Source organism: Propithecus coquereli, unplaced genomic scaffold (genome assembly GCF_000956105.1).
Source record: "Propithecus coquereli isolate 6110/MARCELLA unplaced genomic scaffold, Pcoq_1.0 Scaffold8, whole genome shotgun sequence".
NCBI lineage: Eukaryota > Metazoa > Chordata > Mammalia > Primates > Indriidae > Propithecus > Propithecus coquereli.
Genome location: NW_012154173.1, coordinates 15,825,547 through 15,897,635, shown reverse-complemented (window position 1 = coordinate 15,897,635; position 72,089 = coordinate 15,825,547). Strand labels below are relative to the sequence as shown.

General features: G+C 36.9%; 2 protein-coding genes across 4 annotated transcripts in view; both read right to left on the bottom strand.

Moving 5' to 3' along the window:
* The window catches only part of MYBL1 (v-myb avian myeloblastosis viral oncogene homolog-like 1), a 40,776-nt gene extending 29,211 nt beyond the window's left edge, over positions 1–11,565 (bottom strand). For all 3 annotated transcript variants that reach the window (XM_012663128.1, XM_012663129.1, XM_012663130.1), the window contains exons 1-3: positions 11,143–11,565; positions 1,333–1,438; positions 960–1,031 (exon numbers count right to left, since the gene is read on the bottom strand). In XM_012663128.1, the coding sequence (XP_012518582.1) occupies positions 960–1,031; positions 1,333–1,438; positions 11,143–11,162 (198 nt within the window). In that variant the 5' untranslated portion in view covers positions 11,163–11,565. The remainder of the gene's footprint in view (positions 1–959; positions 1,032–1,332; positions 1,439–11,142) is intronic.
* Positions 11,566–31,463: 19,898 nt separating this feature from the next.
* On the bottom strand, positions 31,464–51,638 carry VCPIP1 (valosin containing protein (p97)/p47 complex interacting protein 1). Its single transcript, XM_012663211.1, has 3 exons — positions 48,660–51,638; positions 38,678–38,764; positions 31,464–32,375 (listed from the first exon to the last, which is right to left on the bottom strand). The coding sequence occupies exons 1-3, from the start codon at positions 51,370–51,372 to the stop codon at positions 31,504–31,506; spliced, it is 3,672 nt and encodes a 1,223-aa protein (XP_012518665.1). The 5' UTR covers positions 51,373–51,638; the 3' UTR covers positions 31,464–31,503.
* Positions 51,639–72,089: the final 20,451 nt, after the last annotated feature.

The following is a 72,089-nucleotide window of genomic DNA, read 5'->3' as shown; positions in this document are numbered from 1 at the left end:
GATCAAGGCTGCAGTGAACTCTGTTTGTGCTAATGTGTTCCAGCCTGGGTGACAGAACAAGATCCTGTCTCTATAAAAAAAAAAAAAAAAAAAAACTTTTCTAATTGAGTTTCCATTTGTTGAACACCTGCTTAATATCAGAAACTGTGCCAAAAATTTTATATTTCTAACTTTCACACCATACTACAGAAACAAGTACTATTTATTATCTAGATATTATAGGTAAAGAAGATAAAGATCAAAGAGGTTAAGTAATTTTTCTAAGCTAGTGGAGATGACATTTGAACACAATTCAGACTAACTCCAAAATTTATGTTCTTTCTATTATTTGCTCTCAATTTTTAGGTTAAGAGGCATTTGTGACAATATAGAAAAAACACAGGTAACATTGTTTCTGAAACCCAAAGTAGTCAATATTGAAATTCAAATATGAATATTTTGCCTAACTATCCACAGTGTATTAAGCAACAAATAAGAATATATGTGAAAATTATAAAATTACATACTCATGAACAGCATGTGAATCAATGGTAGTATGGTGAACAGTGAGTATAATTTTTTTTAAAAAATCTATTTCATTTTAAAATGTAAGCATTAGATGACAAACTTTTTTAATAGAGTTTTCTTCTGATTTTATTGGTTAGCTATTGAAATATTTCGATACATTTAATTTCTCTCAAAATGTTTTAACATATATCAGCAAATATTTATAAGGCCCTACCCAGTATCATTTTTGTTTTAGGTTAATAATCCTTTCAGGCCCCTGGATAAATACATTACTAGAAAATTAGACTTTCTAAGCCATTAGCAACCAACTACAGGTGGACCAGAAAAACAGGGAAGATTTTAAGGAAGGAAAACTAAATCTAAAATATGTAGACACGTTTTTTAAAAATAGCAAATTTAACCCAATGGCCTAAGTCAGCCATGTTAGAAACATAATTTAATGTTTCACTTACTTGAAGATGACTAGCAATTAAAGTCCAATCATCAGTTCCATGTTGTTCAACCAACTTCTTTAACTTATCATCCTATTAAAACAGGTACGAAAATTAGAAAGTTTTCCCTCATCCTTTTCCTCTACCCCTAATATAAATAACTCTCCAATTCTGTCACATAATATCTGGTAACCATTTTTAGAAGGACTAAAACCACTATACTACAAGGTCTTCAATTTACTCTACTGTTTCTGTCAGCCTCAACATAAACCCATTATTCATGTCTCTGGTGCAAACTAGTTCTCACATTTTGTTTTTAAATATTTTTCACAACTATAATAGTATTAACCAATAAATACAAGTATTAAGTTAGTAAACTCTGTCAGCTAATTACCTCGTCTCTTGTCCATTTTACTCTGTTCCAGAGTTTCTTCAGTCCTTTTTGTTGTGGTACTTCGTAATCATGATCAGCATACTGAAGGTCATCATCCTCATCCTCACTACAAAAAAAATTTGTGTAATCAAGAATTTCATTTAAATTGTAAATTCAATCATTGAACCTGTGTGTTTAGATATGACTGAAGAAGTCACTCAGACTAAAAGACATATACACAATGAGATTATCCAAAGTATAAAAAGTAAGAGTCATACAATGGGGAGGAGCTATAGTTCTTACTGACATCAGAGAAATGAGGCTGGATATGCCACCAGGGACCAAATTATAGCCTTGTATGTCATGTTAAGGAGTTTGATCTTTATTCTTAATTTGATCTTTATTCTAAAAAAGGGCTTTAAGTAAAGGAGCAAAAGACAAATATTCTGTGTTTTAGAAAAATCAACAGGAAGAGGGTGGTGAAATGGAAAAAGGAAAACGATTTAGTAATCTTCACAATTAACCCAAGCAAGAATTATTAGAGCTTGACAATGATAATGGTAAAATACAAACCACAGCAGTTAAAAGACACAATTGAAGAAGCAATCCATTAACAATACTAACCAAAAAAAAAAAGTTAAAATATCTACAAATAATTTTAAAATACAAGATAAAGGTACAGTAAATGACAAGACACTATTGTGAGACACAGAAGTCTTTTTTTTTTTTTTTTATTTCAGGAAATTATGGGGGTACAAACATTTTGGTTACATGTTATGACTTTGCCACATCCCAATCATGATTTGAGATGTGCCCTTTATTTTTTTTAAGACAGGGTCCTTGCTCTATCGCCCAGGCTGGAGTGCAGTGGTACGATTACAGGTCACTGTTACCTCAAACTCCTGGGCTCAAGCAATCCTCCCACCTCAGTTTTCTGAGTAGCTAGGACTACAAGTGTGTGCCACCATATCCAGCTTATTTTTTATTTTTTGTAGAGACAGGGTCTTGTTATTTTGCTTAGCTCAGTCTCAAACTTCTAGGCAATTCTCCTGTCTTGGCGTTCCAAAGTGCTGGGATTGCAAGCGTGAGCCACCTCACCCAGTAGAAGTCTTGAACAAATGGAAGAACATTTAGACCACATTCATAGATAAGGAAACAATATTGCAGAGATGTCCACTCTTCCTAAATTCATAAATTTAGATTAAATGAATAAAAATACCAATCAATTTTGGGATGGAATTAGACAAGCCGATCCTATAGTTCATACAAAAAAACCCACAAAAAGCAATAATAGGCCAGGTGCGGTGGCTCATGCCTGAAATCCCAGCACTTCGGGAGGCCGTGATGGGAGGATCACCTTGAGGCCAAGGGTTCATAACCAGCCTGGGCAACATAAAAAATAGCTGGCCATGGAGGCGTGTGCCTGTAGCCCCAGTCACTCGAGAGACTGAGGCAGGAGGATCCCTTCGGCCTGGGAGTTTGGAGGCTATAGTGAGCTATGATTGCACCACTGCACTCCAGCAGTCCAGTCTGGGTGACAGAGTGAGACCCTGTCTCAAAAAAAAAAAAAAAGCAACAATAGCCAGAAAAGTTCTAAAAAATAATAATGGGAAAATTACCACTACCCAATAGCAAAATATACTGGAGAAAAACAATAAACACAACACAATGGTATTGGCACATGAACAGACACACAAATAAATGGAACAGAACATTCAGGAAAAAAACCCATGTGGAATTTGGTAAATTAGAATACTAACATTTCATCAGTGAGGTATCTGGACTCTTTAATGAACAATGGGTAGCCATTTAAAAAAATTAAGCTGGAGTCCTATTCTACAATAAAATAAATTTTGATGAAGCACATCTTTACATTTTTAAAAAGGAAACCGTAATAGAACCATAAGAAAATAGGCAAGAATTCTACTATTTATGTCTTTGGGTAGAAAAGAGATAATGTGACAAAAATCCAGAAGCCATAAAAGAACAGACCAACCAAGGTAACAATAGTGGGAAAGGAAAGAAGTACATGAAACTGAGAGATATTTAAAACGCAGAACAAAAAGATTTTACAACTGATGGATGAGGGACACGGAAGGAGGAAGAATCTAGGATGACTCCAAAATTTCTGGCTTTGGGCGTAATTAAAGCTGTTCACTAAAAAAAGGAAAAGAAGAAGGAGAGACAGAACATTGGGAAGGAGAAGGGATAAGGAGAGTAAACACAGTTTTGGACTAGCTGTTTTCAAGGTACTTGAGAAATATGCAGGTGGATATGTCTAGCACAGCACTGCCCAGTAGAAAGATAATGTAAGCCACATATGTAATTTTCTAGTAGCCATATTTTTTTAAAAAGACAAATGAAATTTATTTTAATGGTAAATATTATTTAACCCGATATATCAAAAATATAACCATTTCAACAAGGAATCAACATAAAAAATTATGAGTGAAATGTTTTACATCCTTTTTTTCTTACCAAAATCATCAAAATCTGGTGTGTATTTTACAGTTACAGTACATCACAATCAGACCAGCCACATTTCAAGAGCTCAATAGCCACATGTAGCTAGTGCTATCCTATCGGGCAAAGCAGATCTAGAAGGCAACTGGGCACATGGATCTTCTGCTCAGATACAAGGTCTAGGGTAGAGACTTTTTTTTGGCAATTGCCAGCATACAAAGAATAGTTGAGGCCATGAAATGACCCAAGGAAAGTTAATAAAGTGAGAATGGGGCCAAAGGCAGAACCTGAGTGTTAATGGAATGAAAAAAGAGAAAGCAAGTTTAAAGAATGAAGCCCCAGAAAAGAGGGCAGGCCTTTATGATAAACGAATTAGAACATTTTGAGTAGCCAGAGGACTGAATAAAGTCAAAGTCATGGCACCTGAAAATAACACGCGTTAACATTTATTTAAACCTTTCTAAGTACCAGATGTTGTGGTAGTCCATGAAATTTCTCTCTTAAAAACCTGTAACAACTGGAAGAGGAGAATATTATCATTATTCCCGCTTCGTAAAATAGGAAACTGTGACTTAGAAAATTAACTTTTTGCCCACGATCACACCAAATACGGCATGGCTGACCTCTGAAGTCTACTATTTAACCACTATACTACAACATACTGGAAAAACAGGGGGAACGTACCAGGAAGATGGAAGATACCAAAGATAAACCTCAAGTGCATTCTGAAATCAGAACAAGGTTCTAATTCTAACTTAACTACTCACTCTGTAACCTTGAACATACTAACCTCTCAGGGCTTCAGTTAACTTGTTTGTAAAAATGAGGATAATACCATCTACCTTAGAGTGCTACTTTAAGGATAAAATTAAATGAGAAAACATATATATAATACCTCATACAGCACTTGGCACAGAAAGGTGGCTCAATGTTAGTATTATGTGCATAGGCTGTTCACCTAACAGTAATCAAAATTATTTTTGCCTTACTAGATTCAACTCTTTTCCAAAAATTTATTCTAATTTCAAAAAGCAAATAAATGTTTAAAGATTTATTTAACCTATCACATAGTTATGCACATGCGAGTAGTTCCTAATATCTATGTATGTTATACAATTTCAATCTTACAAAATTTAAAAACGAAGGCCTATATTTAATATATATACTGTCTACAAATCCTTTGCAAGAACCTCTAATTTCCCATGACTTTTCAATTCCATATGACCAAATTCTTCACATCTAACCAAGCAAAACACCAAGATCTCCTATTCCCCTATGATCTGTTTCTTTAGTTCAATGCACTTCAATATTCCAATGTTCTGTCTCCCTGAAGCCAATGTTAATTTGTAACAATAATCTACCAGTCTTATTTCCATATATCCTTATTTTGTTAAATATGACAAAAACAAAAACACAGGTTTAATTAAAGAAAATATCTGTTATCTGCAGCCATCTTTACTTATCAGAAATATCCCCTGATTAGCCAAGATTATATTATTAAATTGGAGATGCTTCAGGCTCTGATGACTTCCTAAATTTCTAAGAAAGCTACTAAATCAGATAAGGTACTACACCATAGCTTTCTGTCCTATTTGTATGTACTCAAGAGCATCTACCCTTCCTTCTAATTAATGTTTATTGTACCTGCCAACCTTTCCAGTCAGACAGTAAGTTCAGGAGTACAGACCATGTCTATCATGTTCACCTCTCAGGACCAAGCGTAGTACCTGCCACTCAAATATCTGTAAAATTAATGAACAACCTTCCTTACCCTTCTACCTCTCCAAGTGCACTATATTCCAAAATTACCTTGTTCCTTTCCAACCCAAGCAAAACTTCCACCTTCCTCAATACAGGTGATCTTAAAGTGGATCTGACAAAGAAAACTTTGTAATAAATGAAAATAAGCTCTAGGAGGAGGTGAAAGGCATTCATTCCCATTTGTTAAAAAGGACTTTCGAAATCCAAATGCACCTCCAAGTGGTGGAATTTTAAGAAGCAGAACCTGCTGAAACAAACCTTTTAAAATATTCAGTACAGAAGAGGTTCTTTGTGGGTATCTACTATATTGTTTAACCTTTCCTAGAAATGCCACCAGCAACATTACCGCTTCCTGTCACCCCAAATAGCACTCGGGCATGCTTTTCACAAGTTTGTTTTTCCTCCTTCCACTCAGATCCCAACAGCTTCAATAACAGTTTATTTGAGACTGCTTTATTTCTAAGTCAAAACAATTTTTACCTTGGGAATTTGCCCATATAAATCTTGAGTATTCGTAAAAATATCTACGTTACATCTAATCTGTACAAAACCCACCTTAAGGTTATCAAAATATTTTAAGTTAAGGATATTTTAAGTCCAAAAACATTACTTTGGCAAAAAGATTACTTTCCAAGGAGTAATTTTCCCAAAAACTTGCTCATTTTAACTGTAAAATTCTGCCCCCTAACTTTTTAACCACATACTTTATTTGTGAGAAATTTCTATTTCTACATGAGGTTTCATTCTCTGTTTTGCATTCACCATGGTCATCAGTTTCAGACACCGAGTTATATAGACCATTCAATGTTCAGGAAGCTGGGTTTTTTGAGGGGGTGAGTGTAAGGGTGCATTGAAGTAGAATTCTTAGAATCATCTCTCTATCACTGGGACTTTCCTAGAGTCTACCTACTTCTTAGTTTTGGCATCAAGTTATTTCTATTAATACATATATTTAAGTGATTGTTGAAAGGATGATGTAACGGTCAAATATGTATGACAGAAAAAAGATCCTAGAAATGTATCAATATCACTAGCTACAACAGGAAGATGCCTGAGAATGTCTATAATTTGCCAAGAATAAAGGGAAGGAATAAAACCCCACAAGTAACCACACCAATATTCCACTTTCACCATATAAGAGTGAAAAAAATCCCATCATTCAATAATGGTTAGACACCATCAAAATGGATCTGCTCTATTTTTCTACTTTTTATATCATTGTTTAGAATTTTTGTATTATAGCAATCAACGTGGGAATATGTAATAATTTAATAAAATCAGCTTCCTACTATGTAGTTAAATAAACCGTTTTTAGCCTAGTGTGATTAATTTAGAAGATAGCAAAAGAAAGTGAAATTATTTCTCCAGGCACAAAGCAAAAACAGAAGAGGAATTTGGTCTTCGACTCTCCAGTTCAGGACTTGCTTTCCAGAATGATTCTGCCAGTTTTCTTATTTTAAGTCAAAGAAAATATCCTATAAATGTCTAATATATAATCAAACTACTATATTCAAATGGAAACAGTTTTGTAGATTATGAATGAACAAAGTGATTAGAGTGATTATGACAGCAAAAGGAAAGACCAAAAAATTAGTTCTGTAATTCATTAGGCCAGGAAAATGATTAAAAGTAACTTTATATTGGGCTGTAAGCTAACAGGATGCAACAGTCATGACTTTGCCTGTAAAATAATACATAAACTATTCACACTTGATAATATTAAGGTAGAACACTCAGGAGAAGTTAAATTTTAAAGGACAAAAATTATAACACCTAAAATGAGGTAGTCTAAGGAAGAATTTGAAAATGTTTTTAAAAATTTTATTTGAAAAGGAACTACTGGTTTGAAATTAGGGAAATATCAGTGGTTCTATAAAATTTGCTCTAGTAAAACTCTTTCAACTTGATATTTTTAATCATCAACTACCTTAAGCCTGAAATATTTATCATAATCAAAAAATACATCTTTATTATACTATCTTGAGGACAGGGAACTGTGCATTGAATTTTTTTAAGTCCAATAGTATTCAAGATATGAAATTTTACCAGGTTGATTTAATAAGGTGAAATCAGGCCACCCAGTGGTTAGTATGATGTACTGCACACCTGAATATTTTATTTCCCAAGCTGGATTGTGCAAACTATCATTATTATAGTAAGACACATTTGACTTTACATAATCTTTGACCATTATTAATAGCAATACTGAAATAAAGACTGAAGGGAGTTCTACCTAGCTCTCCATAAACAAAAACAATGTTAGAACATTTCTATTTGATTCCATTAGTGTGTATATATTTTTAAATGAGAAAAGATGGTTACAAATGGCCTTCAAAATAGGATATATATTAAAAGTAGAAGCTACCTCCCAAACCATAAAATCCAAACCCCTTAAATTAACCAAATGAAAAACTGGGGCAGAATTTACCTGTTTTCCCAAAATAATATTCCCAGTTAATGACAAAGTTAATTAAAAAATCATTGTCATCTTTCACTATAATTTCACCCCCACCCATTTTTCTGGAAATAACATAGTAAAATTGCCTCCTACATGCACCACTGAAAAAACATCTAATTCGAGAGCTGGCTTTTATCCTTTCAGTTAAGTATAATCAGTCATAGGTCACCTCAAGCGTAAATACCTTAATCTGTTACTAGGAAATAGGCTTTCTAGCTTCTAAGTGACATTTTTTAAAGTTTATTCTAAAGGGCAGAACTGACTTAAAAACTAAAATTAATTATTTATACATAATATGCTTAAAAACCAAGTATATGCTAATAGCAGATATACCAATTTCAGTATTGTCTGTAAATTATGTCATTAAAACCCCCAGTGAGATGAAAAGTTATTTAAAGTCACAATACTAAATTAGCTTTTTCCTTTATGTAAATCTAGATGAGTGATACTACAGCTATCTTAAACAAAGGTCAAAAGAGCCAGCATCCTTCAGTTGTTTCACACTTGAAGTAACACTTAGTCTTCTACTCTTAGGTGTTTTTTTCAGATTGCACAGAAAAAGTATATTACAGGATTTATGCCTGTACTCTTATGCAAAACTTTTATATAGCAAAGTATAGTTATCACACAAATACTTAAACGGTTATATACTGGAGATCTCAAAGTACAATTTGAAGTGACTGAATTATTTCCTTTCTCTTTCAACTATAAATTGGGTGTATATATATACATATATTTGTGCAAATTTATGGGTACATGGGTTCATATATATTAAGATACTTAGCCAAAAGGCAAGAGAGTAGATTTTGCCCAATGACTAGATTATTTTCTCTTTAAAACGTTTCACACTCTATAATTTTCTAAAATACATGAATTATATTTACATATAGAAGAAATATAATTTAAAGCATGAAACACATTCAAGTATGAAGACCTTAAGAAACACACCATTCACAAATGATAATTTCTGCTGGTCTGAAGGTAGTGAGTAATCTCACTTGATTGCTTGATTGTTCACAGTCAGTTACAGATTGAACTGCTTGTTCTACTCTTTCCCCTTCTCACTACTGCACTTGACTAGTCTAAAAAAAAAAAAATGATAATTTCTCACCACATCCTCTATCTGTATGCTCCCAGAGGGAGTGCAGCTTCACCTCATCATATTTAATTACTCCAGACTTACGACTCTTTAAAGTATTCTGTAACGTTGCAATTAACTTACACAGCTGACAAGGAGTAAAAGTCAACAGTACAATTAATGTTTAGATTTCAAGCCCACAGTATTGTCAGTAAAAGAAAATAACATATAGGCAAACTAATCATTAAATTATTTCTCCTTTCTTAGTCCACTATTCTGAAACATACACAATTATGAAATGGACAGAAAACCAAATTGGGAAGAGAGGATTCTGACATTCAAACATTCATGTCTAGCCATAACTTTAACTAAATGCTGATGACAGGCCAAGAAACTGAATTAGCCAAGAAACTGTTTCAAATAAGATTTAATAACAGTAAGTAGACAATGCCACACCTTAAATATAAACAAACTTCTGTTACTGAGTTGACATATTCACTTGTCACCTTACTTTAATAAAGTTATTTTTAAATTTTATATTTAAAAATTTGAAAGGCCTAAACGAGTATGTTGGGAATCATAATTACAAGAGCTTTTAATATCTATCTTTTCTGAAGATTGAGAATTTCACTGGGTCCTGGCAGGTCTAGCTGGGTGATTCTCACCTGGGTGATTTCGTCCCCCAAAAGACATTTGGTAATGTGTATAAACATTTTTACCATCATTACTGGGGGAAGTGGGCTATTACTGTCATCTACTGGGTAGAGGCCAGAGATGCTGCTAAACATCTCCCTACCACAAAGAATCTGATCCAAAATGTTCAATAGTGCCAACCAACGTTGAAAACTCTGCTCTAGAGGAGTGTGTGTGTACATTTGTTTCACATCAAGAGTTTGTCCTACACTGTAGTTGCTACAAAATAATAAGCTAGCTAACAGGGATGTATATTTTTTTGATTACAGCAGATACTTAATAGACAAATACAAAGATAGACAAATCTATTATTAAAAATAATAGACAAATAAGTAGACAAAGAATATTATGTATAGTCATTGCCAATTTTTCATATAAATCTGCAGTGAATGAACCAGTACTAAATTTCAACTTAGAAAATACATCTTCAGCTAAGTTTTTGAGGCTGTTTATCTAGATAAATAAAAATATTTGGAAATTTTGCCAAACATCTTTTCAGGTTTATTTAATAATACTGAAAATTAAAAGACAACCGAGATTTTTGTCATCTAAGTAATTACTCCACACAATTTAGGAGTAGCTACTGGAGTAGCACATAAATAAAAGTAAGACGTATAAATCCACCCTAGCATATTTTCCAACAAAAAAAATGTGTCCTACCGCTGTGCAACACTTAACTACAGTCAGAGCCAAACGTGGACACTCAAAATTAAGTGAATCAAACCCATTGTTTTATTTTAAGATCAAGCTACTGGTAGTAACAGTGTGACATCTTCCCAGTAGAAGATATTAAAAATATACACACAGAACTGAGAATATAGGTATGATAATTACGGAAAACATCAAAACGGTCCTCTCTCCTCAGCTATTCCTCAGTTTGTATAACCTTTCAAGGTAACCAAGCTGGCAGAGGGGTGCCCGCCCAGGTTCACCACGGAATTCCTATTTTGACTGGTCCAGTAATTCAGAAAAGAGAGTCCCCCGAACACCATTTGCAAGTCACCCAGGCAGGGCACAATCCCCTCTATCCGCGTAGTGTATCCCCTAAAAGCGCACGACTTACCTGGCAAGAAACCTCTCGCCAAGAAGTGGCCGTGAGAGGTCAGGAGTCTGGACGTGCACTGTGGGGAGAATCAGCTCAAAGGAGCAACCTGGGCATTTGTTACTCACTTTCCGCGTCCTAAACACACTAGTCCCCAACTCTCCACACGTCGCGGCGGCGCTTGGGCCAACGAGGCCGACGCGGCTGTGGGGCAGCGGGCAGGAAAACCTCTGCCCCGGCTGGGGAGGGCCTGATGAGGGGAGGGGTAGCGAGAAAGGAAAGAGAACAGGAGCCGAGGCGGTGCCGACAGGCTTGGGCGAAAGGGATGTCACCCACCTGCGCGACCTCTTCGCCATCCTTCAAGTACCGCATAGGCGCGGGCTGGGCGGGGACGCAGGTCAGCCTCCTCCAGCCTCAGGCGAATGCTCCTTCTCCCCGACCCTCCAGCCGCTTCCCTAGCTCCCTCCCCGAGGCGCCCGAGTGCGGAACGCAAGTCCCAGGCGGGGCAGGACGGAGGCACAGAGGGGCGGACCGCGACCCGCCCCGGGCCGGCAGCGCCGCTCCTAGCCCCGGCCCGGCCCGGCCAGGGATGCCCTCAACATGTCAGGAGGCGCGCTCCCGCCCTCCCCCGGCCTCGCCCGCCTTCTCTCAGCCTCCCAGCCGCGGTCTTAGCGCGGCTCCGCGGCAGGCGCCGACCCCCGCCCTCTCCCCAAAGCGAGCAGCTCTGCAGGGCTCGCAGCCTCCTGCAGGGTTTTGTCCACACCGCCGAATCTCGCGCCCAGCCTCCCTCAAGAGCCGCCGTTTGAATCTGCGCACGCGGCCCTGAACCCCATTGGCTGTGGTGGCCGCACGCGGAGGGGCGAGGGTGGGGCGGGGAGGGCGCGCGCGACTGAGGGCGGGGCTGGGGAGCTGGAAGCCGGGACTGAAACTCGCGGGAGTCGGGGAAGAAGCGGGGAGCCAGGGGGTGGGGCCGCAGGCGGGGCTCGCGGGTCCAGCTGTGACAGGACCCTGAACGCGCCAAGAGCCGCACCGCGAGGGGGCGGGGCGCCCAGGGTCGCGCGGTGCCGGCCGGGAAAGCTAGTTCCTGCACTCGCTGAGGAGCGGGTCCGGAAGCCGCGGCGGGGCCGATCCCGCCGCCCCAAACCTCCCGGGGTGAGCGGACCATGTCCTTGGGAGGTGGGCGGCGGGCTGCCCTGCGGCCCGGCCTGGAGATGGCTCTACAGCCTTGTCTCGGCCGCAGGTCCTCATTCCTTAGATCTATACCGCCTCAGTAGTTAGGAGGCGCGGTCTTCGGACTTGGGACAACTCTAACCATAAAATTTGCGCAGCCGTTATTTTTTAAGCAAAAATGTGAGCTATTTTTACCCAGACATCATAGCTACGAGAGTGGCGAAGACTCTGGCAGGAAACCAAGTATCACCTATTTTCCTCAAGAATGAGCAGAAGTGTGACAAGCGAAAAAAGCTTTTAGCCGGAGACGTGCCTGCAACGGGAAAGGGAAATAATCTACGACTGCAGCTGGTCCTAAAAGTGCTCAATTTCGTACCCCGCTCTGCGGGAAATAAATGACGTGCGCGGTGAAGGAGCTCTGGTCTTGGAGGATAATGCAGGAAGACTGGAGTGGACTGGGAATTTCGCCCAGATGAATGAGCAAGGTAGTTAACAGACGGTGGCCTTCCTCTTGAGAGACGGAGGGGAGGGGGAAACTGCACCGGAGGAGTTTCTAGCAGTTGCAACTACTTGAGGTTCCAAGTCTAGTAACCACGAACTGCTCATTTCAAGTAGCATTAAAGTAGATTAACTACAGTAACAATCAGACATGGTTAAGGATCCAAATTTGTAAGGCAACATGCTCTACTGAATAGAGCACTGAACCACATGTTAATATTGTAACAAACTGACATTTGCTATTTTGAAATTGTACACATCATCTTTTGCAAATCAGAGATGCAGGTGCAAAGTGAATTAAAGAGCGGAATTAAGAGGAGCTTGCATGCACTGTCAGAACTTAAACACACCTGCCTTTTTATAGTTCCCTTTTCTCAAGATATAGATTCTGGGAGGGTAAAGCAGCTTTTCTATCAAATCATTCTTTACTGGGCTGCTGGTTCACTTTCAAAAGAAAAGAAAAACTCATTCAGACATTAGTTTCCAGATTTTATTAGATTCCACATAACATTGGAATCAGTGTTGTGTTATTTATTTCTGGATCATACATTACTGCACTTACCTCATACAGGAAGCAGAGCTTCTGCTATAGTTAGGCTATAGTCAGCTTTACACAGAATACCTTTTTGGAAGTTGAAGGCAGGTGTTTTATATTTTGACAGCAAAATAAATTTTCCTCATTTTACATATAGAGAACAACAATTCCTCAGAAGGATAACATTGTGAATTCATTTAAATCAGTTATAAAACTCAAGACAGGCCAGGCATGATGGCTCATGCCTGTAATCCTAGCACTTTGGCTGCGAGTTTGAGGCCAGCCTGGGCAACATAGCAAGACCCCGTCTCTACAAAAAATTTAAAAATTAGCTGGGCTTGGTGGTGCAAGCCTATAGGCCCAACTTCTCAGGAGGCTGAGGCAGCAGGATTGCTTGAGCCCAGGAGTTTGAGGTTGCAGTGAGCTATGATGACGCCACTGCACTCTAGCCTATCTCAGAGCTAGACCCTCTCTCAAAAAAAAAAAAAAAACCTCAAAAAATATATATGTTTAAAAAACCCAAGACAAAGTGTGGAATTAAAGTGGTTTGCAGTCATTTGAACACACATACTCAATTGCATCATAAACTAAGATAGGTGGGGATTTTTTAAGCAAAACATATTTAGAGGTTTTGTTCAGGATATATAAAAGAACTCTCAAAACTCAATAATGAGAAAAAAGAAGCAATACTTCACCAAGCAAGATATATACATGACAAGCACATGAAAAGATGCTCCACCTGGTTAATCATTAGAGAAATGCACAGTGAGATGCTACTACACATATGTTAGAAGGAGGGGGAGAAAAGACTGATTATACAAGTGTTGGTGAAGATGAAAATGCTGAGCAAATACAACTTTCATACATTGCTAGTAGAGGAAATGTAAATAGTTCAGCCATTTTGGAAAATGTTTATAGTGGCTTTATTTGTAATTACTAAAAATTGAAAACGCATAAAGGGACAATTTTCCTCATATTTACTCCTCAACTACCCATAAAATAGTTTTGAATAGTCTGTTAATGCTTCTCAAGTTTTTCAATTTCAAGAAATTACCCTCAAGGTATAGGGGACTGAATATCAAGAGGAAACAGGTGTTGGGGGCAGGTATTGGAAATTTCTTTGAAAATTTTTTTATATTTAAAGACTCATGTAAAGTTTTCTTTCTACTTCATGATAAATATATTCACATTTTTATTATGAAAATAATAGAAAATGCCTTACTAATTCACTTTCTTACTCTAAATCTTTAAGTAAATTGCTTCCCCGGGAATATACACCGTTCATATAGCTGCACCTACTTCTTCCCATCCTCCCACAATGAAAGGCCAAATACTCCCAAGGTTACTTATGCCCATTTTAAAAGCCCTGGTAAATATATTAATAGTACCTAAGGGACTATACTTTAAATAGAGCTGTATACACAACCATTTCCGTAAGGGGATTTTTGTCTTTTATTTACTGCTAGGACCTCAGTCCCTAGATGCTCGATAAATAACAGTATCTGTAAAATAAATGAAAAAAAGATGAATAATAAGCATGCACTTGAATAAATATGCTGACAAGGATGCCAAAAAAAGTACAAATTAAAATAAATTTGCAAGGCAAGTGTGGTGGTACGTGCCTTTAGACTCAGCTACTCAGGAGGCTGAGGAAGGGGATGGCTTGAGCCCAGGAATTTGAGGCCAGCCTGGACAACACAGTGCAAGCTCCCCCAACCCCCATCTCTGAAAAAAAAAAAGAAGAAGATTTGAAATACCATTTACAATTTTATGCCTACTGAGGTAGCAAGATTTTTCTAAATCCTGCTAATAAGTTTTGAATAATTCCTTGATAGTGGCATTGAAAACTGGTATAATCCCTTTGGAAAGCAATACTGAACAAAAGCCACAAATATGTGCATAGCCTTTGACAGACATTTTATCTTAACAAAATAATTCAATAGAAACCAAAAAAGTGCTCAAATGCTTATAGTAGTGTATTAGAACCTCAATTTGGAAGCATTCAAGTTTTGAGACTAGTTTAAATGGTTCATCAGCACAAAAGAATAATTACATAGCCAGTAAAAATAATATAAAATTGAGGAGATGCCATTAAATGGCTATATACTGCTAGGTCCTTCTAGGCTTAGCATGCATTTGTCTTAGGTAATATTCACAACTTCTATAATCATAACAACCCTGTGAGGCAGGTACTATTGTTTTCATCCACTTTATAAACTGGAAAAATTGGGCACCAAAAGGTTAACTTGCCCAAGGGCATACGGTGGCTGAGCCAAGATTGGAATAAGAACCCAAATTCTCAATCACTCTACTACTTTAATATCTATGGGCACTCGGCTCTAAATGTAGCATACATGTATTAATAGTATAGAGGTATTGATAATAGCGTGTAGTACAAAGAGAGTAGAAGAACGGTATAATTAGTATGATGTCATTTATATAAACGAAAACTCAGGGTATATGTGGGTTTGTGTCTATCATTCTATAATAGAAAATAGTCCAGAATACACAAACTCCTTAACAGTGTTTTACTATGGAGAAAGGAATGAGGTGGGGACAGAGCAGGCTTTAACTTTTTACCATATGTATTTTTGTGTTACTGACTTTTTTTAAAACATGAATTCATATGTTTATTTTTTACTTTAAAAAGTGAGTTGGTGCTAAATTCCAAAAGTAGCTGAAAATCCTAGAAGGAAATAGCTCAGATATGGCATATAGAGCTTATCCTTGGCTAGAAAGATTCCAAAGAGGAAAAGAAGAAAGAAGAAAAAAAAAAGCTTGCCCCAACATTGATAATGTGGGGGAAAAAATGTGCTGTGACAGAAATTACGAAACTATATATTATATATTCAATCTGAAAACAAACCTAGGCTTAGAACTATATCTTGAATACAGAAATGTTTGCTCTAATTTCTCTCCCCTCACCACCAATATTTTTGCTAATCTCCACTCTACATTTAGGGTGCTATTTTCAATGTGATGGAAATTATAAATAGAAATCACACTGTCTAACATAAGCGACCATAGAATTCTTAGTTTGGCTTTTAAAGTTAAAAATAAGAGCAGTTAAACTGCACAGAAAAAAAAAAAACTGTAAGAAGAAGAAATGTTTTAAAATGTCCCTATTTCAACCCAATACTCCTTGCTCTACCCTTTTGTGGTAGCTAAAATAATGATTCCCCAAAGATGTCCATGTCCTAATCCCCAGAACCTGTGACTATGTCACCTTACATGGTGACATTGCAGATGTGATGAAATTAAGGATCTCAGCATGGTGAGACTAACCTGAGCCCAGTGTAAGAGGATTGAACTGGGCCCACTAACAGGTCCTTAGAGAGTACTTAAGAGCAGAAGACAGAAACAGGAGAGTCGGGGATTTGAAGGTGCCACACCACTGGCTTCGAAAATAGAGAAAGGGGCTGTGGAACAAGGAATGCAGGCCATCTTGAGGAGCCAGAGAAAGCAAGGAAACAGATTCTCCTCTAGAACTTTCAGAAAGGAATACAGCCCTGCTGACCCCTTGATTTTAGCCCGGTGAGATCCTTTCTGCACTTCTGGCCTCTAGAACTTTAGGATAATGTTTATATTGTTTTAAGCCACTAAATTTCTGGTAATTTGTTACATCAGCAATAGGAAACTAATATACCTTTTCTGAAATTTTCAATATTTTTGACCTGTAGTAATAAAAGTAATACTTTGTCTTTAAAAAGTAATCTTTCATAGTATTCAAATTTTAGCCCTTATTTACAACAAATGAGCCTACTAAGTGAGAGTTCAAAATGAAGGATAAGAACTCCACGTTAGGAGAGAGGGTATGTTAGGAGAGAGGGTACTCGGGGCATCAAAAAGAGAATTTACCAGCATACCACAGATCCTTAAAGCAGAGTTATCACTCACTGGTGGGAAACATGACATCCACCAAGATACGAATATATGTACTTCTCCTCTTGAATTCTAAGCTTTCTACCTCTATTCTGAATGTTATCATATTCCACTTAATCAGGGACAATAATCTTTCTTGTCTTTTTCCAGCCTCCCCTTCTCTACTGGCCTGATATGTCCAGGCATTACTAATGGAAATGGTGAATTTTGGAAATTTTAAGGGAATCTGTGTTTATTGAAGGTCGTTACTGGCATTTAGTGTGCTGGGACTAGCAACACACAACTCTTGCAATGTTCTAGACAGTCCTCAACAAGAAAGAAGTATCCTGCATTCCATTCAACTTTTAACCAGTCATGTAAGTGAAAAAGCTGATTGTTATTATTTGAACCTAGAACCAAACTCCTTTTTACACATAAACACAGGTGCACAAGTTTTTTCTTTTTGCACTGTTTTAAAATACATTATTTCCAGAAATGCACCTACCACATAAACCAAGAAAAGATTGTGTTTTATTTTGTTCAGACTGAACCAAGAGTTGTTTCTCCATTTTAGAAAATCATGTCACTGAAAGCAACCCAGCTCAAGGTTTTAAGGCACTAATACAGCCCACCAACGTCTGTGTTTGTGGCTGTTGTGTTTGTGGTGAATTCTACCTATAATCAACTGGATTAGTTGTACCTGAAAGAGGTTTTGTTATAAATTTTTTCTGTTTCTCCCTATATTATAGATAGAACAGCAAAGTATTTTTTAGAATTTGTATGTAAGTTATCCATAAATTTCATTTTAGAATGATATAGAGAGTACAAAATATAATTATAAAAAGGGGATATTGGCTTCAGTAAGGTTGAAATCATGGCTCTAAATGTATTTATCTGTTCATCCATCCATTCCTCCCTCCCTTCCTCCTTTTATATATGCTGCCTTCCTTTCTTCCCTTTTAATCAAACTTGTTCAAAGAGTGTCTTGGCTTCACTACATAATCAGTCTTCAGTCTTCTTGCAATCTGACTTTTACCACCACCATGCCACTGAAATGGTGGCCACAAAAGTCACCAAATCCTGTTCAATCCAGAGGACACTTGTGGAAAGAAATCAATCCTCATTTTACCTGAAAATTCTATAGCATTTAACTTCATTTCTCCCTCCCCCTGCCTTCCTCCTTTTTTTTTGAGGCAAGATCTCACCTGTCACCCAGGCTGGAGTGCAGTGGCATGATCATAGCTCACCATAACCTGAAATTCCTGGGCTCAAGGGATCCTCTTTTCTCAGTTCCTAAGTAGCTAGGACTACAGGCACATGCCACCACACCAGGCTAATTTTTTATTTTATTTTTTTGTAAAGACAAGGTTTTATTATGTTGCCCAGGCTGGCCTCAAACTCCTAACCTCAAGCGATCCTCCTGCCTTGGCCTCCCAAAGTGCTGGGATTACAGGCATGAGCCACCATGCCTGGCCCACTCATTCCTCCCTTTTATTTGAAACTTTCATCCCTTGATTTCTGTAATGTCACCTCCATTATTTCCAACCCTTGAACTTCTTTGTAATCCTTGGTCTTTTGCTTGTTACTTAAATGTTGGCATTCCTGAATATTCCATTTTTAGCCCTCTTCTCACTCTACACTCTCTTCCTAGGCGATCTCATCTCCTCCTATGACTTCGGTCATAGCCTATGATTCACAAATCTTTACTTTCAATCCCAACCTCACTCCCAAAATTCAACACGTCCCAAATTAGAACTTACTTCCTACCCACAAATCTATAATTACTCCTGTATCCCACTCCAAATTATTAATAGTAGCACCACCAGCCAGCCAGGCTTTCAGATAAGGACCTGAGAGTTTGGATTCACCTTTTTGTTCTCTCTCCATGATCCTCTCCCCTTCATCCCCACTGCCTATTGCATTGGTTTAAGCTCTTATCTCTCACCTAGTTACAGCAAGTCTTTAACTGATCTCCCAGCTTCTAGTCACGTCCAATACAATATATCCTCCACATGGTCACCTGGGGGATTTTTTTAAAACATAAATTTGGGCTCGGTGCAGTGGCTCACGTCTGTAGTCCCAGCTACTTGGGAGACTGAGGCAGGAGGATCACTTGAGCCCAGGAGTTCGAGGCTGCAGTGAGCTATCATTGTGCCATTTCACTCCAGCCTGAGTGACAGTGCAAGATCCTGTCTTTAAAAAAACTCAAATAACAACAACAACAAAAAAAACATACATCTGTTTATTTTTTCCCTGCTTTAAAAAGCAGCAGAGAAAGTAGAGTAGTTGTTGCCTAGGATTGGGAACCTTGAGAAGAAATGGGGAGTGATTGCTAATGGGTATAGATTTCTTTAGGGGGGTGATGAAAATGGTATAAATTGTGATGGATGCACAACTCTGTGAACATACTAAAACCCATTGAATTGTACATTTTAAATGGGTGGATCATATGGTATTACTAGAGTATGAGAGAGTGAGTAAGAAGAGATGAGAGATAGCTAATTCAGATTCTGATTGGGAGGAGAGAAGACATGTAGATTTGTATAGTAGAGGAAGAGATTATTCATTCTAATATTGAGAATTAATTTACCTAGTTATAGCTAATCTAAAACATATTTTATAGGTATTATTAAAATAATTTTATGACCATGTGCTTTATTTGTATGTTGATTTTTTTTTTTTTTTTTGAGAGAAAGTCTCACTCTGTCACCTGGGCTAGAGGGTAGGGGCATCATCATAGCTCACTACAACCTCAAACTCTTGGGCTCAAGCGATCCTCTTGCATCAGCCTTCTGTAGCCGGGACTATAGGCCCACGCCATGAAGCCCAGCTAATTTTTCTATTTTTAATAGAGAGAGGGTCTCACTCTTGCTCAGGCTGGTCTTGAACTGAGCTCAAGCAATTGTCCCACCTCAGCCTCCCAGAGTGCTAGGATTATAGGCGTGAGCCACTGTGCCCACCATGTACATGATTTTTACGTGCATTTTCGTATATTAAAAAAAATTTCAAGTTGGTCTGGCTCTCAATTTACAGACCAAGGTTCAAATCTGATTTTGCTGTTACTTTCATAAGTTAACTTTCTTTTAGCTAGTTCTACCTATAAAAGTTAACTTAGTTGAAAAATAAGAGTAATTTAGAAGCTAGAATGCTTGACTTTTCCTTGTAACAGTTTGGGACTAATTTGAGAGCAAACAGAAAGGATAAAAGTTGAAGTAACTCAAATATTTATATGAAAGTTTATAACTATGTAATACAACAAAATAAACACTTGATTAAGAATCAGGAAAGCTGGAACTTTCTGTGTGAGATAGGGCAATTTACATATTATACTTGAATTTTATGTACACATCATGCTTTTCATGCCTCTGTGTGTTTGCACAGACTTATCCTTTTCAAGAAGGTTCTTCTTTGCCTATGAAACTTCTATTTACCTATCAAAACCCAGCTCAGATGTTACCCTCTCTGGAAAACTACCCATCTCATGCTACCTAAAGAGTTAATCATTACCTTCTGCTTCTGTCCCTGAAATATATTTCTGCTGATACATGTAACATTTTAGTATAATATGTTTATGTCTCTCTTTCTCTCACTTGCTGGACTGTAAGGTTTTGGGTTGTGTTTGGTTTTTTTCCCTTTGTTTTTGAGACAGGGTCTCACTCTGTTGCCTGGCTAGAGCATAGTAGCACAATCATAGCTCACTGTAACCTCAAACTCCTGGGCTCAAGCAATCCTCTAGTCTCAGCCTCCCAAGCAGCTGGGACTACAGGTAGGCACCACCACACCAGGCTAATTTTTTTATTTTTTTGTAGAGATGAGGTCTCACTCTGTTGTCCTTGCTGGCCTCAATTGATCCTCCCACCTATGAGTTCTTATTTATCTCTGTAGTACAATGTTTAACATAAGTAGATGCTCAATAACTATTTGTTACATCAAATTCAATGATAAAATTAACACTAATAAGCATTTATTCTCCTCTAAGAAAAGAGATTCCCAATCCTTATTATAGCACCAGATGCCATGTGTCCTGTGTATAAATTTTATATTATACCACCACCTGATTATTATAGTAATTTACACAAATATATATTAATACATATGAGCCAACTTTATACTAATTTGTTTACTATGATATTAATCAGTAATTCACTAAAGAGGAACAACAGAACATCTCTAGCTTTTCAGTGTTCCAGCCCAATATTGTAACTCTTGAAAGTAGGTTATTCTAGGCTGGGTGCAGTGGCTCACGCCTATAATCCTAGTACTCTGGGAGGCAGAGGCAGGAGGATTGCTTGAGACCAGGAGTTTGAGACGAGCCTGAGCAGGAGCAAGACCCCATCCCTACAGAAAATGGAAAAATTAGCTGGGCATGGTGGCATTTGCCTGTAGTCCCAGCTACTTGGGAGGCTGAGGCAGGAGGATCACTTGAGCCCAGGAGTTTGAGGTTGCAGTGAGCAATGATGACACCACTATACTCCAGCCCAGGTGACAGAATGAGACTCTGTCTCAAAAAAAAAATTGTTATTCTGAAACTATAAATCAGAATGTTCCTCAGATTTTCATTTTCATAGATTTTTACCCTTTTACCAAATAAGCAAAAAGGAGCCATTTACAAAGTAGGAAGGGGTTGACATTAAGTATAAATGCTCTCAATGCCTCTGGAGCTCCATATCCAGTAAAACTACAGGCATGAAAGAAGGGCACTTGCTGGTGCTAACTTTCTACCACAAGACATACACTTTATCCAGTCAAAGTCAGGCTTAGGAATTTAGGAACTTTTGAAAAACAAAAATTTACTTGGTGGAAATTTGAATCTAATAAGGAGAGTGACAGGGATTCCAGAACATCTGTGAGTGCCCCTTCATTCATGACACACTAGGCTGTAGCTATCAGGTCTGGGATTTGATTTTACCCCACTTACAAGTTAAATTTGTCTGTTATTGGTTCATGGATGCCTGCAGAAGACAGTAGAATTTAGGTTGGAGACAAAGGATTGTTATTACTTACATGAGCATTGGCATATTGGTGTCTTGCTTTTAGGTCCCATGAGGCAATGTGATGGGCCCAGATGGATGTCATACACACAGTGGGTTTGTGCTACAGTTGAGAAACACTAAACTTGGGCAATCCACCGCTTTTATAATAAGCAGAAAGCAAACCTTTTTTTGTCTGAGGGTGAGAAGTTGTTACCTTATCTCCCAAGGTTACTAGCTGCAAACAACCCTGAGGAATGGCCTACATAAAAGAATAGTCAGGGTCTTGCCATCTTGGCACACCCAGCAAGATGTATGTAGGAGTGCAAGAAGCCCAAGGAAGACTGTTTCTCCAATAGTAGCCACACCAGCATCTCTAAAGATTAGCCCTATAGTCAATTCCTTGAATGTCTTCTTTTTTTTTTAATTTGTCTTTTGTTTTCACACATTAAAAGAATGAATGAAAGATAGAGTGGTTTTTATTTATATTTTTAGCATTGCTTTCTTGGCAAGACAATAACACTCTCTCCTTTGAAGTTAAAATGTCTTTGGTTTACAAAATACCGGAGTCACCTAAAAGGAGACCAAAATGAAACAAAACAACAAAAACAAAAAAACCCGCAATTGCCCTGTGCAATTTCATTACAAATGTAACACCTGGGCTTTTTGGTCCAATTTGGTGAGTTGAACATATGTGATTATCTCTTCTCCATCCCAAACTCATGTTGTTATTAATATTACAGTAAAGCATAAAAGGGAACAAACCCAACAGCTAAGGAGAAGAGTAAGAAGAACATCTGAGGACCTCAGTTATTAATGTGTTTCTGGAAGGCAGGAAACAGTAACATATTGATATATAAAACATATGGATGGCAACCACACCTCAGAAACTATACACAGGAGAAGACTGCAACAGAAGGGAGTGCTGCATTTCCCAGCGGGATCTGAAGGCTCCAAATTAGGAAGTGAATATATGACAAGCAAGAGTGAATACTGGGACATAAAACAAAATAGTTAAAGTGTCTATGGGACAGTTGTGCTAATTAATCTCCTCCATAATCTATTCCTACTTTCTTCCTGTGGAGTAACTGTTGGTGAATTTGTAACCAGGCAAAAACAAGAGGACCATTCTCTAAATAAATTAAGTTACAGTATCTGCCTTGGGAAAGCTCCAACTTCTAGTTGGTGTCCCAGAAAAAAGCCCTTTTCATTTTAACATTTCGGATCACCTCAGCTGTTTATTAGTTTAATCAAACTATAGATTTTTTAAAAAGTAATTATAGCTAGAAGAATGTATTTTGAATACCATAAAACCTTGACAATGTAAAAGTAATAAACAGTATAGCTGATAAAAGTTAGGAAGTAGAATGAGAAAGTTAAGTGTAGAAATGCTAATTTCTCCATTTTATATGAAGTCAAGAGCAGATGTCTGAAATGGATGGCTTAATAAACAGAGATGTAAGTTTATTATTTGAAGTTATAAAGATAACCTAAAAAGGTCACGGGAACTCATCTTTCATATTGGGGAATAACATACTGTCTAAATTGATAAATCAAGACATTAGACTTATGAGCATCTTATTTAACTTATGGAGGAATGGTTGATTTAGCTGGGTGCCATTCTATAGTTCAAAACTATAGAATGTACATGAATTGCTTTGAAAATAACTTTTAATGGGAAAAAATTAAAGCCCATTTCAATAAGAACTTGTGTAGACTATTTCATTTTCAGATATTGATTTAATTTTTCTAGTCACCTCACTGTACCAAAAATAAATTTAATAACATTGTAACATTAGCTAAAGGAAGAGCGAAATCTTTTGCCATAAGAAAGATCAAATAATAAATCTTAAATTGAAAAGTAATACAATTTAAGGTAGACATTTGGTTACTAGCCACTTAGGAAGTACTACTGCTTAATGGAAACAGAGAAGGTGACAGATACTGGTAGAGGGTATGAGAAGCTAGAGAGAGAAAGAAATTAATGGTAATGTTGAAAGAAATCAGAATAACTGAGGGCTTCTAACCCATAATTTGAGTCTCGCTTTACTCTTTTGCTTACATTTTTGTTATATATTTATGCATCTAATTTATATTGGTCATATTTGGTAGCAGAGACAGCTTTTAGTTTCAAAGGAGAAGCTCATGTATTTGAAGTTGATTTTATACACTCAGTGCAGAATCTCATTCTCTGCTACAGTTTTTTCTCTTTCCCTAGCAACCCTATTTTCACAGGCTTTCTCAAAGTTTCTCATCCTTCTCTATTCTCCTGGGTCACCATCCACTTACAGGAAGGATCTCGGGCCTAAAGTATGGCAAACATAAGCATCCCACTTAATTTTGCTTGATGGACTGGCCTAATAAGTAAAATATTTTTAGTGATGCTGAATCTTGCCAATTTGATTTTTAAGTATCTTATTAATTCTTTAGATCTCAGCTAATGCATTACCTCTCAGGAAGCATTCCCTAGCCATTAGCAGGTCAGGTTAGTTCTTTCTGCAGCGTAATCCCACACCACCCAGTAATCCTCCTATATGTGCACTTAACTGCTTGTTTACATATCTCTCCACTAAAAATATAAGTGTAATGAAGAGGAAGTATGTCTTTCTCACCGGTTTATTATTCCTTATGTTTAGTAAAGTACCTGGCACATGATAGATTACACAAAGAAATAAGTTTTCTATTGCATGCAGCCCAGGAAGTATACTTTGAGAACATCACCTTGGAGGAAACTTCACTCCAAAGCAGCAAATTCATTTAGTAAAAAATAATTATTCTAGGTCCTTGAAATGAGGTAGTTTGTCTTTTGTCTAATCAAAGATTCTCTAATTTACCCCAAATAATCATCTAAGAAATTTGGAAACCCTTCCTTAAAGCACCTCTAAATTTAGTAGAGGCAGAAAAACAAACCCACAGAAGGAAGAACTTGGGGTATAGGACTGGGGTTCAGGAAGGGAACTCGTAGAAAGTGAAATTAAAGCCAGATACTACAGATTGAAATCAGTTCAAACCTGGCTGGTGTACCTGAAAACAAGCATTTAACAATATGTGTTTATAGAGACTTACGTGACCATCAAATTTTATTCCTTTGCTAAATTACAAATGTATAATAGCATTGAGGTTAAGAGCACAGGCTATGGAGGCATAAATATCTGGGTTTAAATGCCAGCCCTGCCACCTACTAACTCCGGACCTGGGGTAAACCACCTAATCTATACATGTTTGTTTCCTGAAAGATTAAGACAATGATGGTACCCAACCACAAACGGTAGTTTTGAGGGTTAATTTAATTATTACATGTGAAGTGTTTAGTCTATTGCTTGGATGTAGGGAAAAGTGTCACTAAAAGACAGTGATTATGAATGTGTCTTTTGCTTGTTTCCATCATTGGGATGCCAGCTCTAAGAGCCATGGAATTTGCCTCATTCAGAACTGTTTCCCAGGTTCCTAGAACAGTAGAAGCTTGGCATTTGATCAGGACTCGTTCTCAATGAATGATTCAAGTATGACTATATAATATACTGATTTCAAAAAATAAAAAAATTAAATATGCTGATTCCATAAATCAAATATAAAAACAAGTCACTTTAAAAGTAGACATCATACTGTACATATTTCTTTATATACACAGAACAAACAGTAATAATCTCTGCAGATTCTCACAGTTTATCCATTTTTCAGATAAAGACTTATGTGGTATGACAAATGGACCAAAGATAGGTAAAGAGTGCAAATTTGAACAGCCTGTAAGTTTTTCACCTCAGTCTACCATATACAGTTTAGAAAATCAATTAAAGACTTCAGTTTTTCTATATACATTTTTAATGATCAGAAACAATCAACTATCCAGTTAGAATTGCAATTACTGGGGTCTGAAAGAGCCAGTCAATAAAAATAAAATCCATAATGAGCTCTCATAAGTAGGATGAGAGTTTATTTTATTCAGTAGAGTTTTGAGAGTCCTATCTTGATGATATGTGACCAACTATAGCCAAAACCTAAAGCAAAGGTAATTATGTGTCATTTACTTGGGGCTCATACCAATGTCACTTGTGCCATCACCATTATGTCCTCAGTAAGTGAGACCATGATGACATGGTCAGTAGAACAAGAGAGTAACAATTGTGAAACCACAAAGTTACAGTAGAAATGGAGGCCTTGATAGGCTCCACGACTTGCCTTGGGTCAGAGAGTACACTGTCAGTTCTCCAGCTTCTCAGTGTTGCATGTGCTCATAAAGCCCTTGCAGAAATATTTGAATATACAACCATCCAATTTTTAGTCCACTAGTTATACGCCACAAGTAAAACAAGTTTTAGATATAACAAAATATTTAAATAATATGTGCTCTGCATGTGACGATTTATTCCACTTAAATGACAACTGAACTCTACCACATTATTTTGACATATAACAATAATAATAGCAAATATTTGAGTGTTTACTATTTGTCAGGCACTGTTCTAAACATCAGTTATATGTTAACTCATGTAATACTCACAACAACCCTAAGAGTAGATGTCATTATCATCCTCTCAGAGAGGAAACTGAAGCACAGAGAGGGTACACAGTAGCAGCACACCAAAACTCAAGACCTAGGAAGTCTGGTGTCTGAGGCTATATTCTAACTACTGAGTTAAATGATCTGCTCTAATAAAATGTATATTAAGCATATGTGCTAAACCTTCAAAGTAAATGTAAGTGTTGATTGCTAAGCTATACAAATGTAATTTAGTACTATTTTCTGTATTTCACTTCAATTCCTCATCACTAACCAGTATTTTTAAAAAACCATCATAAAATCAAGTTCTCTCTTTATTAGAACTTGCCTTGTTTTCAAATATTCAGTAAGCATTATGACCCAATTTTGTAATATGTACAAAGAAATTTTGCTCTTTTCTAATGGGGTACATTCCATCTAGCATTGAGGAGAGAAATTAAGGGGAGAAATTACTGTTCCTGTATGATAACCCACTTAAGGAAGTTTAAAAAAACAACTTCATTACACTAAGAATTCTTTTATAAAACTGAACTATATGTTCAGGCATTATAATATTAAGGTATAATTCCAGGAAACTAAAGAATATAAAATTACTTTAAAAAGCTAATGTGGAGTTGAGGGGAAAATCAGTATGTATTAACTTATAGTTTTATTATTGATATAAAAGAAAACTTCAGATACTGTACAGTAAGGTGTGTTGTAGGACACTGTACACTGTTATAATACACTATTACCAATTATTCGTTATTCAAATGTAATGTATACAGCAATCACAAAATCAGAAAATAATGGGCAACAGCCAGTGCCTTAAGGATGATATAACATCTATACTATTTTATTGAGCAGTTAAAGCATTTGCTACTTAATTTTTCTAAATATTTACACTATTACCACTTATTTTTACAAATTCTAAATAGCATTTCCCTCTGAAAGTAGATTCTCCAGATCTTGGCACTAATTCTTAATCAAATAAACCTGAAAATATTGATAACCTTTTCAGTCTCTTATTGCTCTACCACAGGCATAAAGGCTCAGGAAGGGATTTCTGCATTCTAAAGAAAAGTATGCATTACCTTAAAATTTTAAAAACTAAGTAATTGATACTCACAAGCAGGTAACATCAACTAAAACTTTTTTCTTTACTAATTTTTCTTTTCTTTTACAAGAGAATAACCATTGTATTAATATTATACTACAAAAGCATGTAGACTCCATAATTTAAAAATTTAAATGTCAGATATACAAGTAATGGCATTTTCTCCAATAATTCACAATTTTTACAATTTCTGCTATTTTGGAACAAACATTAAAATCCCGATTTAAGTATCATTAAATGTAAACTGAAACGCTTAGCATCTTGAAGAATTATCAAGAATGAAAGAACTTCTAATAAATTTTATAGCTTAGTGGTGATATAGCTCCCCTTTGTTATTTTATTTCTTAAATATACATTCTACTATGGCATATTTTCATGTGAATAGTTCTGGTTTGTAAGATTAATTTCTTATGTTAATTGTGAAGAGCCTTGAGGTTGTACAATTTTGTTAAACTGTATGATAATCTTGAAAGGCAGGATATGTCTACCCAACTTATTTAGAATATGTACCTCACTACTACTATTATAAAAGGTCATTTTAAATCCATGTTAAGATGAGTGGAATTTAATCCAATTTGTAAAGGCTTTGCTTTTATGAAAATCTTACAATGGAAACCTTGCTTTGAAAACCATGAAACTCAAAATCTGTGCTGCAGTATTTTAAATACAGAACAATTAAAATTACTGTTGAAAATGAAAAAACCATATTGATATTCTGAAATAAACATTTGATGATATTACCACTATACTGATCAGCTGAAATGTAATTAATGACAGGTGTTAAAAATTTATTTCATACCTAATGGTTAGTTCTTAGTGAGGTCTAGATATTTACAGAAATATTCACTAGCAGATAATATTAGTAGGTAACTACATAAAACAATACTGTTATAAATTTTGTATTTAGTAGCTAACGTGATATGTCAGTACACTTCTTAGAAACTTGTCATTAGTAGTATGAGTTGCTAGCAAGTGATCTTCCCTGAGGTAAGAGACCATATGCAAAAGTCACTGCTCATCTCCAATGAAGTAAGATACTTAAACATAATGGCAATAAGGACCTGTGGCTAGGAATCACAGATGCTTAACTGCAAGCAATAGGCTTGATTGTAAAAATCCAACTAAAAATCATCAGAAGACATAAAGCAAATTTCCACCAATAGCAGTTGCTAAATTTCTCAGGCCTCTACCCTAACATTTTCCAATAAAATACCTGAAACATAGTGAAAGTGGGGAAATGGGCCTTAGGCTTGCTCTTGAACTAGTTCCCGAGTATTCTCTTGGAGTTAACTAGATTCTATCTCATAATATTTGGCAGGGTCTTGTTTTCTTCAATTTCAACTAATTTCTCATTACCAGTATTCTACTCATACACCATCTTCAATACTACCTGGCCTTTGGGTCATCAACTCAAACTTGGTATGATTAACTATAGAACAAATTACTGAAGAAAAAAATTTATGACTTTATTTCAAAGTTCAGTGAAACACTGCAAATAGAATTTAATTATAGGAATGAATTATAGTTATAATGTTACATCTAGGGCTAAAAAAATATTTTAATTGATTTGAGATCTCTAGCTTGGACTCCAAGTGCAATATTACAAATGGTAGTACTAAAAAAATAATCATTTTGTAGTCATATATTTGGTAATGATAACCATATGGAAAGACAAAGGATGATTCTTAAAAACTTAAACCTTGTTCTAAAACTTCTTTGTGAGGATAACTGGCCCACTTCTCAAAAACCATTAATTACCGCAACCAAATTTTCAGCTGATTTAAATAATTTCAAGAAATCTGATCACTTCTCAGAATTGAGTCTTTTATGTTTCATTAAGGGAGAACCCAAACTGTTATGGTACTATTCATACTTAACTTGGCTTTTAAAGAGCATTGCGGTGACTAAAGAAACTAACAGTGTTGTCAGAGATTAAGCCCATCTTCATTCACATGTGCATTCTGATTTATACAAAATGTAAGCATTTAATAGGGAGATAAAATTTGTTTCTGATATTTTTACTTTAATGCTATGAGATTTTGTCAGTTATTAACCAAAGATACTAAGCCACAGGTGAAGAAAATATTTGTCAAAGAAAAGGTGATTATATCATTTACTTGGAAGCAGTGCATTTTTTGCTTATTAAACAGTTTTCCTATACTTAAATTAAAAGACAAAGTTTCAGTGGCTGAAAAAGCCAAAAGTAATTACAGTGGTTAGTAAAGTGATATTTGTAGTTTTTAGTTCAATACACAGAAGCCACTTCTACTAAGTGGCAAATATTATTTGGTAGCTGCAGCTCTTACTTTACGCAAAACTAGTACACAACATAAAATATCTAAATTTTCCTATTTTGATATAGAGAAAGATGCTTGAAAGTAAATTTAGTAAGAACGGAGATAAAGAAAGAAGAAAGAAAAACGTGATAATGTGATAAAAACTAACTCAAATATATATATCTTGCTCACATACATTTGTAAAATGTCTAGATTCTCCATTCCTTCCTTATTCAAAATGGAGTTCATTTAATAAGTAGATTCAGTTAGAGATACTTTCACAGAAAGAAGACCAAAATATCCCTGATCTGGAAAAACAAGTTTAAAGTACTGTCTATATCCCTTATGAATCAACAGGTAGAGATTTTTAAACACCTGATAATATACTTTCTGATGTACATTTTCTTAGAATTGCAAACACAGTTCTGCATCTGTTACATGTGCAAACAGAGACAGCCAGGCTTTGCTCTAGGTAAGAGATTGTATTAACATACATTTTGTCTTTCATCCATTCAAATTTAACTTAATTTCAATGAACAGAGGAAGAAGATGGGTTGAAATATACATTTCAGAATACAGATTTGCAGAATAGGATAAAATAGTGCAATACCAATCTCAGGATAAACACTCTTTGTCTTGAAGGAATAAGCATGAAAGCTGCTTCTCAAGGAAACTGGCACTAAAGATTTGATGAATACACTATTTAAGCAAATGCCCAGTTGATGAGGGTATGATGCAGTTAAAATTTGCATCCAAACTCAAGTGAAGCCAACAAATAAAGAAAACCTTATGGACTCTTAAGGAAAAAAGGAAGCATTTTTGGTTCAAAGGGGCTCAAAGACACTTAGCACATACAGGCTTAAATACCATTGATCAAAATTGTAGAACAATGTAACTCATTCATAAAGATAAATTCTTATTTATATATTCTCTGTGAATCTGACAAACTCTGAAAATTAGAGATTAACTACTGCTACCATTATTTCTTTTTCTACCACACATTGGAATCAACTTTTCTGCAAGATTAAAAAAAAAAAAAATTAGGTGGTACTTGACCAGGCCAGGATTCAAAAACTAATGGTAACATATTATCAACAACAGAGCACACAATTGGCTGTGTTGGCTCAGACAGCAACACAACTGAATCACATTGACTTTATTATTCTAGAATAGATACTTTTCCCCAACCTTGCTCAAATCAGCAAAATATTATATTGTTACATTCTAGTCTCAAGATATTTTTGCCAAGAATACATATCTCTATGAATGTGTTTACATTCACTGAAATGTTTCAGCACCCCACTAACCATTTATGAAATTTAAGATATAATTTTGATCAGATCATCTTCAAATTTACATAAATCTTTTGACACTCTAAAAAATAAGTGGGATGGTTACCTTGATGACATCAACATTAGCAAAATCTCATTTCCCCTCATTTCTAGCCTCTTCAGAAATCAAACATATTTAGCAAGAGAATTTTCATGTTTGAAACATTAAGACTTTCATGGAATTAAAATTACAAAGAACTTCCAATGAACCACATATATGGAAGAAACTCATCTCAGCAGATCTAATAACTAATTTATAGAAATTCAGAGCCAGCCTGGGCAGCAGTATATTAAAAGCTATTGCCAATCACACACTTGCTATCATGCACTGAATAACAAGATATAATCTTTGAATTATATACGTACAGGATTTTTAATGACTAATCAAGTTACGTGGCCCAGCCAACAAATATTACATATTCACAATAAACATTATGCCTTTATTAGCCTCTAATTAAATCAAGAGTGATCCATTGGCTCGGTTGTGTTAGTCATCTCAGCATCTTGACTATCCATCTCTTCAGGCTCCTCCACAGAATTTCCCTTTTGTGCTTTTGACCTTGTGGCAAATGCTGCTCCCAGTGCATCTGCCACACAGCCATCAGTTGTTTCTGTATTCAAATTTTCAGTGCCACCAGTTAAAGAAAAAGATTCAGGCAAGCCAGTCTGAAGATTCCCAGACTTTGCAGAAGAACTCACAACTTCTACTTTCCTTTGAGAAAGATCAGATGGAGACTGCTCTGTATTTTGATCCCGCAAGTGCTTGTCCATTGAAGCCTGAATAGAAGAAACCATTTCCTGCAATTTTTTTCGCTGAGCCTCAACCAAATCAGGATCAAGCTGCCTGCTGTCTCTCATTGTTACTACTCCAGGGGCTATTCGAATAAGCTCACTGTTACTGGAAGCAGCTGTGAATACAGGAGGCTCTGTTTTAGTGGAACTATTACTAAAGTCTGTCCCTGTATTATGCTTTCTTACAACTGGAGTTTCCCTAGCTCTTGGATCAAGGTGTGGGTTACCAGATGCAGTTCCTAGAGAATGACCTTTTCCCTGAAAGGCAGTTACATTATGAAGCTGCTCAGATTTCTTTTTCACTACTCCACCACTACCTAGTTTTAATAGCCCATGTGAAGGACTTGATTCCCTACTTCTTGTGGTAGCCTCTGCTCGAACCTGACTTACGGCCTCTTTAACTAAATCTTCAACATCAGGACCAATAGGGAAATGTCCTGCAGCATCCACACACAACTCCAGTCTATCTTCAGAAGCATTATAGACAAAGGTTTTGCCCGGCAGATGTGGAAAAGTACAATGCTTGCCATCAGCCATACCTAAAGAAGGGGAAAAGATATTTAACATATTAAAATCTTAAGGTATTAGCAAAAGTGTAGTAAAGACGATTATATTTGAAATAGTTAATTTTCATAACAATTTACAGATAACCATTTTCAAAACAAAATTTATTAGAGAAGAATTTATTCTATTACAAAAAAGAACCACCACCATAGATCTTAAAGTAGTTCTCCCAGGAGATGTTTTTAATAAAAAATCATTATCCTATTAGCAAAGTTAGGCATAAAGCTTGAAACAAATAACCTAGCTATAAGAAAAACACAATGTAAACCAGTAAGAAAATACACTTTTATTTACTAGAATTCATATTCTAAATTTTGCCAAAATAACTGTAACTATAAAGGCAAAGAGAGGTATATCTATTAAATAACTTGTTGCACAGGGTGTTGAACTAAAGATCAAAAGTAATTTTATCAAAATATAGAATGCCACAATAAAAGGTATTTTCACAGTGTGCCATATGTATATGTCTTTCACAAATATAAAAAATATAAGCTTTTGAAATAAGATATTCCATACTTAAAGTAGTAGTTGTGGGGCACATTTAGGAAAACTAAGATTAATACACTGTGACTTCAGTGTGAACTAATACTTGGTCATAGGAAATTAAAAAGACCTTATTCAATTAAATTCCTTTGAAATAACTCATTCCTTTCTGGTAAGCCAGAACTATCAGAGTTAGCCTGGGTTATGGATGCTCCTCACATGGCTCACTGCTATTTACTTCTCTTCTCATGGTCCATTAATGTAGCAGTAGAGGATAAGAATCTTTTTTTTTTTTTTTTTTTTGAGACAGAGTCTCACTGTGTTGCCCAGGCTACAGTGCCGTGGCATCATCCTAGCTCACAGCAACCTCAAACTCCTGGGCTCAAGCAATCCTTCTGTCTCAGCCTCCCGAGTAGCTGGAACTACAGGCATGCGCCACCATGCCCGGCTAATTTTTTTTTTTTTTCTATGCATTTTTAGTTGTCCAATTAATTTCTTTCTATTTTTAGTAGAGACGGGGTCTCGCTCTTGCTCAGGCTAGTATCGAACTCCTGAGCTCAAACAATCCGCCCGCCTCGGCCTCCCTCCTTTTGAACTGTCTTAGCACCACAGCTAACACTTTAAAAATAATTTCAAACTAGAAACATAAAATTATTTAGAAAATAATCAAGATAGCCATCCCCATCCCCCAATCCCATCCCCCAACCCCAAACCCTTTCCACACATAAAAAACTACTAAGGGAGGTTATTTTCAGTTGCATGGAAGACAGCATATACTTACCCAAATTACTGGGATCCCCATAATCAATCCTAATTAAATACTAACTTTTAAAAACCACTAATTAGTATCAATATCTTTCAGAGAGTAAAATGAAATAAAAGATAAAAAGTTAAGAAGGGATGCAAAAAAAGGGTAAGGGATGCTTACAGAGAAATTTATATACCTAAATGCTTATATTAAAAAACTAAAATTTATAATCAATAATCTAATCTTCTATTTAAAGAAACTAGAAGGAAAAGAGCAAATTAAACCCAAAGCAAGCATAAGGAATGGAAAAATAAAGATAAAAGCAGAAATCAAGAAAACTGAAATCATAAAAACAACAGAGAAAAAAATCCAAAAGTTGTTTCTTTGGAAAGATCGATAAAATTGATAAACCATTAGCCAGACTGGTCGGCAGCAGCAGCAGCAACAACAACAACAAAAACAAAACAAAAGGAGGCACAAATTGCCAATATCAGAAATGAAAGAGCTATAGATTCTACAGATACTAAAAGGAAAATAAGGGAATATCATAAGCAACTTTATGCCAATGAATTTGACAACTTGGATGAAATGGACAGATTTCTTGAAAGATAAAACTAACAAAGCTTACTCAAGAAGAAACAGATAACGTTAAGAGTATTCTGTTAAAGAAATTCAATTTGTAGTTAAAAACTGCGCAAAGAAAACTCCAAGCAAAGATGGCTTCACTGGTGGATTCTACCAAACAGTTAAGAAAGAGAAAATATCAAAACTATTATAAAATCTACCAGAAAATAGAAAAGAAGGAAATACTTCCCAATTCTGTTTTATGAAACCAATATTAAACTGACTAAACAGTCATTACAAAAAAACTATAGACTATTATCCCTCAAGAATAGAGTCACAAAAACTCGATAAAATATTAGCAAATTAAACCCAGCATGCAAAGTTGGTTCAACATTCAAAAATCAATGTAATTCACCCTCTGAACAGACTAAGAGAAAAACCATTTGATCATCTCAATAGATGTAGAAATAGCGCATGTGACAAATTCAACATCCACTCACAATATAAGCTCTCAGCAAACGTAAGAACAGAAGGGAATGTCCTCAACCTATAAAGAGTACCTCTAGGTACTACAGGTATTCAACTTACAGGTTGATTTGAATACTTCCCTGCAAGATAAGGAACAAGGCAATAATGCTAGCTCTCACCACTCCTATTCAACATTGAACTGAAGGTCCTAGCCATTCCAACAAGGCAAGAAAAAGAAATTAAAGGCATAAATATTGAAAAAGAAGAAATAAAACTCTTTTATTTCCAAAAGACATGATGACCTACATAGACAATCCCAAAGAATCTGCTGAAAAGCTGCTAAAACTGACGTTAGTTTAGCAAGGTCACAGAGTATAAGGTCAATATATAAAAATTAATTTTACTTTTATGCACTAGCAATGAATAGTAGGAAATTGGAATTTTAAAAAAGCATATTTTATAATAGCATCCAAAAAACATGAAACGTTTAGAAATAAATCTAACAAAGTATGTGCAAGATTTGTATGCTATAAATTACAAAATTTTGATGAAGGAAATTGAAGACAAATCAATGAAGAGATGTAACATTTTCCTGAATCAAAAGCCTCAATTTTGTCAAGATATATACAATCTGATCTATACAGATGCTACTGAATGTATGATGGGACCACATCCCAAAAAAATTCATCATGAGTTGAAAATGCATTTAATGCCCTGATAAACCCATTCTAAAAAACTAAACCCATTCTAAAACCCATTCTGAAGTCGAAATATCCAAGTCAAACCATCATAAGTCAGGGACCACCCAGCAGACATTTTTGTAGAAAATTGACAAGCTGATTCTAAAATTTATATGGATAAACAAAGGACTCGGAATATCCGAAACAATTATGAGAAAGAATAAAGATGGAAGATTCACACTGACTTCAAGAATTACTACAAAGATAAAATAATCAAGATGTGGTACTGGTTAAAGGAGAGACATATAGATCAACAAAACAAAAAAAAAGAGATTTTAGAATTAGACCCATACATACATGGTCAATTGATATTTTAAAAAATAACTTTACTGAGCTGTATTTTGTATATTGTGTAATTCATCCTTTTCAAGTGTACAATTTTCTCCCTGGTGGTCTAGTGGTTAGGATTCGGCACTCTCCAGTGTACAATTTTTGGTCAATTGATTTTTGACAAAAGTACCAAAATAATTCAATGGATAAAGTATAGCCTTTTCAACAAATGGTGCCTGGAACAACTGGACATCCATACATTTAAAAGAATGAACCTTGACTCATACCTTGCAGCATATTAAAAAATCAACTCGAAATGTTAGATCATAAATCTAACATAAATATATACACATATATATATAACCTAAAACTATAAAACTCCTAGAAGAAAACAGAGTACATTTTTTGTGACCTTGGATTAGGCAAAGTTTTCTTAGATAGGACACAAAATGCATGAACCATAAAAGAAAAAATTGTTAAACCAGACTTGAGGAGTGAAAACATGTCTGTCCACACAAAGATCTGTAGATAAATGTTTATAGTGGCTTTATTCACAGTTGCCAAAAACTAAAAACAGCCCAAATATCCTTTAACTAGCTATGGATTTTTAAAAATGTGATACATCAATGTAATGGAATACTACTCAGCAATAAAAAGGGATAAATTATTACACTAATACATGCAACAAGACAATAATGTTAAAACATAATTAGGTTGTTTGACATTCTATGCTGAAAAAAAGAAAAACATAATCAGGCACATTTTTTTCTGTAAAGGGCAACATTTGTGGATCATATGGTTTCTTTCACAACTAACTATTCGACACTGCCACTATAGTGCAAAAGTAGCCATAGACAGTATGTAAACATGTATGGCTGTGTTCCAATAAAACCTTATATACAACAACAGGCAGCAGACCTGATATGGCCCACAGGTCATAGTTTGGCAATTCCTGTGCTAAATCAAAGAAGCCAGACACAAAAGGTCACACTGCATGACTCCATTTACGTAGTAATATGAAAAGACAAATGTAAGGACAGAAATCAAATCAGTGGTTGCCATGGCCTACAAGTAAAGGAGGGGTTGACTACAAAGGGGCACAAGGCAACTTTTTGGAGTGATGGAAGAAACATATATCTTGATGGTGGGTGGTGGTTACATGACTGTATATGTTTGTCAAAATTCATATATCTGTATACCTAAAAAGGGTAAATTTTACTGTATATAAATTATCCCTCAATAATCTTGTCTTTAAAAAAGAAAGGCATTTTTTGTTCTCTGCTTCAAATAAACCAAGAGAAGAAAACAATTTTTGAGACTCAAGGAAATTTAAACACTAACTAGATATTTGGTGATATTAAAAAATTATTATTCATATTATTTAGGTATAATAATGGTAATGTGGTTGTTAAAAAGAAAAAAAGAGGTGGGGCACAGTGACTCACACCTATAATCCTAACACTTTGGGAGGCTGAGGTGAGAGGATCACTTGAGGCTAGGAGCTTCAGACCAGGCTGGGCAACATAGCAAGATCCCATCTTACAAAACTTTTAAAAAAAATTAGCTGGGTGTGGTGGTGCAGGCCTGTAGTCCCACCTACTAAGGAGGCTGAGGCAGGAGGATCACTTGAGCCTAGGGGTTCAAGGCTGAAGTTGGCTATGATCATGCCACTGCACTCCAGCCCGGGCAACAGAGCTGTCTCAGAAAAAAAAAAGAAAGAAAGAAAGAAAAAAGAAAAAAGAACTTACCTTTAGAATACATACTGAAGTTCAAAAGAGAAGGAAAGAAAAAAAAGGAAATACGTACTGACATAATTATGGATAATGAAATTATATCTCAGATCTACTTTAAAATTGTCCAGTTGAGGCCAGCCACAGTGGCTTGCACCTGTAATCCTAGCACTCTGGGAGGCTGAGGCAGGAGAACTGCTTGACCCCAAGAGTTCAAGACCAGCCTGGGCAAGAGCGAGATCCTGTCTCTACCAAAAACAGAAAAAATGAGCAGGGCTTAGTGGCACGTGCCTGTAGTCAGTCTCAGGTACTCAGGAGGCCTGAGGCAGGAGGATTGCTTGAGCCCAGGAGTTTGAGGTTGCAGTGAGCTATGATGATGCCACTGCACTCTACCCAGGGCGACAGAGAAAAACTCTGTCTCAAAAAAACAAAAAAAATTGTCCAGCTGAGAAGCGGGTAGAGATGTCCCAATAATTTGTTGAAGCTGGATGGTAGGTAAATGGGGTTCATTATGTTATTCTTGCTACTTTTGTGTATGTTTATTTCTACAACAAAGTTAGAGGGGTTTTTTTTTTATTTAAAAGAAGGAAAAAAGTATACAAGGAAGAGATGAAAACCACAAAATAGAGATTATGAACTTTGTGTCTATGGAGGCCAGGTAGCTGAAATAGTGAAATAATCCACAGTGATAAGTCTGGGGCCAAAAGCATTCATGTCATTATCTCTGAAAAAACATGTGCAGTCCAAACACACGCCCTGGCAACCTCTCTCTTAAGACTGTGAAACTCTAAAGATACAGACACACACTTGCACACAAGTGTTTCTGTCTTTACAAACAATGCGGACACATGTGAAAGAAGCTAAATGTAAAATGAGCTGTTTCCTAAAACCTAGAAGTAAATGAGCTATATGCTAATTATAGCCAAAACACAACAACAAAAATATATGATCTGGTTCTGGGATAGTAACTAGTATTAAACCCAAATCTGCTTCTAATTTCACAATTTGTCTTTAGTTGTTAAGAATCATACACATAACTTAAATGAGAAAAGAGGAGCAAGAAAGTGACAGGAGATTTTCAGTACTATAGCAGAAAACACAGCTGACCATGTCAGGCTAGTAATCTATTTTAACCAGGCAAACAGCTAAAGAAGAATATAAACCTAAATTTAACTTTGGAAATACTTTTAGTAGAATACTATCCAAACTTTCTTAATTTTACAATAGCTTGGGTAGAGGTATTATTTAAGAATAAAATCAGAAATTAACTATACCCATGGTTTTCTTCATAATATTGTAGAATACACCACCCTGCTGAAACATGTGAGGAAGTCCCTTTGCATAAGACCATACATCTTCTCCTGTAAGACAAAAACAGATACAGTATTAGCAACAAACAAGAGTTACACTCACGGTTGCTTTAATAGGGATTAGTCTAGAATAGAGATTGCAAGGCAGAGCTAGTTCCTAAATGACTGAAACAGAGAGATGACATGGAGTGACAGAACTGGGCACACTAGAAAATGCATGGCCTACATAAAGGTGGCAGCCACTCTGCCAAGGGCTGTCATGGAAGAGTGCGGGCCTGCTGTTTCAAGACTATGTGGCTTTTCAAGAGAAGCCAGAAATTCAAGTTTTTAATATGAATTCTCTCGATTTTTAAATGTAGGAACTAATTGAAAAATGAATTTAAAACTGTATGAGTCGATACTGGGCAAACTAAACAAAATACATCTGAAGGCTCAATCTAGTTCAAAAGAAACTAGTTTCCAAACACTGGACTAGAATAGAAAAGGTTATAGAAAGATATTTATTTTTTAAAAGTAAAATATAAAATTGTTTATTTTACATTTACGTTAAAACTAAGTAAAAATAAATGGAAGGAACTAGGGAGAAAAATAAATAGGCAGACTGAAGATAAGTAATTAATGTTGTATTTTGTTGTTCTAAAGTTGACTTTTTTAAAATAGAAATTTAAGGGGGAAATGACTTGTTGAAGAGATTTAGAATAACCTTTAGAAGACCACAAAATATCCACAAGTAAATCAGCATTTCACAAAACCATTTTTTCAAAAATATCTTTTGACAATGCCTATTTCAATAAGAAGTTTCAAATAAAAAGTTAAGAATGATAATCATTATTGAAAAAGTCAATAAAGAATGGATGAAACATTACTTTTGGTTTGTGGAACATGTTTTTATTTGCTTCTTTATATTTTATTTTCTAACCTGTCAATGTATATGTACTACTTTTATAATCAGGAAGCTTTTTTCGTTAAAAAAACAAAAAAAAAGGTTAACTTTTGTCTTTCCTACTAGAAGATTACACTGTTGGACCCAAGCTCTGAATAGCGGTGACTGATGATGCTCATTAATCACCATGTACCTACACTCTCTCAAGTTCTAATCCCATTTCACATTCATAAACAGGAACATGAATTTGTGCAGAAGTTGGCTAAAGTCATCCTTAGTATACCAGTTTAAAGCATACACATATAAAAAGCCTCGGCACTTAAAGTTTCAGTTAACCAGAACATATACGTACACATAAACACTTTATTTACTAATGATGCAATACTACTAGAATGGCTATATTTAAGGATGGGCACACAGAAGTTTAATCTAAAATTTTGAATATTAGTAAGTCCCCAAATACATAAATCCTTTTTTAAACTTTTTTCTTTTTGACATGCACACACATATGCATGCACACACAGACACCAAATGCAGAAATCTTGTCTCCTGATAGAAGCTCTGATTGCTGAAATGATCATTAAATTTCATTTGGATAAATTATTATTACTATAATTTTTTTTGAGACAGAGTCTCACTCTGTTGCCCAGGCTAGAGTGCCATGGCATCAGCCTAGCTCACAGCAACCTCAAACTCCTGGACTCAAGCAATCCTCCTACCTCAGCCTCCCGAGTACCTGGGACGACAGGCATACGCCACCATGCCTGGCTAATTTTTCTATATATTTTTAGTTGTCTAGCTAATTTCTTTCTATTTTTAGTAGAGACGGGGTCTCGCTCTTGCTCAGGCTGGTCTTGAACTCCTGAGCTTAAACAATCCTCCCGCCTCGGCCTCCCAGAGTGCTAGGATCACAGGCGAAAGCCACTGTGCTGGCCTGGATAAATTATTTTTGTGGTGATAATCTTTCAGTTAGTTATTGTCAGTGTTATCCTAAATGTACTTAGTATTTTCTAAAATATTTTAGGATAGCATTTATTTGGAAGACATATCAAAAAATTACATAGTAGCACTTAATTTTCTTGGTAACAATCTAAACTGAGCTAGTCCAAAGATCTCAACTGACTATTCAGTCAGTTACAGATGGATGGAAATCCTGTTCTACTCTGCACTCTCCCCTCTCACTACTGCACTTGACTAGTCTTTAAAAAAAAAAAAAATCTGATCAGGTGCCAAAATAGTGAACTCCTCGAACTCCTCGGAATTGACCACCTGAATAACAAAATCACATTTCTTAGTACTTTACATACCTGACTATTCCTGTTTAAGCATACAGATCACTTACTCTACTGCAGTGTTTGCTAACCTTGTTTTCACTATCTCCCCATTAGGAGCCAATTTAGACATTATTTTCCTAATCCTCCCCAGCCCCCCATGACATTTGAATAACACAGATATATTATATATCTGTTTATGTACTGCACGTATCTTAGTTTTATACATTCACTAGAGTTAGATTTCACCCTCCTTCCCCCAAGAACTGATTTTTACCTGCTTCAGAGCAATATGGCCCCAATGCTCTATTGCTTTAGGGGAAAGATAAACACCATCTAAGCCTCTACAGTCTACCAAGATCTGAGTGGGCCCTTTACACATTTTCATTTACTCATCACCACTAAGCTCTACAGATAAGGAAATAAGCTCAGAGAGCTTAAATAACTCTCAAGATCACACAGCCAGTAAGTAGCAGAGCCAGGATTTGAATTCTGTGTATTATTCCAAAGCTTATACCAGGTTCCACTGATATTAAACCTCTGTTAAAGGTCAAATTGTGTTACAACAAATTTGACAGAACTATTTAGTCTTTTCTTATAGAAATTCATAGTATCAACAACTTGTTGGAGGAAAAAACAGGTGAATTATTTCCTTTGGTATACAAATACCCCCAATGCTTGTTGGTAACAGAAATAAAGCAAAGAATGAAATCAGGAAGCAGGGGTTGTGGCACTTTGCACAAGTCCCCCACCAGTCTCATATGGCTCTCCACTGCAGTTCTCTTCATCTCTCCTACTATTGCCCTGGATCAGGCCTGTCTCCTGCCTGGATTACTGTCACTGCCTCACAACTGGTATCCTCGCCAAATCCCTCCTCCATATAGCCTTTAGAGTTAAACATATAATGGTTCCCCAAAACCATATGGCAAAGGCCAAGTTCCTTTTTCATGGCATACAAGGCACTCTATGAGTTGGTCCTTGGCTCTCTCTCCTATCTCACATACCTTGCCTTTATTTTTACAGAGCAACATCACCAAACTGCTCCCGTTCCATAGAGGACAATACTTGCTATGCATTCTTTAAAATTCAGTTTAGGTGTTACTTCCTCCAGGATTCTTCAGAGTGGTGGTTAGGTAGGTACCTTCCTTGACGCTCCTATGTATATGATGAATACCACAGCCATTATCACACTGCAAGTTAATTTAGTTTACTTTTCTGTTTCTCCTTCTAGACTAGAAGCTTTTCAGATTTAAGGAAAGGTCAGTGGCCTATCTGAATTTCTATTCCCAGGGCTTGGCACAGTGCTAAACAGATAGTAGTACTCTTAGTATTAGCTGAATGAATGTATAGAATGAATATTATAAATAAGGTTTTTCCTTTTAAACAATATCCAAAAGTAGTCCAGAAAAAACTTAATAGAAGCAGCATGATGATAACTGTTCTTCAATGTTGTATCTATAAAATATAACTAATGGTACAATCTGTTTTCTCTTCAAAAATCTAATAAAACAACATCATAGGAAAAACAAAAGGAAAGAATTATTTTTCTACCATTTCATTAGAAAGCAAACTCTTAGAGAATAGGAATAGTCTGGTAAAGCCTCTAGCTAATAGTATGTTAATTCATATTTTTGTTAGTCTCCAATTAACTTGACTTATAATTCAACTGTTTCTTCATAGCACAACAGTAAAATACTTCTATTCAATGTACTGTGTATATAAATGTAGAAAAAAGTCTAAACTACCACAGATAACCTCTGTTCACAACCTTTCCTCCATAAATCCTTCCTCTTCATAGCCTTATATTCTTCTACCTCAACAGTGGTATATATGGCAGTGGTATTATGGAAGGAAGGTTTTTCTTTTGTCTAATTTTTTTCTATTTGATATGAGTAATTTTTAATTTTTAAAATGTATATTAAAATGAATCACTTTTAAAAATACATTTTTCTAACTTTTTCTAATAATAAAATCATTGGGTTAAACATCAGTTTAAAAAAGTCATCACTCCCATTTTCTAACTTTAAATATTTAAAAAGGCAAGTTGGGCCAGGCACAGTGGCTCATGCCTGTACTCCTAGCAATTTGGGAGGCTGAGGCCAGAGGATCACCTGAGGCCAGGAGTTCAAGACCAGCCTGAGCAACATAGGGAGACCCCATCTCTACAAAAAAATAGAAAAAATTAGCCAGACATGTTGGCGCACGCCTGTAGTCCCAGCTATTTGAGAGGCTGAGACAGGAGGATTGCTTGAGCCCAGCAGTTTGAGGTTGCAGTGAGCTATGATGATGCCACTGCACTCTAGCCCCGGCAACAGAGCAAGACCCCGACTCCACAACAAAAAAGCTGGGCATGGTGGCATGCGCCTGTAGCCCCAGTTACTTAGGAGACTTAGGCCAGAGGATCCCTTGAGCCGAGTTGCAGGCTCCAGTGAGCTGTGAGAGTACCACTGCATTCCAGCCTGGGTGACAGAGACCCCATCTCAATAAATAAATAAAAAGGCAATTTGTTAAGTTTCTACTTTGCAATTTATGAAGTGAGGGAATAAATTTAAAACTCCAACATCTATATGAAATATATTTTTAAAGTCCCAAAAGAAATGCCTAAAACTATTAATAACTCTGAACTCAAGTATCTATGATGATAAAATCAATTTTAAAATATTTAAGATTAATCTAAATTTAAAATTTTTGTTTTTTTTTGAGACAGAGTCTCACTCTGTTGCCCGGGCTAGAGTGAGTGCCGTGACGTTAGCCTAGCTCACAGCAACCTCAAACTCCCGGGCTCTAGCAATCCTTCTGCCTCAGCCTCCCGAGTAGCTGGGAGTACAGGCAAGCGCCACCATGCCTGGCTAATTTTTCTATATATTTTTAGTTGTCTAGCTAATTTTTCTATTTTTTTAGTAGAGACGGGGTCTCGCTCTTGCTCAGGCTGGTCTCGAACTCCTGAGCTCAAACAATCTGCCCGCCTCGGTCTCCCAGAGTGCTAGGATTACAGGCGTGAGCCACTGCGCCCGGCCTAAATTTAAAATTTAAATAAACAATTCCAAATTCTTAAATAATTTAAATAGTTCCAAGTTTAAAGTAGGAACACAGGACTGTTTCTGCTAGAAAGACTTCCAAAGGTATTCATTTGCTGAAAGAATTGCTGCCATCTCTCCACAGTTTCTGTTGATCCTCCCATCTAAAAATTTGTCTACTCTATTGATAGTCAAAATGGTTTCTAAGAAAGGCATACTTGTTTCTCACTTTATACTCTGTCCCCTTAAGTGTATCCAGCCATGCAACTTTTAGTGTCACCATCAGTATTAAAGAATATTTTTATCATACATATACATGCATAGAAACCCAACTATGTATACATACACACACACACACACACACACACACACACACACACACACACAGTCTGAAAGGTTACAACCCAATTTACTACTAACAATTTTCTCTGGGAATTGCAAATGTTAAGGAGAACTACCATATTTTACTTTATGCATACTGGAATTCCTTGAATTTTTAAAAATATCTTGTAATTGAAAAAATATTAAGAAAAACAAAAGGTATCAAAGTACTATAGTTGTGTATAGAAAGGAATAGAATCAATATTTAATTTAAATTTCAAAGTATGACTATAAAAAAATCACCATTTACAACATACACATTTATCTTAAGATATATCTACATGCATTATTTTTTAATTCAACTTTATAACTGCTCCCCCATTACAAATATGCTACATATAAATCAATAGAAGGGCTATCAGGAGGCATATAAAGAATACGCATAAGTTCTATCTAGATTTGAAACTGTCCTTCACTCAACACTTGAAGAAAAAAAATCAAGATGCAATAATAATGTTCAGATCCAATGTCATCTTAAAAAAAAAGCATCTGAATCCCAAGTGTCATTCTGGAAAATCCTAAGGCTTTTACAATATCAAGAGGTATTATGAAAATATTGTGTATGTAAAAAAATACATATTAAAAAGTCATACAATTCTTTCAGGAAAATATATCAAAATCAAACAAGTTTCTCAACCCCTGAGAAAGGTTGGTAACCTAATTCCATTTAAGTAACTCCAAACTGTCAAATTCTGTTCTTCACCTAAATGTCTTTGCCTCTAGGAAAACAAAAAAACCAAGAAATTTAACAAAATACAATACTAAGAAAAAACAAATCAGCCTAGTATTTACGGTGGATAATGTACCACCTATCTACTGCAAAAGAAAACTCACAAATAACTGGTCTACAAGAAATTTTAATAACATACTTTGCAAAGCCAAAGTTAGAGTCTTTCAAGTATTATATAAATAATGAAGATGATTTTCTACAAAAAATTAAGTTCAATTACCTTTAGTGGTCTGCATAAAAGAGACTAAAACGTGAAATATTACAGGTGGGATATTGTTATTCCATTTTATACCATCATAAGACTCAAAGTGACTAGGTTCTATGAATGGTTTCTACTAAGCAAAATACTAATGTGCCTACTTATTGTTTTGTTGATATAAATAATAGACAAATTCCACTTAATGAATACTCTGCTTAAAAACAAAAGAAAGGAAAAACACATGTCCCTGGCTATCATTGCAGTCAGCCTATTTAGTGAATATATACAATCCCCATATATATGTATTTGATTCTTAATCAAATGAGTTTTCTAAAATACTACATTGGTCATATTTGGGGGTTTTATAATTTTTATGTATGTAGAAAAGAAAGCTGGAATTGTGTTGATGAAAGCTATAACAGTATGGAACTCCCTCAGCTGAGATCCAGCAGGTAAGTTTATGGAGGGCAAGGACTGAATCTCTGCCATCTGTGTACCCTCAGCATAGTCTCAAGCTGATGCATACACTGATTTTGCTGAAATAATGTAAATGTATTCACTCAATGAGCATTTATCTGGTACCTACTATGTATGTGCCAGGCTCTGTACTAGGTGATAAAGTATTCATTATTGAATGAAATAGGCTAGCCTCTGCCTTTGTGGACTTTCTAATATAGTGGAGGAGACAAACAAATAATTAAACCAACAAATAAGATCATTAAAAGTTATGATAGGTGCTGTGAGGGAAACGAACAGGATACAATGAGAGAGGGAGACCTACTTAGAATGGTCAACAAAGGTCTCTCAAACCCTTAGAAGATAGTATTGAAGCCTAAATTTAAATGAGAAAGAGCCAGCTATTTGAACAGCGTAACGCTTGATGAACTATTTTCTGAACTAACATAGGAGCACCTTAGCTTACATTTGGTAATTCACAAAGTAAATTTCTACACTTTAAAATCTAAATAAGCCCTGTCATTTTCCAGCCCTCTCCAATCTAAACATCAGTAGTTCCCCAGCACTGTTTACATATGGTTGTGTGTTTATAGCTATCCCCAAATTGACATTTTTATAAACACATTACTTTTTATTTGAATATTTTCTATATTATTCGAATACAATTATAAGAGAATTAGAGGGAGAAAACTAATAAAATACAGGCCAGGCACTGTCTTAGTATTTCAATTTAAAGCAGAAAGTCTCTCAAGTGCTACTATTATAAAATTAGCAAAATACTCTTTCACACTCAAATTTTGTGGTGGCAGTGGCAGTTGAAGATTTAAAGAAATTTGTGGATTTGTAGGGGCAGCAACGTAAATGTTGGATGTGAAGAGGGAAGGGACCAGAGTCGCAAGATATTATCTTGATGAATGCACTGCAGTCCATAGTCTAGTTCTCAGATATTCACGTCGAAGAACCTCAAACCAAACTCAAAAAGTATATAATTATAAACCAGAATTATATTTTACTAATTTTCATGATGAAATATATTATCGTGTCAGTCAAAGTTTTAAGATTACTGACTATCCTACCCATGTCAATTTATTAATCTACAATGGAGAACACAGCCTTCCAAGTGAACATAATCCTTATCTGCACTCTCACCTATACATCAAAACTTATTATCAGGAAGTTAAATGAGTAATAAGAACAGATGCTTGGTGAACATGGAATCAGGTAAAGGGATAGAGATATTTAAGCCAGGCCATCGTCAGGACTGATCAAATATTTCTGCCCCCAACAAAGATTACCTTTCTAGCTACCAGAATTTTCATGAACCCCAGATGATGTATCTTTTCCCTTTGTACAGCAGTGTATAAACATTGTCAAATTCTGCTTTTCAGACTTTTTCAATGTTCAATGCTGACTGACCATCCATTCCATTTCTGCAGATACAGCCTTTCTTTAGACATGTTAATGTCATCTATTTAATTCAATCAAGAAACATTTCAAAGTGCCTGCTACCTGCTGGGCACTATACCAGGTGCTGAGAGCATACAAGGTTAGAGGAGATATGAGCCACATCCTCAAGAGTTCATCTTCTCTTGAGGAAGATCTTCTCTTTCCTATTTTTGACCTGGGAGACTGCTGATCTTTTAAAGTGCCTTCTGCATGTATCTAATTTTATCCATTCTGTGAGAATATTATTTAATTTTTGGAGTTCTAGGAATACTTTACTGTTAACCCTTACATACCAACCACAAGGGGTATTTTGCACTGAGGAGGCAACTGAAGTACTGGGGAGGTAAGTAATTTGCCTGAAATTGCTAGGTTATTATAATAAGCAGTACAGCCAAGATTTGAATTATAGGTCTTTCTGACTCCAAAGATCACACAATGTTTCCTCTATCCCATTCATTCTCTAAGAAACCAAAAACTCTGATAGATAGAAATATGTACAGTGCCTACAGTTCCTGACATATCCCCCAGTTCAATTACTATGTCTGCCCAACTAAAATCAGCAATATTGAGCTAGAAATCTGTGTAGGCTTTTTAGATCTCCTATTAACTGGTAGGCCTCCAAATAAACCAGGAATAAATAACATTCATTTTGGTAGGTCAGGGCCCAATTCATTGCTATTTAGGACTCTCAAAAAACAATAAAAATCCAGATCAACTTTCTAGTTGAAAGCTCTAATCTCAGTAAAAACAAGGCCCTTCCAATACCTAACATATTTAAATTTTAATTCATATTTTAAGACTCAGTAAAGCATATTAACGGTGATTTAAAAACAAAGATTAAGCAAATAAAGATACCATAAAAAGTGCACCATTGGACTGTATCCCAAATCATCTAAAGCTTTAAATTACATATTTAGTTTATATTTTCCTTTAATTTGTGAATTATTAAAAAGAAATACTTTTTAATTCCATTACCATCTACCTCTATTTCTTATATTTCTCATGATCTATATAATAGTTCATTACAATCAATGGCAAAGATCCAGTGAAATTACTTAAATACAAAACCTAGTGAACAAATAAAAATATGATGAACTGGGAAAGGGAGAACATGAAATGGAAGAGAATATAAACGCCAGAAACTGCAATTCATCAAACAGGAAGTCCTGAAATCACATGACATGCAGGAAAATAAAATTTAAAAATAAATGAAAAAGGGGCGAGGTGGCAGGCTCAATAGAGCCTAGAAAAAAATAAAAATAAAAAGGCTTTAAATAGATACAGTACAGTTAAAAAACAATTGCAAGAATAAGATATATTTCTGGTGACAGTTGAGGGACTACTTTCACTTTCAGGTTAAGTTTTCCTAATAGTTATTCAATAACCATGTTAACATCTATCTAATAATTGCCAAAACAGTAAAAAAAAAAAAAATTCCCTCCAAAACTGTATCATCAAATATTTGCAATGACCACAGATTTTTCCCCCAAAGAAAAAAAATACACAGAAAAACTCAGTGTATTATATTCACAATTAAGATACACCAAGTTAAATTGATCTTACCCATTAATGTTGCTAAAAGACACAAGGAGTACATTTCTTTGTCAGCTTGCTCCTGAAGTTCCTTAGATGACAATTTACCAGTAACAGCAATATCTTCTTGTTTCACAGTGTGAGCTGAGTGTGCTGCAGCAGACTGACCACCTTCAGCTTTACTTTTTAAAATCTCTATTGTAATTCTGTCACCATGCTGTAAAGGAACTGGCTCCTTTTCCATTCCTGCCTGTGGTGGTATTAACTCTTTAGGAGGAAAACCATATCGAATACACTGCAAATATGGAGGAATGTTGAATTCTCTGGCTATACTTTCCTGAAGTTCAAAAAAGGTTGTTGAAGACTTAAGAGTAACCATGGACTGTCGTCCATCATTAGTTGTTATTCGGATCTTCTTCTCCTTAGAAGTTGTAGGTGAATAGGGAGCCTTGGTAGGGGTAGCAGGTGCAGAGGATGGACCATCACGAATGGTACTGGGAGAAACAGTCCTGGGCTGCCCTTTTTGTTCTTGTTTTAACTTCTCTGTTTTCCGTTTCTGCATTACAGAAGCCTGCTCCGTAATATTCTGTTGAATAGTTCTTTCAGTTTTACTCATGTTTAACTCCTCCTTGTGCAAAGTTTTTGTTTTCTGTCCAGTAAGAATAATTTTAGTTGGGAGCTGAGACTCTGATTCTTGTCCTTGGACATCTCCAACTCTTTGGGCATGAGCACCATCTATATTTACAGGAGTATAATCATCAGGATTCTTTTTGGCAGTCTGATGCAATATAGTGTGGACAACTTTCTGAACTAGGATCTCACTCCCAAATTCACCTGGAAAGTGCTTGGTAACAAGTTTCATTGCAACATCATAAACATTACTATTCAGAGATGAATCACTTTCATACTGGAACCAATATACTGTTTCTCTGACCACTCTTCCACCCCATTCCAAAGTAATAGGGAAAGCTTCTGGTAGATTGTCATACTCTTTACCATCCCAAAAGTGTTTGAATCCACAACCACATTTGCCACCAGTGGACTTAGAATTAGTTCTGTCTCCATCCAAATACACAATAGACCCATCTCCTCTGACCCTTCGCACAGATGTGCCATGGCACCAATTACAAGCTGTTAGGTTACTCAGTCCATAGTCTGGTACCAGAACATCTTTCATTGAATCATATGAGCAAACCAAATTGTTCAAGGGAAAGCTATAATTTTTGTCAGGCCTCAGCTGTCCATGAGTACTTTTTGCCAAGTTATACAGTTTCCCTCCTGGAGCCAACCACTCTGGAGGAACATGAAGTTCAGAAAGGGCACCACAGAGCAAACATTTGTGAAGGCGATTATCCATTACTGCTTTTTTAGCAGCTGCTGTGACTTCTTCAGGCTGAACTCCTATCACCCCAGTCCTTCTGTAGAAATATTGATGGACATCAGCAACCAAACTAGGATGGATACCATGTTTGTCCATAAAGACTTCTTCCATAGCAGCAACAAGCCTAAGCAAGTATTTATCTTGCAAACTTCTGTCTCCTCCAATAACACAACCACCATCCTCCTCAAGTTTGATGTACTTTTTGATAAGGTCCTGAGGCACACCCCATGCTTTAGGAAGCAAATTCATAGGCAGTTTGGGCAAGGCAGCCCCTTTTATGCCTACCAAGGGGATATAATGGTTTCTACCAGAGCTACTCCATGCAATACAGATTGGTTTATTCAAATGACCATCTCTCCCAGTGCACTTCTCTGCAGGAATGAGCCCAGGCAGAAAGGTGGCTGAATAATCACCAGAGCTTCTCATGCCACTGAGGGAATCTAATAGAATAATAGGACGATGTAACACATTGGCAAGGCCAAATATGTGGATATTTCTCAGGCCCAAGGGAACACCCTCAGGTGGTACAAACAGAGGGTCACATTCATTGATAATGTCCTCCCACTCAGCAGCATCAATGAAGTCATGGAACAGGGCTTGATATCGGGCCAGGTGCTCCTGAAAGTGCTGTTTAAGATTCTCTCTCAAGGCATGCCAGAAGAGCTCCCGGCCTACTAGAGCCCGAGACACAGCATGCACCAGGCAGTGTCCATCCCCGTCCACATGCACTGGAATGAGGCATTCCTGACTTTTATTGGCCCGCTTGATGTCCTCAAGAGTGTCATGCAAATATAGGAGGCTTCCGGAGCGGTCCTTGCCGTAGCCCACCGTGTTAACATGCTCTGGTTCTATGAGGAAGGCGCGGTCACCCAGTAAAGAGCAATCGAACAGTTCGCCCTGGTTCATGTCCCGGAGAAGCTTGGCCCGGCCTGTCTGTTTGTCCATTCCATAGCGAGCTAATATGGGCGACAACAATTTGCAATGGTAGTTGGAAAGGCCCATCACCTTTACCAGTTCCGTGTTCTTCTTGGGTGCCCCCGTAACCCCGAGCAGCGCGTTCCGCAGCAGGTTGTGTAGCACTACGTCCGGGTCGGTCACCTCCTCCACCCCCAGCAGCTGTTGCTGCTCGTGCCGCTGTCCGCACTCGGTACACTCGATGCTGACAGAACCAGAGGCCGGGAAGAACAAACGCGCCTGGCACTTCGGATCCGGGCAGCTCCCGGAAAGGATTCTTCGGTCTCTCCGCTTTGAGAGCCCCCCCGGAGCAGCAGCCGCCGCCGCCGCCAGGGACGGCGGAGTCTGCGGAGCTTCAGGGGGAGGAGGTGGCGGCGGCAGCGGAGGCGGCGGCGGCGGCTGAGACATAGCTCTCGGCTCTCGTGTCTCGCTCCGCGTCCCAGGCGACCCTCAAAGGCTCATAGCCCAGACCTCACCGATCGGACTCTGTCTAGGCCAAGCCCAGGGCGAATCACTTTCCTTTCCCTGCCAGCTCCTCCTCCTCCTCAGCGAAGGCGGAAGCGCCGGACGTTGTTTCTCTTCTTACTTCTCCACTGCCGTAGCCGTTACCCAGAACGTAACGGCCACCACCCAACCCCGCACTCACACTCACTCACTCTCGCTCTCTCTCTCCCTCAGACACACAGACATACACTCCCTCCCTAGGAGTACGCAGGCGCAACTTCCGCTCTCCCCTCTGGGAATTGGAGTCCTTCAGCCTCTCTGCTTGCCATCCGGTGCTAGGATCTTGGGTCTGGAAAGAACTCCAAATACCGTGAGGCCAAGCGGCTCAGCGCCTGCGGAGCGGAGGAAGAGGACGGCACTAGGAAGGGGGTAGACAGGAAGACGGTGACTCGCGCTGCCCGCCGGGAGTTGTAGTTTTTAACTGGATCTCTTTTGTCGTCATCCCTGCTCTGCGTCCGAAGCAAAAGAGACTGAGAGACCACATTTCCTAGGATGCCCTGCGGTGCGTCCAGTTGCATTTCCCCCTTGGCGGAGGGGAGAATATAGGGAAGCTCGGTAAAAACAGTTAAAGGGAGTGGGTGTCGAAGCCGAGAGTTTGAAGTTCACGACTACTAGAAGGGGAGGGGAGTGGATAAGGCTCTCAGTGAAGAAGGTACAGTAAATAAATGTCTAGGAATATGGTGGGCCGGGAAGTTGGATGAAATGGTCTAGGCTGTCATACAAGAAAAAGGGGGGGGGGGATGGAAATAGTGAATTGATTCTCCGGTGTGTCTTAAAGTATTTTTTCCTGCCCCACCTCTCTATTCTCATTCCTACTGCTAACCCAAATCACCCAGAGCTCGCTGTGAGCGAGGCTGAGGCCACGGGAATCACTCTAGCCAGGGCAACAGAGCGAGACTCTTTCTCCAAAAATAAAAAAAAAGGGGGGGGGGGATGGAAATAGTGAATTGATTCTCCGGTGTGTCTTAAAGTATTTTTTCCTGCCCCACCTCTCTATTCTCATTCCTACTGCTAACCCAAATCACCCAGAGCTCCTTTCTCTGCCTTTCCCCCCTTTCTAGTGGGAGCCTCTGAGGCTCCATTCGGTTTCTTGTTCCTTGTATGTCTTGGCAGTTTGCAGTACAAATAACAATGTCTTGGATGTGTATAGAGTTTTATATACATATACAGAGCCTTTTAATTAAATATAATTTCGTTTGCTCCTGACAACCTTCTTCCCAGAGAGTAAAAACAGCTCACATTTGTTAAATTGTTAATGTATGTCTGGCACTGCATTTACGTACACGATATCATTTGATACTCATAATAACTCTCTTAGGAAATAGGCCTGGAAAGGAAATGACTTGCTGAAGTTCACGCAGCTGGTAAGTGACTGGCTTGGCACTCATACCTCGATCTGTACCCTTTTTACAGACAGGGACCTAGGCAGGAAAGATAAGGCATGAAATAGTATTACATAAAAATAGTAAGTAGCATTTGGTTACTGTTTCTTCATAGTTTACATAATATTTTCACATAAGTCATCTCATCTTCACACCAGTCCTGTAATACTTTTACCAGGTGTTGCTGAATGACATGTCCAAGGTCAAGTCACCAGTGTATCTGGGAGCCCAGAGAGTGCTTTTTACACTAATTCCTACAAAAGAACAAAGTGTTAGGCTCAGATCTTTTGCCAGGCCTCTGAATCTCATCTTAGTGACTAAGAGATGTTTAGCCTTGAGGAGGCAACAAGCTTCATTCTTTTATCACTTTTGTGTGCTAGGAAATTGCCTCTTCATGCAAAACATTCATACATTTATTCACAGTATTATTTTAATTATTATTGGACAGTCAGCCCCTTTCACTTATCATTCTGGATATCCTTGCATCCTAGAACCTTAGTATTACCTTAGATAAGTGGACTACCTCAAAATTTCTGAAGCATTTGGCACAAAATAGAGACATTAGTGCAGTCCATGAGATCATTTGAGTTTTCTGTAGCTGCCAAGGAAACTCTCTCTTATCAGGTTTTTTGAGTAAATAGAACTCGATGCTTTGAAATGAACTGCCTGTAAGATAGATATTCATAAAGGGTATTAGTACTGATTTGCACCTAAAAATTGTTTACAGCTTTGTTCAAAAGAAATTGCATGTTTGAAAGAGAAATCCTTCAACTGTTAATTGTTTTCTTGCCAATTTTATCTGGCCCATGCATAAATAATGTTACCTCTTTAATGGACCTCTCTTATGAGATAGGTAGTTTTACCTATCTTGGAGGGGATATTTTTCAGTAAAGTTTTTCTTAAAGAATTAATACATGCAGGAAAAGTTGTTTATTTTTATTCTGACAGTAGTTTGGTGGTGACTACATAGGTTGATCTTAGAACTGATTTTTACTTGAATGCTTGTAAGTGGAGAAATAGGATATGCCCTTGAAGTGGAAATTATTTTCTGCTGTGATTGAGAAGATACACCTGTAGTAAAACTTTATTTTTCTTATACAGAATCCAAAGAATTGAATTTTTAAAGCTATGGAGCACATGAGATGACAGCAGTCTGCAGTCTAACACTGTTATGCACTTTCGTGTCTTAAAATCACCAAGCCAAATTTTCATTATTGATGATACATATGAATAATGAAGTAGATTTTTTTTAATTGCATCTGAATATGTCATTCTGAATTTCACCTTGACAAGATAACCACTTCCCACCCCACTCAAGAAATGAGAAGGCTTTCTCTGGCTTGTCAGGCATAATCCACTTGACTAATTTAGTGTTCATTTCCCCATTTGGAACCTCGATTAGTTAGAAACATTCTTTCCCAAACTAAATTTGATGTTTAAACTCATTTATTACTATATCTCCCATAGTTTTAACAGTTATACTTTTGAGGGAAAAAAATAGAAATACCCTGGTATAAAGCATAGGTAATGAGGGGAGGGAGAGCAGATAATTTTCAAGCAATTATAGATTTAAATTAGATCATTTAACCGGAAAGTCATTTATTTAATAAGTCTCTACATGCTAGTAAGTTCAGAAAATAAGAAAGCTAACATAAAGGGGCAATGATGTTTACTATGCCAAATTCAATATGTGAATTAATTCTTTATTACCAGGACTTAGAAGGCATGGGTACCTATTATTACAAAGTAAGAAAAAGAAAATTTTGTTAGGGTGACAATATGACATTACTGTTTCTCATAAGGCCGTAGGAGTATAAGGATGAGGATATCACCTGCTTATCTAAGATCCACGTGCTTTCTTCCTCTTCTCCCCAAATTCCATGATCTCTCAATTGCCTACTTAAGATTAATTGAATTGACTAATTAACTTTCATAGGATCTTTGTGAGGTAGACAATAGTTCTCGTTCTTTTCTCAGTATTCCAGATGGAAAAAATGAGCTGGACACCTAGCATTAACTACTCTGATACACACCTCTTCTACCACCATCACCCTAGCATCACTAGTATCTGAACTGTCAAAATTCAATTAAAACTGAAATCCATTTTTTTCATAATTGCTAGTGTGATGCTTCTAAACTTCCTGTATTGCTTTTAACAAATGTGGTAAAGGTAAAAAGCAAAAGTCATCCATTTCTAGCAACAGAACAACCATCATTGTTTTTGATCTTTTATATTTTTTATATATATATATAAGGAAGGGAATCATAACTTTGCGGGTTGTTATAAGTTGGCCACATACTTGCTCATATAAAATGTACATGTGTACTAAGAGTTGAGCATGTTGTTCCAGATCCCTATCACATACAGACTTCCAGTCACAAGCTTTGGTTGAAGCTCAGAGTGAATATGGGACGGACTAGTAACTAAAGATAGGTATTGCAGGAACTTAGAGGGATGCACAAAGCCATCTCCATCCCAAAGAAGCTTAGAGTTTAATAGGAGAGAGAGGCTAAATTGAATTATTCCTAAGTACAAGTAAGACTAAAGCATTAATCAAAATAGTATAGGAAACAAATATTACAAGTGCTATGAAAAATTAATAGAGGGCCTATTATGGGGCAGGTGTCTTTGAGTATATTATCTTAATCTTTAAAATCCTGTGAGAACAGGTACTATTGTCCTTATTATACACATAAGATTTAACTCTAAAAGGTTAACATTATCATCGTTTTTATTACCACCAGCTAGGAAGTAGCAGAGCTGAACTTCAAATCAAGGTTTTCCTTGTTCAGCACTCACCCTTTCCACTACGTCACAGCTGCTTACTGATTTGAGAGAGAATTAGCCAAGAAGTGAGTGCAGACTGGTGGCCATGGCCAAACTTAGCTTAGATGTGTGAGGTGTTTTTGTTGGGCCAGCAGCAGTTTAACTTTTTTTTTTTTTGATGTGAACATCTTTGAGCAGTGGCCGGCACTTTACTTTTTAAGGTCTTGCACCAGGCCCCCTGAGACAAATTACCTGCCTGGCCCCAGAAAGCATTTATGGTTTCTATATCAGGCAGTAACTGGGGACAGGAGGTGCTATTCTCAAAAGGCTCATAGAAAAGGTATGTCCAAGGGTGGAAGGAAGACCTTGTGAATAAGAGTTGCGGAGAGTATTCGAGGAAGAAAGGTTGGCAGTATTTATCATTATATAAAAATGAGAGGGGTCAAGTACAGAGCTACCAATTAAACATTCATACAGTAGTTCTCAAAGTTTAGCAAGCATCAGAATCAAATTGAAAGCTTGCTAAAAGACAGATTTCTGGGCCCCAGCCCAGATTGAGTGCATTTAGGGTGGAGCCTGAGTATTTACATTTCCAGCAAGTTCTCTAGTTGCTGATGCTGCTGGTCCAAGGATCACACTTTGAGAATCACTGCTTACCGGACTCTAGGGCACTTTGGGGAAAGGTCTTGTTACTGTGTTTCTGGTGTTTTAAGTACAAAAAAAACTTGTAGAATGTTTAGAAAACAAGTAAAAAAAAATAAGAAAATTATCTGTTATCAATTCGAGGTTACAATTGTTAACATTTTTAATGGACCATTCATATTCTTTTTTTCTATGTATATATAATATGTACTTTTTTAAAAAACCAAAATTATATCATAATAGTAACTATTAACCCCTATTTAGCATCTGCTGTGCACTGGGGTCTTTACATGTACTTAATCCTAATAATATGCTTATGAAGCAGGTGCTATTATTATCATTCCTGTTTTTCAGATGAAGAAACTGAGGCACAGAGAAGTTAAGTAACTTGCTTAGTGCCTCATTGTTAGTACGTGGCATAATTAGGATTAAAACTGAAGCAATCTGGTACCGGAGCCTGTATACTTAACCACTATGTTATACTGACTCTTCTACTGTAAATATTGTTTTTTTTATTTGTTTGTTTGTTTTTTTGAGACAGAGTCTCACTTTGTTGCCTGGGCTAGAGTGCCGTGGCGTCAGCCTAGCTCACAGCAAGCTCAAGCAATCCTTCTGCCTCAGCCTCCCGAGTAGCTGGGCCAACAGGGGTACACCACCACACCTGGCTAATTTTTTATTTATATATAGACGGGATCTCATTATGTTGTCCAGGCTAGTCTCGAACTCCTGGCCTCAAGTGATCCTCTTGCCTCAGCCTCCCAGAATGCTAGGATTACATTCTTGAGTCACTATATCCAGCTGTGAATTTTAAAGGAAATCAATATTTCCCTTGATAAAAGTAGGAGATCTTTTGAACTTAGTAATGGAGGAAGAATTTCTACGTAGTGAACATCTCAGTAATTACCATTGCTGTTGTTATGCTGTCCCAGTGGATACTCTTCCCCCTTCAACACCCTGGTGCAAACATGGAGCAAAACTCTTCCCTCACGGGATTTTAATTACTTGGTGATAAAGGTCATAAACACAGGTAGTACCATAAAGCTAGGTAATGTGACTTGGTATGGCTTACTCAGCTACCAGGCCACTGGGCTAAAGGTTAAATTCCACCATGGTAACATCTGCTCAGTAGAACTGTCTGCAGTGATGGAAATGTTCTATGCCTGTGCTGTTTACTATGGTAACTACTAGTCACATGTAGCTGTTAGGCACTTGAATGTGGCTAGTTCAACCGGAGATTAATTTTATTTCATTTTTATTAAATTTAGCCACATTTGGCTAGCATAATGACAATATTGGACAGCACAAATCTAGGTCCTCAAAGTCTACATTAAAAATAATTCGTCCAGGCCAGGCGCGGTGGCTCACGCCTGTAATCCTAGCACTCTGGGAGGCTGAGGCAGGCAGATTGTTTGAGCTCAGGAGTTTGAGACCAGCCTGAGCAAGAGCGAGACCCGGTCTCTACTAAAATTAGATAGAAATTATCTGGACAACTAAAAACATATAGAAAAAATTAGCCGGGCATGGTGGCACATGCCTGTAGTCCCAGCTACTCAGGAGGCTGAGGCAGGAGGATTGCTTGAGCCCAGGAGTTTGAGGTTGCTGTGAGCGAGGCTAATGCCATGGCACTCACTCTAGCCAGGGCAGCAGAGTGAGACTCTAAAAAAAAAAAAAAAAAAAAAACAATTCGTCCCAAAATCCCAGTTGAGTTCCTGGCTCTGATGTGGGTTGGAGGATGGAAACTCACTGTAAAAGTTAACAGGGAACTTTCTGGGATGATGAAAATATTCTTTATATAGATTATGGTGGTGACATGGATTTATAATATTTGCCAAAACTCATCAGACTATACTCTTAAAATGTATATGTAAATTATATCTCAGTAAAGTTGATTTTTAAAAGTAAAAGAACTTTACTAGAGCTAGGCATTCTACCTTTAGTCTGTCTAAAGTGTGTCTCCTGCAATCTCATTTCTTTTCTAAAGACCAAAGTCTCACTGCAACATACAGGCCCCTGTGCAGTCTGGCCCCTGGCTACTTCTCTGACATGGTCTCCTTGTTGGTGCTTACACGCTCCAAGTACATTTCCTTCTCAGGGCCTTTGCACTTAGGTGTCTGCTCAAATCTCAGCTTCAATGAGATGCCTTTCCTAATCAGCCCCTCTGAAATAGCACCTGCATTCTTTTCTCCATTCCCTTATCCCACTCATTTTCTTTTACACCACTAATCATTATCTGAAATTATAAAATTATTTGTCTGTTGTCCTCCTTACCCACTAGACTGTAAGTAAGGCTGTTCATAAGAGCAGACAGTTTGTTGATTATTGGATTCGCTGTGCCAGGCACATAGTAACCTCAATAAGTATTGCCGAATGAATGAATGGCTATCACCCATGGCAGTGTGTTTCAGCCTGAGATCCAAGCATGTGTTCCTGGAGAATCTACCAATTCTCTATAGTTTCTAAAATTTTGTGTTGTCATTTTGATGCTAATCTAAAACAAAGTAATATGATTTTCCAGATGAGCACCTGAAAACATGAATTTTTGAGTGCCTGAGTTTACACTGAATTTAGGATTTTGTTTGTATCAGTTGAAAGCCAAAGGACATTGTGACAAAACATAAAAGATTTCACGATCATTTTGATAGAGAAAAGAGGTGGGAGAGTTGAGTCATCACATGTCACACAGTAGCCTAGACGTGGCAGACTCAGCACTGTAACTATCAGTGCCACATTCTTGTTAAAAAGAAATTGCATGAAACACACACACACACTTATATGAATATATTTATATTTGAAACAAATTAGTCGTAGTGAGTAGTAAATCCACAACGAGGAATTGTTTTCTGGCTCCTAGCAATAATTAGATTAGAGGCTATTTAATTCAGATGTCAAATACTCAAAAATACTAACCTTAAAATAAATAAGACTGTTTAACAGAGGTATCAAGTGACACTCAAATAAAATTGCCATTCCAGGATTTTTTAGCATCAGAATTTTTATTAAAATATGATTATCTCAAACTAGCAGCAAAAACCTGGAAGTTAATAATACAGTGTATGTGCAAACGGGTATTATATTATGACATTATTAAACATAGAGACATTTACTAGAGAAGTAGAGCAGAAGTTGAATCTTTCTTTCTTTTTTTTTTTTTTTTTTTGAGACAGAGTCTTGCTCTGTTGCCCTGGCTAGAGTGCCGTGGCGTCATCATAGCATAATAGCTCAGCCATCCTCCTGCCTCAGCCTCCAGAGTAGCTGGGACTACAGGCAGGTGCCACCATGCCAGCCAATTTTTCTATTTTTAGTAGAGACAGGGCCTCACTTTTCCTCAGGCTGGTCCTGAGGTCAAGTGATCCTCTGGCCTTGGCCTCTGAGAGTGCTAGGATTACAGGTGTAAGCCACCACGCCCAGCCAGAAGTTGAATCTTAATGCTCATAAACCCAACATTTTACAGTTCAAATTGACATTAATTTTAAATGGTAAGACTGTATAACCAATGTTGTTGGGGCAGGGGAATGCTTATCACTGCAGTGGTATTACCTTTGCCTTTTCCTTCTCTTTCTCTTCCCTTTATATAGAAGGTGAAGGATACTTCTAGGGTGACGGAAAATAAAGTATGAGTTCACTTAAATGAAACACTTGTTTTATCTTCATTCTCGTAACAATCTTGGGTTTTTGTAGAAGGATCTGATCCTGCTCTCTGAACCATTTAACTCTGTCCCCTAAACTCAGTCTAATTCAGTTCCTCTCGTGAATATGACATGAAAATCGGAACAAGAAGTACCTGACACATTTTCTATAGCTATAGTTGAAGAAGACATATTTTAATAGGTGAGAGAAGAACAAAAGTATAAGCCTGTATACTTTTTTTTACCCTGTGGATCATTTAAATAAATCCTTTCATATTATTTCGAGAAGTAAGTGCATCATAATGATGATGTATAAGAATTTAGATCCAAGGCAGTCTGCAAGCAGGGGTTTTTATTTAAGTGGGCAGCAGTTTATAGTAGTAAGTTAAGTGTGTGTACTAAATTAAGGCATCAGCACTAGGTGTCAGCAGATCACATCAGAGAGTGCCTCAAATTGAGCATTGGTAAAATAGCAATAAATGGACAGTATATCCTTCACAGGGACACCTCTCAGATAGCATTTTCCTGTTCAAATATTAATTTCCACATAGCCTGGCATTTGGCTGGGTGTGTGCCATGAATTCTATGGATATTAATAGGTATCATGTTGAGGGAGGTGTTCCGTAGTCAAATGTGGGGTAAATTATGCTTCTTCCATTGTAGGACTACTCAGTGCCTTTCTATGCTAATGACATTGCGACTTTCCAGAGAGCAGCTGTGGTGGCTCCAGAATGTCTAGGGAGAAGGGCTTAGTGTCAAGAGTCTGTTTGGGGCATAAGACAGTAGGATATGCCCTGCATGTTGTTTAATCTAGAGTGTGTGTTTCGTGACCTGGGGTTGCTGGTAGGGGTAATGGGGATGTTAGTGCCCTAAGCCTGCGGTCCCCAACCTCTGAGCCTCGGACCGGTACCATCATCCTGAAAATTGTCTTCAATGAAACCAGTCACTGGTGCCGAAAAGGTTGGGGACCACTGCCCTAAGCTACCTCTTTGCACTATTATTGATATGTAGCATTTCCACACTTTTTTGGCCGTGAAACCATTTTGAACCTGTATCAGAGTCCCACACTTTAGGAAAACCAATACAGACAAATAATACCTCATGTTACAGTTTTTGCTTTTCTAAGTGTGCTTGAAAAGGTCTTCTTCATCCCCAAGATCAGTTCATGCTTGTTCATATTTTCTTGTAATTTATGTGGGGTTTTTTTTGTTTACTATTTTAACCCAGTTGAAGTATATTTTTGTATGTGATGTAAGGGATAGATTCAACTTATTTATCTATTTATTTATTGCAAAATACCACTTGTCCCCAAACCTTGCATTAAATGTGTTTTTGTTTTCAGGTACAGAACCCTTCAGATCAAAGCTTACCAGTAAATTCAATATGTAAAACAAATAAATGTTGTAGAAGTGGGGAAGAACAAGAGCTCTCCCAATCAGCCAGTACCTCCTGCATTCCCACCCTCCCCCCAGGGAGTGGTGTAGGGAGTACTTTGAAAACCATTGGAAAAATTCGTCCTCTCCTAAATGACTCAAAATGCTACCTCTTCAATATACTGCACTAAAAATTTTACCTGTTTCAATTTTTTTTCTATTTTTATGTGACTCTCATGCTTTAAGGAGCCTAAGAGCTTTATAATATAACAAAAGAATTTGAAATGTCTAATGTGTAAAATAAAGAATGTGAGGGATTTTTTAGCCTATAAAATTGACAGAGGTCTTTAAAATAACGTGCAGTGTTGGTAAGAGCTGAATAAATATCTAGAATACAATATAGAGGAGATTTAACTTGGTAGAACTACATATTGGTAGATAATCTGATAATATCTTAGGAGTTTACAATGCTCATATCCTTTGATCCAGCAGATCACTTACAGGATTAAACCCTAAAGAAATAGAAATAAATGTATGAAAAAATTTTGCTATTTATATTATTGATAATACTGAAAATGATCCAAGTGTTCAACAGTGTGGGACTAGTTAACTGAATCATGGTACATCACTATGAAATGGGATACTCTTCAGCCATTAAAGTGATATTGTAGAAAGAAACATATCGAGTGCTTGTCGTGTATCTGGCACGGTACCAAGAACCCTAATGTTGCCTTAGGCCTAACAATATCCCTATGTGATAGGTATTATTATTCCCATTTATAAATGAGAAAACACTGAGAGAAGCTAGGTAAAGTTCAAACAGCTAGTACAGTAGTGTTGCTGGAATTCAACCCATGTCTATTCTTAACCCCTGTTCTTAACCAGTCATAATGACATGGGAAAATATTCACTATTTGCTGGCAAGTTGTCATTTTAATGCAATTTAACATTAACAACAACAAAAAAACTCCCTCCTATATGCAATCCTTTCTTCCTTTCCAAGCTTAACTAGGCCTGGTAATTTTTCTCCCCAAAATGAATCTACATATGTTTTTTATTGATTCTGGAAGTATTACATGCCTGCTGTAAGAATTAAAACGTTACAGAAAGTTATAAAAAAGCAGCTGCATCTTTAATCATAAATAGCTATGTATTTGTTAGGATATATCTATAGGCTCTTTTTTTATGTTCCCTCAGTTCTGTCTCCTGCTAGTACCATCTTGTAGGCCCTGGTTGTGGATGGGTGTGGACAGGAAAGGCAAACTGAGTGAAGGGCAGGTGTAGATGGCTGACTTTCAATACAGAGTCAGGGGTGTGTGTAGTGATTAGAAACAGCTGGTTCTGGAGTCCAGCCAGCTAGATGGGGTCCCAGCTCTGCTATTTACTAGCTGTTTGAACTTGGGCAGCTTGTTTGCCCTCTCTGTACCTTAGTGTCTTCATCTATAAAATGAAGGTGATCATTGTACCTACCTCAAAAGGTTGTGGTGAGGATTAAATTGGTTAATGCGTGTAAAGTGCTTAGAACAATGCCTGGGCCTAGTAAGTGCTCAACTGTTAGCTATAAATATTGTATTATTTGTGCAGAGATGGGGAAGAGAAGAAAACTTAACGCTGCATGTTGTATGCCTATGCCTACGTGGTTTCCCCGTTTGATCTTTATGAGTTAGATATTTTTTTTCCATATTTATATGGATGAGGAAACTAAAATTCAGGGAGGTTACATATGGAAGGAGTGGCATGAATCGTTAGATCCATTTCTAGAACTAAGGACAATATAAATAATGAAAGCTGCCTGACTAGGAGGTAGCAAAATGCTGGCAAATAAGATGGGAAGCAGACCTGCAAAGTCTTTAACACCCTCTCTGTCCAAGGGGGCGTGTTTTAAGATACAGGATTGGTGGGTGCCCGATCTGATATCAGAAAGCTGTACTTTGATAACTCAGAAATAATTTTAATACATACAAAAGAACAAAACAGGAAATACAGAAAATACAACCAGCATTAAAAACAGTTGAGTTGTCAGTCTATTTCATTTGTGCTTTGGGGGAGCAAAAAGGGAAAGAGGGATCTTTGGCCATCTGCTGCTGGAGCTTTCAGGGAGAATGTGTCAGCTAGAGACCAGGTGTGCCAGGTTTCAAATCCCAGAAGCCCAAAAGGGAAAGAAGCACAGAGAGGAAAGACTCTCCAGAGGCTTCTGGAATCTTCACTGCTCTGACCTTGGAAGGTTTTGAACAATGTTTCCTGGAGGATGGCCTTTCACTTACTCATCTGTTCAGCATGACTCATCCCTAACAGTGTTGAGTAAGTGAAATTTTGCCATATTCATGTTTTTGTGACTAATAAAATATGGTGATATGGTGGGAACATGGACTTCGGAGTCATACAGACCTGATACCTCAGATGTTATACTCTTGGCTTTGTCACTTGCTAGTTGTGTAATTTTAGGCAAGTTAACTTCTTTGGGCTTCCTCATCTATAAAATGAGAATGACACCTACTTCCCAGAATTGGTATGAAAATGAAATGAGGCAGCAAAAATGAAATTGGACGGTACAACTGCTGACACACACAGGCACTCAGGGCCCTTCCTGTCCCTGTCAGGTGTAGGTTTGGGGTGACATTTGTTCATGTCTTATCTTTTTTTTTCTTTTTTTAATTTCCTCGACCACAATACATACAGATGTCTTCTATTTGTTTTTATAGTTTTCTGCTGTATCTATGCAGTGCTTTGTTTATAATGAGCATCCAGCATTGGTGTTTATGCACAGCAAAATGGGTAAACAAATTTTAGACAGGTTTTAATGTTTACTAATCTATCCTGTCGGAGAAGAACTGCTGATTATAGATAAATAAGATGTGGGTTCAGGGCTGAAGAGTTGGGCAAGTTGTTCCCTGCACAGGGCCACCAGGGGACCATGCGACTAAGCATTCCCCCAGCCCCATTCCCCGCATGCCTTGTGGAGGAGTGCAGCCACCTGAGGGCACCTCATTTCAGTTTACTCAAAGGCAGCTTTCTATGTATGGGGTGACAACAGCTTCATCTCTTCTACCATGAGGGGGCTCCTCTTATAAACAATTTGCTGGGCTTCATTTAATTTTTTTCTTTTGAAATTATGAAATACTTAAAATGTGAGGAAGAGAAGGTGACATCCATTTACTCATAATTGTGATTGCTGTAACTTTTTATTTTGACTTAATTTTAGACACTTAGAAAAATAGAATATTATAAAGAATTCTCATACACCCTTCACAGTTTTCCATATGTTAATATTTTCCCACGTTTGCTTTATCCTTGTCTCTCTATATTACACATGCAGATTATTTTCTTCTGAACCTTTAGGAGAAATTTGCAGGCATAATGCCTGTTTACTCCTAAATACTCCAGTGTTTGTTTTCTAAAAAGAAGGACATTCTCTTATATAACCACAGAACAATTATCAAAATCTAGGAAACTAACATTGACAAAATACCATTATCTAATCCACAGACCTTACTCAGATTTCACCAGTTGTCCTAATAATGTACTTCATAGTAAAAGAAAATCCTGAATCACACATCACCTTCTGTTGTTGTATATCTTTTTTCTCTTTCTCCCTGAACAGTTCCTTAGACTGGCTTTGTCTTTCATGACACTGACATTTTATTGGAATATAGGCCAGTTGTTTTTGTAGAATATCCCTCAGTTTGGATTTTTCTTTTCCTCCCTCCCTCCCTCCCCCTCTCCCACTCCCCTCTCCTTCCTTCCTTCCTTCTTTCCTTTCTTTCTAATCATGTATTTTGGGTTAAGCCAAAACTTTACCTCTGCACCCATCCCCTTCTCTCTCTTCCTGCCACTCCCTCCCTTTGTCAAGGAACCTGCTGTCTTACATGTTTTTGTACTTTTACTACATATGATAAGATCTATAGATATGAACTTTTGGTATCTATTGAGACTTCTTTTGTGACCCAGTACATGATCACTTTCATACTGTTCCATATAACCTAAGAAAGAATGTGTACTATTTAATTGTTTAAATGAGTTAATAGCTGTAAAGCACTTAGAACCAGTGCCTGGTGCATCATAAGCACCATGTAGCATCAAATTTTAAAAATAATATAGATGTACAATAAGTCCAGTTGCTCAAACCTGTTAGCTGTCTTGCTCTCATTTTGTATATTTGAGCTCTCAAGTTTAAAGAAGTATGTTGAAACCTCCCTGTGATTGTGGATTTGTACATTTTTGCATGTCTTCTGCCAGCTTTGGCTTCCTGGCATGGGAGTGAGAGACCGTGGTCAGCTGTCTGTCCCTTGTCCCCTAACCCTCCCCAACAGTGAGGGTTACGCTTCACTGCACAGCAGAGAACTAAGAAGTCAGGGTGCTGACTGAGCACAGAGGGCATCACAGGGACATGGAAATGAATGAATTCAAGCACACTGAGAATCACAGTGGTGTTGCCATCTCCCCTTCTGCAAGGTTTTGCACCGCAGCCTAATCATCACTTGCTGCCCTCTGACATTTCCCCTCTCCAATGCTCTTCTGCTCCCTCAACCTTAATTCCTCTAAAGTTTAAGCCAATATTTTTTGGATACTATGCACCAAATTCCCTTTAATATTTCAAAATTAAATTTCAATATTCACATGATACTTCTGGGATTGGAAGCTTGAAATGTTTCTTAACTGATTAAATATTGAATATTGTCAGCTGTACAAGGGTAAACAACATACACATGCAGATTTCAGAAGAGTGGGGAAAACAGACATGAAACAAATCCAATTAAATTGTGAAATTTGATAAGAGGGGAAAGAGCCAGATTCTATAAGGTGGGAAACAGTGGATGGGGGAGGATGGTCTGTTCCCAGGGGAGCACCTTGCCCAGCTCTGGGAAGGTCAGGGGCCAGGACAGACCTTAGCTACTGAAGATCTCAAAAAGCCAGCGAGGCTGGTACATATACGTTCAGGGAGTGGCCAAGAGACAGGCTAGCTTGCGTAGGGCTGTATGAGCTTGTGTGGGGGCTTCTGATTGTATTCCAGGAATTGGAAGAGTTTTAAGCAAAGAGTGAGATGACTGGGTTCATGTTTTTAAATATAACTCTAGCTAGTAGGAGGAGAATGACTAGAGAAGGCCAGGACTGGAAGCAGGGCTACAATTTGGGGCGACTTTAGGAAATGGAGGATTTTGGTGACCTCAGAGTGTTTTCCTCTTTTCAGGGAGTTTGCTAAAACCATGCCAGCAAATAAAGACTTAAACTAACTTTATCTGCAAATAATTGGGTTTTTTTGAGCAACACCCAATGACGCAGAGTAAAGAATAGTTTACACAGTTCATGAGGACCATTATAGATCCCTCATAGGTCTGCAAGGTCTAGAGTTATAATCATTATTCCTTCCTCCTTATTTAAATTCTGTGGGTATTTTTTTAAGAGCTTTTTATTTTGAAAAATTCAAGCTTACATAAGAGAATAGTACGATAAACTCCCATTACCTTGATTCAGTAATCAACTTTGCCGATATTTACATCATCTGTTGCTGAAATATTTTTAAAAAATCCCAAATATCATGTAATTTTGTCCCTTTACATATCAAGGATCATATCTAAAATACGAACATTTTCTTACATACTACAAAGCCATATTCACAAAACTAACACTACATTGGTAATATCTAATACCAATTCCTTAACCAAATGTCCTTGATTGTCTCAAAAATGTCTTTTTATAGTTGGTTTGTTCAAATCAGGATCTAAATAAGGTCTACAATTTGGTTACTAGATCTTTCTCTTTTAATTCTAGGTACTGCTTTTCTTTTTTTTTTTTTTTTTCTCTTTCTCTTTCTCTTAAAAAAATTATCTTTGAGTCAAATCTTTATGATTCAATAATTTTTAAATTTAAGAGTTTTTAATATGAAGTATTGAGACATTTTACAGGACATGAATTCATTACCTGTGAAATATCTCAATACTTCATAATAAAAACTCTTTAAAAAAAGGACAAAATATGAGATTTGAGGCTTAACTTTAAACTTCAGCAAGTAAGACCATCTGTTTGGAATGTTCTTTGGAGTGTCTGGCATACAATACAGTCCAATGAACCATAAAAACTCACCTCCACTTGGCACACATATGCAAGCTGTTTAATAAGAGTCCTTGTGCTTAATGTTTTAAATTTTATCATCCAGTCTTCTCAGGTTCTAATCTGCTCACTCACTATGATTTGCCAACTGTTATTAAATTAACAGAATATTAAAATAGCACAAAGTTTCTCAAACATTTTTAAAAACAATTAAGATGATGCTTCAGTTCACCAACCTCAGGCTTCTTCACTTCAGAAATTAGAAAATTTAAAATAGTTGAACTGAAGGTAGCATCAGTAAAAATCAAATTTGTTTCCACTTCAAGGATGTACAGAAGAAGCCATGACCACACAATGCATGTTTTTCACCTCAATGTCTTCGTGAAGAAGGACGACCTTGATTGCTTTGCTATAATTAGCCTCTGTTGCCAATGGAGCCGAGAGTCTTATTACCTGCGGTAACTAGAATTAGATCACTAGTTTTTTTGGCTTTGTTATTTCAACAGGTTGTAGTTGAAAAATATTACCATATTTAACATAAATATTATTGCAAAATTAAAGTAAAAGGATTTTAAAATATCCATCTAATGTTAATCATTTTGAATTATTTACTGATTTGATGATTCAAAGCAAGTGTATAATTCCAAACCAAGCAAAAACCATATTTACAGAAAACTGGTTCTTTATCTTCCATTGAATTTGTGCTCACACATTCTACACTTAATCCTGGCTCTACCACTTACCAGCTGTATGACACTAGAGAAATCATTTAACTTTACTGAGCCATAGTTTTTTGATGTAAAATGGACATACCCTACTTAGTTATAGGGACTCAGGGATAATAATTGAGATGGTGAATTTAAAGTGTAGCTTGGGTAATTCTGGGTGTGTCTATTGGATCAGGCCCTTAAACTAGGAGGCATTTACAGAGATACATATTAGTTATTTTGAGATGAAAGAGACAGAGGGTTGGGAGCCAGGATCCTTGGATCCTCAATCAGCCAGTTACTATGGCTTCAGCCACCGCCCCTAGATCCCATAACAGATAAGTGTGCAGAGGACCAGACTGGACAGACACTAGCCATGGATATGGCTGGAACCTCAATGTAGTGTCTGGGATGAATTGGGGATTCTGTGGATGACCTTCCTCCATCCTCACTGATAATTAGTCACTCCCATAATTAGTGCTGCCATAGCTCTTTGGGTATATCATATCCTGCCTTGTATGGTATTTATTTGTATACAAATATATATCTTCCACAAGAATGTAAGTATCTTGAGAGTGGGGATCCCATCTTATTTGTCTTTCTAACTTCCTGTGCTTAGCATAGAACTTTTTAATGTAGTAAAAACTTGATAAATGTTCATTTAATTGAATTAGCACTCAAATGGCCAGAAAATGTTGATGTCTCCTTACCCTACAGTGTTCAGTTAGGAAAGATTTATAGTTTTAAATTAGCAAAAGCAACTTAAACCAAACCACACACTAAGTATAAGAGTAACATTGGCAGATAATATTCTAGGAGTCATAATGGAACAAGGAATCAAATCAAATGTTGGTTCATCATTCACTTGATAAACATTTACTGAGAACTTCCTCTATGTCCCACACTATGCCTGATGCCCAGGATGCAGAATGAAAAGATACTGTCTCTCATGGAATTCACAGCTGTAGTTATGTTTGACTCAGGAATAATTTTTAGTAATAAAGGAAGAATGTTAGGATTTATAGATAACAGGAGTCCTAAAACAAAGTAATCCGAGTAATTCACTATGTTAAATGTAACTACCATGATTTATTGGATAGCAACTATATGTCAGGAGCTGTACTATTTGTTTTGCTTACTTGCATATAATTGAATCCGAAAATACTTCACTTTACAAATGAAACAGAAACTTGAAGAGGTTATGCAATTTGCCTAAAATCACAATAGCTAGTAAACAGAATGAGAATTAAGCGCATGTCTTTATTAATCAGTACTCAATATTGAATCACCAATGAGGCCTGCCAGCAAGTATCAGAAAACCTGTCTGACAAATTGTAAGAAACACAATGGCTTATAAGGGTGTAACTACAAGACACATAAAAGTCTTTCCGATGAAGAGTGTCACATTTCCCTACTCTAATAAACCAAAGTCTCCACTCCCTCCAGAATAACATGAGTTGACCTGTCCAAGTATGTAGATTCCCAAATCATTCCATCCAGTCCCAGTCATTTTCTTTTATTGCCAGTAGCAAATACATTTTATAATTCTAACATTTTATCTAGGATGATACAATCAAAAATTAACTTCCAAATAAATGAGGGAGGAGGGGCACATTTTTATTTTCTTTTATAATTTGAAATGTTTTCATCCATTACCATCATTTTTTAAAATTGTGGTAAAATACACATAACAAAATTTGCCATGTTAACCATTCGTAAATGCACAGTTCAGTAGTTTAAATACATTCACATAGTGCAACCAATCTCCAGAACTGTTCAGCTTGCAAAACTGAAACTCTATACCCATTGAACAACAACTCCCTTCTCTTCCCTCCCTCCCAGCACCTGATAACCACTGCTCTTTCTGTCTCATGAATTTAACCACTCTAGGACCTCATATAAGCAGAAGCATACAGTATTTGTCCTTTTGTGGCTAGCTTATTTCACATAGCACAATGTCCTCAAGGTGCATCCATGTCGTAGCATGTGTCAGAAGGGATAAATCTTTCTTAGGGTGTAATCATGAGAACATGTCAGACAAACCCAAGTGGAAGAGCATTTCACAAAATACCTGACCAGTACTCTTCAAAAATCTTAGTTTGAAAAACAAAGAAAAGCAGAGAATCTATCTAGATTGGAGGAGACTAAAGAGAGGTGACAACTAAATGCAATGTCGAATCCTGGATTGAATCCTGGAACAGAAAAAGGATGTTAATGGAAAACAGGTGAAATCCAAATTAAGTGTGATTTAGTTAGTAGGGTTGAACCGATGTTAATTTTTTAGTTTTGACAACTATACTATGGTTATATAAAACATTAACATTAGGAAAAAGTGGATAAAGGGTATATGGGAAGTTTGTATAGTCTTTACAACTCTTCTCTAAATATAAAACTATTTCAAAATAAAATGTTTTTAAAAGTTAATTTCCTCTTCTAAATGATTATCTTAAGGAATTTCATGGTTATTTCTTTAATGCTATCATTACTCAAATTATTTTTTAAGTCCCCTCTTTTGGAATTGTCTTCAAAAACCAATTTGAAAACCAATTTGTTGGTGTTTGGAGGAAGATACAAATGAGTTTTCATTTCATTTAAATTTATTTTTAAAATACTAGGAACCAGGACCACATTCCAAAAACGTACCTATCAGGATGCCACGTGGGAAATCCTCTTTGCTTATCTGAGCATGAAGCGATGCCCGAGATCAAGGCAAAGCTTAGCATAAGGTTCCTGAAGTACCTTGCAGGATCCCCTCTCCTTGCTCCCAATTCCCATCTCCTATCGCCAGCCATTGCTGCACAGTGTCATCCTCAGGGATTCCTGGGGGAAAAATGAAGAAGCTAAGGTAAGGCTGGGCTCTCTGTTCAGAGCGTTCCATCTTTATGTAATCTAATCAACCCATCATTTCCTTCATGGCTTCTGGGTTTTGTGTCAGGCTAAGAAATTGTTTTCCTACCCCAAATTTATAAAAATATTTTACAAATGGTTTTATGGTTTTGGGTTTTGTGGTTTTTTTTTAATATTTAGATCTTTAAACCACTGCTAATTTATGGATAGCCAATTGTCCTTGTACTGTTGATCAAATAATCCAGTCTTCCCCACCCCCATTGATTTGAAATGCTGCTCTGAGCATGTGTGAAATTGTCTATGTATGAGCTTGGGTTATTTTCTGGACTCTGTTCCACCCCATTGATCTACTTGTCTTTTCCTGATCAGTACAACTCTGCCCTAATTCATAGTTTTATAGTTCTTTTTCATAACTCATAGGCCAAGTCTTATTTTGTTACAGTTGTTTTTCAAAACTTTCTTGGCTATTTTCAAATATTTATCTTCCAGATAAGCCAGAGAATCAACTTTTAAATTAAAAAAAATTCCATTGGGATTTTGACAAAAACTGCATTTAATTTATAGATCAATATGGAGATACTGGCTTTTTAAATGGGTTTTGAACATTTCTGATTAATTTTGTTTCAAGGTATTTTATAGTTGTGATTATTATGAATGGGATATTTTTAATGGAAAAATATTTCTAAATTGTTTCATGTGTACAGATGAGGAAACTGAGGTGCAGAGAGGGGAGGTGACTTATCCTTGCTCTCCCAGCTGGTAAGAGGCAGGGGCAAGTTCATGATGTTCCAGGATCAATGCCTTCTTCTTATGTCTTCCTCAATACCAATTCTTTTCACTTTTCTTTGCATTTTTACACTTTAAAAGTTATATGAGACCTAAAAGTTGGTTTCATTTTGCATTTCTTAACTAATAAGTAGGCCCTTTTTTTTTGTTTTTTATACCCCTCCCCAAGTAGGCCTCTTGATAACATAGTTGTTAAACTTGCTTTTTCATCTGCTTTTTCATTTCCTTTGACCACTTATCCAATAGACTAGTGATATTAATTATGTATTTGTAAGAACTCTGTATATTGGATAGAGAGTTCTTAAGGATTCTGTTTTTCCTCATACCTTTACAAAAATATTCTTGAGTTTTCTTGCTCACTAATTCTTCCTTTCCTCTATTTATTCTAATTTATATCTTCTATAACTTTTTATCTAAAAATTCTCTTACTAGCATGTATAATA

Coding starts and splice junctions, on each gene's coding strand:
- VCPIP1 (XM_012663211.1), bottom strand. CDS start 51,372: ATGTCTCAGCCGCCGCCGCCGCCTCCGCTGCCGCCGCCACCTCCTCCC. Junction 38,765..48,659: donor TCTTTTAGCAACATTAATGG/GTAAGATCAATT, acceptor TTTGTCTTACAG/GAGAAGATGTATGGTCTTAT. Junction 32,376..38,677: donor TATTATGAAGAAAACCATGG/GTATAGTTAATT, acceptor CCCCTTCTTTAG/GTATGGCTGATGGCAAGCAT.